This window comes from Humulus lupulus, chromosome 6, assembly GCF_963169125.1.
Source record: "Humulus lupulus chromosome 6, drHumLupu1.1, whole genome shotgun sequence".
Classification (NCBI taxonomy): domain Eukaryota; kingdom Viridiplantae; phylum Streptophyta; class Magnoliopsida; order Rosales; family Cannabaceae; genus Humulus; species Humulus lupulus.
Window position 1 is genome coordinate 53,209,194 of NC_084798.1, and position 72,089 is coordinate 53,281,282.

A 72,089-nucleotide genomic window follows, 5' to 3' on the forward strand; every position below is an offset into this window, starting at 1 on the left:
GGACCGTTACACTGTGTACTTTAAATAGTGTCAGACTTGCTAATCGAGTCATTTTTCATAAACGTGTAACTAAGATTAATGTCAAGGGTTAGGGTTAAAAATTTTGGTGAAAGGAATCGGTGAATTTTCATTAAAGAGTTTAATACATACACAGGATCCCCAAAATATTACAAACATATGTTTGAAAGGGTATATACAAGTCTAAAGTACAATCAGCTGGCCTAAGCGGCAAAATCAGGGATACGACCCTAGTTCCTCTAAGATATCATCGGTCGTGGTGGATGAGAAGTCGCATATGTACACGCCCCCACCGAAGTTCTCCAACTCATGGCTAGTAAAGCTTTCCTTTCCCCTTACCTACACCACATAGCACCCGTGAGCCAAGGCTCAGCAGGAAAACTTAAACATGTGCATGAACGAAAAATATAGATTCCAAATACCTATCTAGCATGCCCAGCAGTAATAATCTACCCATGCATGCATTTAATTACAAAAAATTGATCACTGGATCACTCTAGGGCCCGTTGCCCTGAATAGTTGATCATAGAGTCAATCTGGGGCCTTGTGCCCTACCTATGTGACAATAGAGACACCTGGGGCCCTTACCATTAGCGCTAAGTAACTAGCCATAGAGTTAGCCAAGCGCTTTGTTTTTCAACTACCATAGGGTCTGTCAACGTAATAGTATGTTCCTGATTGGGCATAAGCCTCTAGACCAGCGCACAACGCACTATTGCCACCCTTGACTAATAAGTCAATGCTTTAATCAGACATCCATATACATATATAGATATAGATACATATAAGCATACTCTAGAGAATACTAGTATGAAAACATATCATTCATGGTATCTTAACCAATCAAGCACAAACATAGTAATAACCATGTTCCTTAACGGGGCCGAGCTCTACCTATGCAACAAGGCAAGCATTAAACAATTAATCAGACATAGAGAATTCAAGTATAACCTACTTCACGCTCATTCTCAGGGGTTGAGCCCTATTCACAATTATAATCAGAAGTCGCGCAAAGCCCTAATCACATATACCACGTATTGGGTGCAGTTTTCTTACCTCAGGTCCGAGTATAGCGTAATAATAAGAACGACCCTCGAGCACGATCTCGGTTCTGAGCCCCTAGAGATAACTAGTCAGAACCATAATATAGAATCCCATCAATAACGAGCAAATAAAGGCTTCTGGGTCGATTCCTAGCCTTCGGAACCATAAATTCTACTAAATCAGGTAGTAGAAGCAATCCCGAGCCCTTAGGTTTGATTATTAGTCATTAAAACCCTACAGTAGCTAAAACTGCCCAGGCGGGCCGCGATTGGCCCCTAATTGTTGCAGTGTGCCTCCCAGGTCAAAGGGCGGTCCTTCCTAGAACCAGGACATGGGTCGCGACTTGCCCTAGAGGTTCGCAGTGCGCCCCCAAAGCAGAAGCCCTTACCTGGCCCTGGAATTGCACAGGTTGCGGCGCCCCAAGAACAGGTCCGCGACCTAACCCTACGAACCCAGAATTCTCTATTTTTCTTAAGCCAAACTCAACCACAAACCATCCCAAATCAATTTTAGAACTACAATTCAATTCCCATTACATATTCAACATAATACCAGAAACAAAACCCAACCTAAAACTTGATTAAAAACCCATCAAAACTCACAATCCAACACTTGAGCTACAAAGCTCAAGAACACTAAGAAACCATAACATAATTCAACTAAAACAAGGGTTAGAGCTTTACCTCAGCTGTGATTTAAGTCCTCCTACCTATAGCTAATCCAATCCCAAGATCATGCCTTCAATTCCCAAGCTTTTAGCCAAAAATCTCCATTGTTTCTCAAGTAATTCACTCAAAAGTTGAGAGAGAATGAGGGAGAGAGAGAGAGAGAGAGTCAGTTGGGAGAATTGAGTGTTTGAGTGTTTTGTTTTCTTATGGTTCAAGTAACTTAAGCTAATCCAGAAGCTCAGGGTACGAAAAACGTCCCCGAGGGCAAAATGGTCAAAATCCTCGATATTCCGTCCTAATCTCGCTAACTCCAAATACATCCTCAAATATTTATTCCTATTACCCGATAAACCTGTAATTTGCTAGTTACCCGAAATACCCATTGACTCGCCTCGAGTAGGGTATTCGGTCCCGTTGTGACTTTCCCGCTAACTTACTCCCTAGGATCATCTCGTGTCGAGTAACCCAAATAAATCTACATAATTATGTGGTCTCTCACATATATCACATATATACACATATATCCAATTATGCCCTGAACGAGCCAAATTACAGAAATTTCCCTTCTAATAAGAAACGAACCCACATGCATATTTAATACACCTAAAAATGCATACCTAGTCATATTATCATATTACTAACATAATCATATATTTGCACACATATATGCCACATAAACACATAATTCCATAAATTTGCTAATAAGGCTTAGGTACTTAATTAGCGTGCCTGGAGGGCAATAATTGATTTATTATGTTAATATGTAAATTTGATGAATATGTGATTAGAAATGCATGTTTAGGTGAATTAAATATGCATGTGGGCCCCATTTGGTTGTTAGAGGCATATTTGTAGTCTCAGCCCGTTGAGGGCATAAATGATATATTTATGAATATTGTGATTGACACCACGAGTGAGTGGTGATATATCTGTGATGCACGATTCGAGACAGTCCTAGGGAGCAGTTTAGCTAGAAAGTCACAACGAGGTCGAATACCCGGTTCGGGAGGAACCTAGGGGTATTTTGGGTATATAATATGAGTTTGGGATGTATGGGGTAACGGGTAGTAATTTAGTAATGATTTGAGTATGTCGGGATTAATGGGGATTTGTAGGTGTACTCGAGGACTTAGCGGGATATGTCAAATGACTAAATTACCCTTGGTGGTATTTGAGGACTTAGAGTAATTTACGGGGGGTAATCTTGACTTTTGGCAAGTGGATATACTCAGTTAGAAGCTGGGGACTTTAGAACACTTAGACAAAATAGGGGAAAGGAAGGAAAATCACCAATTTCTCTCAGCTCACTCTCCCATTCGGTTCTCTCTCTCTCTCTCCATGGTGTTGGATTTTTGAAGGATCTTAAGCTAGAAGTTCTTGAGTTCAGAGGCTTAGTTATGATCAAGGATAAGTTTTAATTCAAATCTTCGTTGAATTCTGCTGGGAAGTGTTGTGATTGAGAGTTGATTTGTACTCTGCTTTGTGGATTTTTGGGATGAAGTTTTGGCAAGTTTAAGCTTAGGAATCTGGGAATTTAAGCTTGGATCTGGATTTGAAAGCAGCTCAAGGTCGAATTCCTACTCAAGGTAAGAATTTCATTGATTTCATAAGTGAACTTGCTGGTGTGGTTTAAGTTTCTATGGAGTTTTAAACTATTAGGTGATTTTAAGCTAGGTTTGATGTTAGAGTTTGTTTCTGGGGTTTATGTGTTGTTATATTGTTTATTTGGAGTTTTGGGTCGAATTAGAACTTGGGCGTACTTGGGTGATGATTTGGGTAAGTTTTACCTTGAGAAAAATGGTAGGAACCACCCAGTTTTCTAGGTTCCAGTATGAGCACCACAACCCTGTTCTTTAGTGTCGTGGCGCTGGGTTGAATCAGGATGGGGGAGCCCTGCTTGGAGCCGCGGGCTCTATAGGGCTGTGCTACGGCGGTAGGCCACTTTCAAGATGTGGGATCTTGTGTTTTTAGGGCTTTGGCCCAGGGGGCTCGGGGGACTCTTTCGCCACCTTGTGTGGGGAAACGGGAGGTCCCGAGAGCACGAGATTGGTTCTGGGGTAGAATTATAAATTGGTTAGTAATGAAAGCGTTACTTGTGTGTTGTGACTAGGTTTTCAGCGAGGCTCTGGTTAGAGGACTATGCTCGGGATTTCGGTGCTCAAGAAGCTCGGGACACAGGTAAGAGAACTATTTGTCCTTGTAGAGCTATGTGGTGTGTTGTATTGTATGTGTTGTTTGTGTTTGTTATATCGTACCTGTGATTATGACTGGTCGGCAAAAGCCAGGAGAGGCAAGGGTTGGAATTGGCAAAAGCTGGGAAAGGCAAGGGTCGGGAGCGGCAAGAGCCGGGATTAGCAAAAGCCGGGAAAGGCAAGGGTCGAGAGCGGCAAGATCCGGGTGTGGCAAAAGCCGAGAGAGGCAAGAGCCGGGAGCGGCAAGGGGCCGGGAACGGCGTTGAGCACGTGGAGTGCAAGCTGTTACGACGAGACCCTCCTAGGATGCTAGAGTCATCGTCTCAGAGTAGACCGCGAACCCAGAGCCTGGGACGACATGGCCGCTATGTGTTTAGCCTATTGGCTGCTTTGTTATTTGGTGTTGTAATATTGAGTTGTTGTGTGAATATATTGTTGTATTATTAAGTTGTCGTGTTATAGTGCTAATGTGTTATTGCACTGCTGTACTATTAGGTTGTTTTGCCATTGTGCTTTTGAGCTGGTCTCGATGTTGTGTTGTTGAGCATGCTAGTAGGATCTGGTATCTGTTTGTTAGTCTGATTGAATATCAGTTGTAAGATATATTTTTATTGCATATTGTGCTTGAAGTTCTCTTGCTGGGACTTGGCTCACAGGTGCTCTATAGTGTAGGTAAGAGCAAGGAAGCTGGATCTTACAACCATGAGTTGGAGGGCATGGAGCGGTGTGTACATGTTTGGCCTACCTGGCCACCACGGCTGGGGTTATTTTAAGGAACATGTGGTAAACGTTTGGTTTTGTCGCTTAGGTTGACTTTACTGTACTTCAGATGGTAAATATATTTTGAATTTTTTACTCCCAATGTAATATTTTTTACGAATTTCAATAAAGGATCAAATTTTTATACTTAATGTTTATGAAATGAATCTTTATTTTCAGCCAAACACACTTTTTGAATCTTAAACCTTGTTTATTGAACTAGTGGCACATTTATAAATAACTTGGTATCGGCTCTAAGGAAGTAGGGTGTTACAAATTGGTATCAGAGCGTGCCAAGGTTTATGGTTCCTGGAGATTGACGGAACATGTACGCTCGCTGCTAGAGACAAGCTCGACTCATGGTTAGTATTAAATGAAATATTTGTTTAACTGTTTATGTGAGTTGCCTTATCTTCTAGAATAGGGAGCATGATAAATATGTATGTGATTTGTGGGAATGAGATTTGATGATTGATGCATGAGCATTTTGGTTTTGTATCGTAGTATGTGTATCTTTGGCTATTATGTTGATTTGCCTTGCTTTGGTTTATCGTTGTATGAGAGTATCAGGGCTGGTAGGCCAATCTTTTGGCTGCAGTTAGATTTGGAGGTTGTGTATCTGAGGCAAGCAATTGGATCAGGCAGGGTGAATGGTAGCAGTTGAGGCCAGAATCATCCGTCTGCCCTGGGATTGGCAGCAGGTATTTGTTGATATACATACAGGATTGTAAAGGTAAGAGGAAGAGATTAGGTGAATCAGACAGTGGGTTTTGTCAGGGAATGTTGTCTTGTGAAGGTTGGCAACAATGGCACCAGTTACGACCTAACCTAATGGTGGAAATAGATGGGAATTACCATATGAAAGACTTTAGAAGTGTTAACCTTCAGTCTCTGAGGGAGGTTTGGACCCGTTTAGAATTGAACAATGGACGAGCATGGTTAGCCTCCTCTTAGCTATATATAAGAGTGAAAGGTAATGATGGAGTGGCTGGTGCCACGTACGTTTTGCAGGAGGATGCCCGAATGTAGTGGGAAGTTATATCCCAGACTTGGAATATTGTCATGATGGGTTGAAAGGAAACTCAGACAAAGGTTCAGCGAGAGGCACTACGGTGATACAGTTTGAGTTGCAAGGACTGATGAATTTATTAACTCGGTTCAGAGTATGACAGTGACAGGGTATGTTAGTGAGCTTTGTAGATCAGTCGAATTTGTGTTTTGTTTGGTACCAATGGATGAGGCTCGAAAAGAGCGATCCACTCGAGGATTTAACCCTAGGATGGCCAGTGTGTTAAGATCGCTCTAGTGTAGGAGATTATTACCTACGCTTGGGCAGTAGGGAGTACCCTTAGTATAGAGGACGCAAGAATCGAGACATGAAGTAAGAGTGCCGATGGGAAAAAAGCTCAACCAAAGGAATCATCATTTGTGGAAGAAGGTAAGGACAGAGGCCCAGTAACCAGGAAAGAAAGATCTCTGATAGTTCTATTACTCCTGGTCCTAATAGGAGAGTTCATAGTGTTCAGGGCGGTTGTTGGGACGACAGTGAGGTCTGGAGGGGTTACATGGTATGCACTGGGCGTAGGAGACATCATGTGAGCGAGTGTTGAGTGGAGGCATGTTATTAGTGAAGAATCGTAGGGCTCATCAAGGAGAGTTGTGCGAAGAAAAGACAGAAGAACTAAAGAGTACAAATAACTCTACCCCAGGTCGAGTGAACGTTTTGATATGGTTAAAGTCCGAGGTTGGTTCTCGGAAATGACTGGTTGGCTTTCTAGTTCATGTGTTCTGCTTATAAATTTAATTGATTAAGTTGGTTTTATGAGGCATATGAGGTGATCTTGAATGTGGATTTGCTGGTTAAATAAGGGACAGCCATGGATTGAAGAAGAAGATGGTGACTTCTGAGATTAAAAGGAAAGGACCTGGTTGCAGTTACTGGGTGCCTAGCTGTTGAGGAAGATACCATTGAGGTTATCTTGAATGTGGATTTCCAGATAGACCAGACGAATGTTGGATCGATAGATAAGGTTTCAGATGGATTCATGAGGATTCGGTGGAATAATTGTTGCATTTAGGAAAAGAGTGTGTAATGGAATTAAGGTAGAGATAGAAGTGGTATCTGAGACATAATGAAGTATATATTTAGCTAGGCGGGAAGAATTAAGGTTTAGTTGAAGAAGTTTTTTACTTGAGGGTTTATTAGACGGAGCATGTTATCATGGGACACGTCAATACAATTTGATAAGAAAAAGGCCAAGTTTACGAGGATAGGTCAATATTTTCAAGAATTACCCTGATAAGGATCAAGGCAAGAGGCATTTCAAGAATTTCCACTTGCACTAAGTAGGATGTGATGGAGTATTGGTAAAGGCTTTTAAATTGACTGATATTTCAGTGGCCCAGGTAAGTTCGTTAAGCAGAGAGTACATGGATAATGTTGATGAGTCATATTCAGATTAATCAAGGGTGTTTCACCAGCTAGATGCAAAACACGAATAACACCTTTATTGATGGTATCAAGGTTAAGGAAACATGGTTATAGGAAGGGTTCCAAGAAGGAGAAGTTTTGATTTCTCCAGGAGAAGTTCTGATTTCTCCAGGAGAAGTCCAGGGTCGTGTTATGGGAGGTAATGGGATCATGTATAATGTAGTTAAGATAGAAACCTTAAGGGAATAACCAAAGCAACGCCTTAGGGGCGAAGAATATAGTGAAACAAGAGGAACACATCTACTATTGTATGGGCATGTTCGAGGACATCCATACTTTGACTGAGGTAACATGAGAACATAAAGTTGATCTGAATGGATGGTTGCATATCAGATTTTCAGAAGTTGGTATAAAGATTGATTCACATGTCATAGTATTAAGGTTTGCATGTATGGACTGGTACAGGAGAACGATGCGAGAGAAATCATCCTTGCTTTGAATATGGAGTTCTGGTGCATTATGTTATGAGTTAAGGTGCGTTGTGTGTACCTGAAAGAGTGATCATTTTCACCTCACAATGAATGGCAAGATGATAGTCGTGCTGGTTAACCACAGTTAGAATGAAGTAATGATTGAGTTTGATTTGGAACTTGTGGTTGATAGTTGGCAAATATATTCCTATGAATGAACATGAAACGCAAGAAGAGGATCTTGTAGTAAAGGTTAAGAATCCTACTACTTTAGAATAGATGAGTTAACTTATGCAGTTCAGATGAGTGATCCAAAGGATATTGGCAATGAGGGAAGATGTGGGATGAACCTTAAATCACCCCTTACGGGTATTACATCCAAGAAGGTGAATGGATGCTGAAATAGCACTATGTATATCGGGAGGCAAATGGCCTAATCATTTAGTAAATAAGAGGTAATAATCAGAGGCCAGAAGGGCTATTATGATTCTAGTGTGTTCCAGAGTTAGTATAAAGGGATATGATTATGAACCCTAGGGGTGGACCACCTTGGGTTACAGATGAGGTAAGTAAATACAAAAGTGTGATTTGACCTATTTGGTTGGCACACCATGGTTGGTGTGAGTGAGGTATCAAAAGAGAGAATGGGTACAAGAGGAGACTGTACGTCTCCATTGGACACCAAGGGTAATAGTGTCAGATTGGAACCCATGGACTTTTAGGTTTTGGAAAAAAAAAAGGGTCGTAGAGTGACTCCGAGTAGAATATTGTGAAACAAGGAATGAGAAGTGCATACTTCAGAAAGTGAACTTAGGGACCGGAAGTACCCTAAATCAGTAATGGCTCTAGGACCAGTAATTTTTTTTAAGAAACGTTAAGGTCAGGAGTGTCTGCGTTATTACAAGGATATGAGAATTCGCAAGTCTAAATATGGGAACGTGGAGTTTCTGGAGCGTGAATTTTGTGTCCTCCGTGTGTTATGAACTAACAAGAGTATGATAGTTCAAGATGGAAAGAGGAGTTGACTTATGTTTGTGAAATCCAAATAGGGATTAGGCCAAGGGCCTATAGTTTGGGAAATATGTATCAGATTCTACGCATGTACTGAGTTACAAGAACTTGGAGCTGGATCAGGAATAATCTTAAGAGGAGAAGGCGGTTCAAATTCTTGACCAGAAGGATAAAGTCTTGTAGAGCAAGACCATCGCCTTTGTAAAGGTGTTGTGGAGAAACAACAAGGAAGAGGAGGCGACGTGGGAACTTGAGTCATATATGCGGGAGCAGTATCCCGAGTTATTCAAGTAATTTTGAGGATGAAATTTCTGTAAGGAAAGGATAGTTGTAGCATCCCAAATTTCCTAATAAGGCTTAGGGCCTTGATTAGCGTGCCTGGAGGACAATAATTGATTTATTATGTTAATAAGTAAATTTGATGAGTATTTCATTAAAAATGCATGTTTAGGTGAATTAAATATGCATGTGGGCCCCATTTGGTTGTTAGGGGCATATTTGTAGTCTCAGCCCGTTGAGGGCATAAATGCAATATTTATGAATATTGTGATTGACACCACGAGTGAGTGGTGATATATCTGTGATGCATGATCCGAGACAGTCCTAGGGAGCAGTTTAGCTAGAAAGTCACAACGGGGTCGAATACCCGGTTCAGGAGGAACCTAGGGGTATTTTGGGTATATAATATGAGTTTGGGATGTATGGGGTAACGGGTAGTAATTTAGTAATGATTTGAGTATGTGCGGGATTAATGGGGATTTGTAGGTGTACTCGAGGACTTAGCGGGATATGTCAAATGACTAAATTACCCTTGGTGGTATTTGAGGACTTAGAGTAATTTAAGGGGGCAATCTTGACTTTTGGCAAGTGGATATACTCAATTAGAAGCTGGGGACTCTAGAACACTTAGAGAAAACTGGGGAAAGGAAGGAAAGGAACCAATTTCTCTCAGATCACTCTCCCATTCGGTTCTCTCTCTCTCTCTCTCTTCATGGTGTTGGATTTTTGAAGGATCTTAAGCTAGAAATTCTTGAGTTCAGAGGCTTAGTTAGGATCAAGGATAAGTTTTAATTCAAATCTTCGTTGAATTCTGTTGGGAAGTGTTGTGATTGAGAGCTGATTTGTACTCTGCTTTGTGGATTTTTGGGATGAAGTTTGGCAAGTTTAAGCTTAGGAATATGGGAATTTAAGCTTGGAACTCGATTTGAAAGCAGCTCAGGGTCGAATTCCTATTCAAGATAAGAATTTCATTAATTTCAGTAGTGAACTTGCTAGTGTGGTTTAAGTTTCTGTGGAGTTTTTAAACCACTAGGTTATTTTAAGCTAGGTTTGATGCTAGAGTTTGTTTCTAGGGTTTATGTGTTGTTATATTGTTTATTTTGAGTTTTGGGTCGAATTAGAACTTGAGCGTACTTGGGTGATGATTTGGGTAAGTTTTGGCTCGAGAAAAATGGTAGGAAAAACCCAGTTTTCTGGGTTTGTGTATAAGCGTCGCGGCCCTGTTCTTCCATGCCGCGGTGCTAGGTTGAATCAGGACGGGGGAGCCGTGCTAGGTGCCACAGCCCCTATAGGTCTGTGCTGTGGCACTAGGCCACTTTCAGGGATGTGCGATTTTATGTTTTTAAGGCTTTGGCCCAGGGGGCTCGAGGGACGATTTCATTACCTTGTTTGGGGAAACGGGAGGTCTCGAGAACACGGGATTGGTTTCATGGTAAAATTATAAATTGGTTAGTAACGAAAGCGTTACTTGTGTGTTGTGGCTAGGTTTTCAGCGAGGCTCGGGTTAGAGGACTGTGCTCGGGATTTCGATGATCAAGAACTTTGGGACACAAGTAAGAGAACTGTTTGTACCCATAAAGATATGTGGTGTGTTGTATTGTATGTGTTGTTTATGTTTGTTATGTCATACCTATGATTATGACTGATCGGCAAAGACGGGAGAGGCAAGGGCCAAAAGTGGCAAATGCTGGGAAAGGCAAGAGCTGGAAGCGGCAAGCTCTAGGAAAGGCCAGGGCCAGGAGTGGTAAGAGTCGGGATCGGTAAAAGCTGGGAAAGGCAAGAGTCGGGAGCGGTAAGAGCCAAGATCAGCAAGAGCTGGGAGAGGCAAGAGCAGGGAGCGGCAAGGGGCCAGGAACGGCGTTGAGCACATGGAGAACAAGTCGTTAGGGTGAGACCTTCCTAGGATGCTAGAGTCATCCTGTCGGTGCAAACCACGAACCCAGGGCCTGGTAAAGCGCCTGGGACGACATGGTCGCTTTGTGTTTAGCCTATTGGCTGCTTTGTTATTTGGTGTTGTAATATTGAGTTGTTGTGTGAATATATTGTTGTATTATTAGGTTGTCATGTTATAGTGCTAATGTGTTATTGCACTGCTGTACTATTAGGTTGTTTTGCCATTGTGCTTTTGAGCTGGTCTCGATGTTGTGTTGTTGAGCATGCTAGTAGGATCTGGTATCTGTTTGTTAGTCTGATTGAATATCAGTTGTGAGATATATTTTTATTGCATATTGTGCTTAAAGTTCTCTTGCTGGGACTTGGCTCACAGGTGCTCTGTAGTGTAGGTAAGAGCAAGGAAGCTGGATCTTACAACCATGAGTTGGAGGGCATGGAGTGGTGTGTACATGTTTGACCTACCTGGCCACCACGGTTGGGGTTATTTTAAGGAACACGTGGTAAACGTTCGGTTTTGTCGCTTAGGTCGACTGTACTATACTTCGAATGGTAAATTTATTTAAAAACAATATTTTGGGATCCCAATGTAATAATTTGGGATCAACTTTTTATACTTAATGTTTATTATATGAATCTTTATTTTCATCCAAACACACTTTTTAAATCTTAAACCTCGTTTAGCGAGCTAGTGGCACATTTATAAATCACTTGGTAAGGACTCTAAGGAAGTAGGGCGTTACATTAAGTCATTTGGGACATTGCAACCCTTGCTATAGAGAACGTAGGAGATGAGATATAGAGTGAGAGTGTCATAGGGCAGAAAGCCCAGACAATGGTGCCCCAATTTATGGGATCAGGTAGGGGCGGAGGCCCTAGTAACCGGAAAAGAAAGACCCCAAATAGTTATATTACCCCTGATCCTTACAGGAGGGGTCATAACACTCAGGGTTGCCGTCAGGGTAGCAATATGTAGAGTCCAAAGAACTTTACTTAGCTAGTTAGATAGTAGTATAATAGTAATAGTAGTATTATTGTTATGACTGTGGATTTATTGGTTCAGACCGGGATTTATTTGGACACTCATAGTAACAATTGTAGATTTTCTAAGTTTAACCTATAGTCTAGGTATATTAATTTTAACCTAAGGTTTGAATAATATGACTGATATTGAGGATAATATTTATTATACTATAAGGTTTAGATAAGAACCAATAAGATAATAGCACATGTCATGTATAGGTTTATTAATGATTAAGTATTTTGAGGATTAAATTTATTAAGGTCAAAATTTGAATACCCTAAGGTCAGTCAGCAGCTTTGAAAACGCTAGAGGGCTTAGTCAAGGCTGTTTACTCAATTCAAATTAAGCTTAAAATGTGTAATTTCGTGTTTAAATATTCAGCGTATGCCGATATATCGCAGCTATAGGGGGCGATATATCGCAGTATGAAGATACGGAAAACACAAAACGTTGCACGATTGCCTCGGGCATAATGGCCCAGGCGATATATCGCCTCCTTCAGTGTGTTTTTGAAAGTTTTAAAAAACATTCTCATTCAAATCCCTAACCTCTTCTCTACCAGAAAAAACAGTATTCATAACACTTAAAAACTGCTAACTGGGAGTATTGATAACGCTTCTGAAAATGCTAACATAGCCCTTGTTATTAAAAGTCCTGTCTTTTCTATAACAGTATTCAAATGTTATGTTCAATGTTATCTTAAACTATTCAATAACACATTTTTAGTTGCTATAATATTCAAATAATAACATTTAGTTAGAGTACTTAGTTATAAATTTGAAGTTTAATCTTATACTTTATGCATAACACTTTCCAACTGTTATGAAAATTGTTATATTTGATCATTTTATAACATTTTTAGTTCATTCTATTATATAAATCATAACTTTTTGTCCCAATTATAATATATTATACAAAACAACCATAATTATTGTAAATTCTCCCAGTAATAACATTTTGTTATTTTGTAGTGTGCATTTTTAATTGTTGTAAAAAAAGTTTTTATTATTGTATTTTTATTAAAAAAATCACAATTTCTCACAAGTGTAATATTAAATAGATCAAAAAATCTAAAATATTCAATATATATGATAAACCATGAGTATTTTTACATTTGAAGACGAACTACTTCAAACCATGACACTGTCCACTTCAAAAGTTCTTAGTTCTAACTTGAGTTTGAAAGCATACATAATAAAATTCTATAGTCTTGCACATCTTTTGCTTCAAAAGTAAAAAAAAAAAACATAACAAGATACACAAAAATTAAACCCTGAAGCTTGCTCCACCCTCCAATTCATCATCCATTCAATTGTGCACTTGTCTTTGTTGTAAGGTTGATTTGCTTAGCTACACAAGAGTTTAAATAATTAATGCTTAAACTTAGTTAATAGTAAACTAAAAGAGTACAAAAAGAAAGAAAGTTAATAACCTCATTACGACTTTATAAGATGGTCATGCAATTACACTAACTACAGCACATACAGCACATAGGCATGAAATGTTGAAGATTTATGCTTAGTAAAATACTCATTAGAAAAGTTAGCTCAAACACTTTATGATTATGAAATGAAAATGCAAATGATACACCAACCAAACATATAAATATATATATACAATACAACAACGAATTTATAAAGAAAACCCAATGGCATAGACACATGAACTAGAATTAGATCAAATATAAAGTTCCAAATAACAAGAGTAACGAATTTGCCATTTTTATTATAGATTTCCAAATACTATCTTCAGGGACCCTTGAAAACTCTGTTGTAATATAGAATATCAATTTAGTGGCTTTAGGGACCCTTGAAAAGGGTATATGAATAAACCAATTCCAATCATGAAACAATTCCAACACAAAAGTTTCTCTCTTAACACATAAAAGCTCTTTGGTCTTTCTTGTATTCTAATGCTTTCAACCTCTCTAATTTTTCTCACTATATCCTCTCCATTAGAAACAATTCCAACACAAACAAATATATGTATTGATATATTCAAAATGTTTCTTGATATTAAACTAAAATCTAAAAACATAAAAAGAAAAGAAAACTCACAGACAAACAGCTTCTTGAGCAGCTGGGTTGCTTGGGTTCTTGCTTCAGCAGGGCCATCATCATGTGTGCTTCAGCGGCTCATCCAAAGAGAGTGATGAGAGACTAATAGACTGTATTTCATTTCATTGATAGCTCATCTTTTTTGTACTGGCTTTAGCTGCATTGCAAATTTAAATTGTATGTATGTTAGTTTAGTGAATCTAATAGACTGTATTTTATCTTTGATATAACTGCTTCTTTATTAGATAGCTCATACTCAACCTACAAATTTGCACACTTGTACATGTATCAATAGTGGAAAAAACTTGTTAGACATATGACAAATAAAAAAACATGATCAAAGCTTCTGAGTTGTGCTTATTGCATAATATCACTTAATATCTGAGTGGTGCTTCCACAACAAGCAGCAATAATTATATACAGCAACAGAACAATCAAGCAATGGCTACTAGGTTCAATGTTATTCATAAAATAAAACTACATTCTAAAGTAATGAAATTAGGAAAAAAAGTTTTACCTGAGCGAATATAGAGTTGACTTCAGAAATTTTCGCTCAACTCTATAGACAGATGTAACTCATAAAAGTATATCTCAGAAACAGTATTACATGTATATACATGAGCGAATATAGAGTTAACTTCATAAATTTATTCAAAAAAAATCTTAATAAATGAAGACCTGATGCCGTGAGATACTGAGGTGTTGTGCCTACTGCTTGCTGCCATCTGGCTTTTGTGAAGCTTTGAGGTGTCCTTCCGAATTGATGCCATGACTAGTGAGGTGAGCTTCCATGAAGACCTGGTGTCGTGAGGTTATGTGCCTTGCGTGAAAGATAAGATTTGCAGTGCATGAAAGATGAGAATGCCTCTTGCTTTTTGTCTTTCATAAACCGAAAATCTTGGACTCTTGGAATATTTTTGTACACAAAAAAAATAGCACAGAAAATTTTTAAAACAAAATTGTACTTAGAATAGTATTCAAAATATGAAAACTAACAACGGCTTCGAGTACTTGAACTAATTAAGGAAACGTTTACATTGGTAGTCTTGAAAACAAAATCAAAACCAGACAAGAACATAATAGAACAGAACATTGAGAAGAAAAAATAATACATAAAAAGATCTAATAACCACCCTTGAGATCATTGACAACATCGTATAGAATGGGGGTGACAGTTTCCAACTGAGCTCCTTCGACCATGAAACCTGGCTTGGGACCCTCTGGCTGCCTCTTGGTGCTGATGGCCTCACCCTTCAACTTGGCCTCGGCCTTGACCTTATCATTCCTTAACTTTCTATTTCTGAACTCCTCAGTGCATCTAGAGGGCTGGACATGCTCCACACGAACAAGAATCATCTTCTTAATGATGCGGTTCCCAACCTGCTTGTTAACCTCCACGCCAATAGCACGCTTGGTGATGTTCCAGACACGCCCAGTTTGGCCATGGTAGAACTTATGGGGCATACCCTTATGAATGGCGCCGTTAAACTTTCAAATCCATAAATCAACAACAAAAAAAATCAAAATTGACAGGCTCAGTTACCTTAGTTTACATATAAATCATACTTCATATATCATAAATTAAAAAAATGGGTTAAAGTTACCTTAGTTCACATAATGGACAGACTCGGTTTCCCATCGCCCATGGAGGAAAGGCCTCTGGTTCACACTAGGGAGAAGAAAGGGTCAAAGCACTTTGGGGAGCATATGCTTCGCCCCTTATTGCGTCTTTTCATCATCGTCCCAAAGCCCTTTCCTGGGACCCTTCATCATTGATCCTTTGCTCCCACATATGAAAGAGAATGAGAGAGAGAGGTTGGTGAACGATGGTTCCAAACCAAAGAGAGCAAAAGAGAGAGTCACTGTGAGTGGGATGAACGAGAGATTGAGAGAAGGCAAGAGATTGGAGTGTGTGTGGCTATTTTTAGAGGGAGAGAAAAAGAGACAGAGAGGGGAACGCGGTTAGGGTTGATTTGTGAAGAAGAAGATACAAGAGAGAGAGATACTTTAGGGCTAATAGAATATTAGAGGGGGAGATGGAAAAGCTAGTGGCGGGCTTTAAAATTTACTGTGCCAAGAGCGCGCCTAATTTTTCTATTTAACCATAGCGTTTTTTGAAAATTGTGATTTTTAGGTGTTATAAGGCTAAAATTCTTGTAGTGCTTGATAAGTCCAGCACCTTTCTGAACGAGTCTTCAGCCTCTGCTGAACGATAATTCAAATGATTTTCACTTAAAAAGGCATTATTTTTATTCAAGTTAAATGAAGATCTTTTCATTCCTAAACTCTATAAATATGACCTAGTACCCAGCCATTTATTCATCTATTACTCTAAATTCAGAGGTTGGAAGTTGCTAGGTTAGTGTGAGAGTGTAAACACTTGGGTTGGGAATTATAAGCTTGATCACTACAAGCTTACTAAACACTTGGGAAGTAAGGTTCTATACACATTTCGGTGCAAGGTTTAGATTGATCATAGAAGTACTCAAGGTATCCCAAACTCTAGTCCATTTATGTATTATATTCTTTAAAGTTCTCATAGTCTTCTACTCATTCTAACCTTATTCCTATTCTTGGTTAGGAAATCCAAGTTCTTAAGCACAAGGTTTTTGGTAAGTATATTTTGATAGTATAGTTCCTTCTTCACTTTCATCCCTTTTCTTCAATATACTCATCATATTATAAATGGTTTTTAGGAGTGTTCCAAGATCCCAAATCAGTTCTCATATCCTGGTTGTTTTGGTAAGGAAAATAGGATAGGACTTATGTGTTATATGATTTTATATGTTATCTTATGAATATGTGTTATGTAAAATGCTATGTTAAGTATGCTTGTAGACTTGGGCATATGACCTATACAACTAACAAGCCCCAAATAGATTATGGGTATATGACTTGCTTAGATAGTAAGACCCCACTAATCTAATGGGCATATGACTTGTTTAGTTTATGGGACCCCAAGTAATAATGGCCATTATAGTATGTATGTGAGATAAGTGTTATAGTATGTTTTATGTTACCTTATGAATTTTATGTATATGGTTATATGTTAGATTTTCCTTGCTGGGCATTAGGCTCACCCCTTTTTGTTTATATGTGCAGGAAAATAGCTTTAGTGGCGGGAAAGATTCTTGGAAGCTTGGGGAATGTGTATTGAGGCGAAATGGATTCAAGGAGTCGAGAGTTTCGGTTTCGAGGATGAAGTCTTTATTTATGGTTTATGTGTATTTTTCCGCACTTATTTATGTAATCTCTTTTTAATTAAGTTATGTTTTTTTTCCTTTTTAAAACAATGGGATCCCATATCCTACTTGAGATTTTATGTAAGTTTAACAATTTGTTTTTACAAGTTTTAATAAAGTTATGATCTTTTCACTTGTAAGTTCTATTAAGGATTAGGGTCTATGTGTAGTTTTCATTAATGGTCCAAAGTCTAGAATAGTTGGGTCATTACACAATAAGGTCTGGAGAAGTTATCCAGTATGCGCCAGGTGCAAGAGATGCCATCTGGGAGAATGTTGAGGGAAGGCATATTTTCTATGTGGAATAGTTGAGCTCTTTAAGCAGGATTGCCCGAGATCAAATAAGGAAGAACCAAGGAGTGCGAATTACTCTACTCCGGCTCGAGTGTCTGCCTTGATACAATCAGAGCTGTAGGCTAGTCCCTCGAAAGTGACAGGTTGGATTTCTAGTTCTCGTTCCTTTATATTATGTTAATTGAGATTGGTGATACGTATCTCTTAGTAGAGACATAGATATCCGGTACATACTATATGATTATTACGCTATGGAGTTTGTGATTTTAGTGTCTGTTGAGGGAAATCGGTAATTTACAAGAGATGGGTTAGAGTATTACTTGTAGGAAGTTAGTAGCAAAATTAATTGAGCTTATTATATAAGGATTTTGATATGATCCTGAGTATGGATTAGTTTGCCAATTAGGGGGCAACGATGGACTATAAGAAAATATGGTGACTTATGAGTTGAAAAGGGAAGGACCCAGTTGCATTCACGAGATGCCTAGCTATTATGGTAGGTACCACCAGGGTTTCATGCATCTTCAGGCTGGCGAGGAGTGCAGTTTCGCAGTGACCCTTGAGCGCAAGGCAAGGTGCCTCACATAGCAAGGCTTATGCCCCTATGGTGAGGCCAGCCTTACTATGCGAGGCCCTAGTGCCTTTGGCTGGGGACGCTTGGCTAATGGTGCATGGCCTTGTGCATGGGCGACATCAAGGCACCTGAGCGAGAGGGGAGAGATGAGCTAACTGAGTGAGGTGAGCCTCGCTATGCGAAGCCCTAGTGCCTTTGGCTGTGGACGCTTGGTAAACGACGTTTGGCCTTGCGCATAGGCTCCATCACGGCACCTGGGCGATACGGGCTAGACAAGCTGACCGAGTGAGGCGAGCCTCGCTATGCGAGGCCCTAGTGCCTCAACAGATGGGCTGGGCTATTGAGACAAGCCTCGATATGCGAGGCCCTTGTGCCTCGGCAAATGGACAAGGCATTCCTTCGCGTCGAGGAATCTTGATGACCTGGGAGGTCATTCTTAGAGTGTTGCATAAGAGACCTTCTTATATTGAGGTCTATCTTTTCAACTTGGTGTAAGGTGCTTGAAGGGTCAATTTCCCATATTCACACTTGCCCCCGAGTCTATGAGCATTCTTTTAAGTGTGTTCGTAGACTCTTTCATATGTTCTTTGTGTGATTTGAATGGATTTTATGCTTCATTTTCCTTGAAGGGGCGTGAAAGGCTCACCTTTTCAATGATATCTTGGAGTGAATGTGGAAACACAAAATGGACCTTGGTGGTGTGTTTCTTTGTAATTCATAAAGAAACCCAAAAAACCAACTAATTTTGGTGGTGATCCAGGTATGTCCTTAAGAGGATAAGGGCCAATCATTTCCAATTGCAGATCCCAAGGTTGTCAAGGATCTTGATATCTACCATCCATCTAAATTTGATCCAATGGCTAGAAAGCCTTGACTTTCCTTATAAATACCCCAAACTTGAACCCACCTCTTCACACCAAAACTTGTTTAGCCTAGTGGTATTTCCTTCAAGCTATATCTAGGAGCTCCAAGGTTCTATCCTCCACAGAGGCATTTTTGAGGTGATTTTCACCCCTTTTCATTTATTCATTCATTTTTTTACTTATTCTCTCTCATACCAGGTTTGCATTGTAGTGGTGCAAGGAATTCTCTTGCTGCTAAGGGTCTGCTCTTACTTGTCGCTCAGCCCTTCTTTACACGCCTAAAAGCCTATCCTCGCACATCTGCGGATCAACATATACGCACCCAGGTATACATTCTTTCCCCAATGATACACATGTCTCCTTTATCTTTTATATGAGGATAGGGTCACTGGTTGGCATGTACCCATTCCTTAGAGGTTTTTTCTCACGGCTCATACGGCACATATGCATGGGTCCTTTACTTACACCCCTTATACTTATGTTGTAAATATAGGGTTGTCTTCACGAACACTCGCCATCGAGTCTTAGCTGGCCCATGGCATCTGGGCGGTGTTCTAAAGGTCCACCTAGTGTTGAATTTATCAAGTTGTCATCCTCCGACTCTGAGGCCAACATTTGCAAACCCCCTAACAATGAGGGTGTGCAAATGCTCTACCTACAGAGGTTATCCTACCTTAGGCAGAAGGCATGAGGCCTTGAGAATGAACTCAAATCTGTTACTAGTGGCGAGGGTTTAGGTTTATCCCGGTGGCATGAAACGTATGTCTCCCAACTAAAATCAACCCTTCAGGATTGTATAGCCAAAATTGCTAGCCTGGAGGAAAACGTGCCACCTGAACCTGCTTCTTTCTATGGTGACGAATCCTCAGGCTATGGGGGTGCTGATTGTGATCCACTTGAACCTGAGTTTCTTTCTATGGTTTTTCCCACATTTCCTCATCTGCCCCTGGTCGTACGTCATAGGGTCAAGCAGTGTGCAGGTAAACGTAAGACACGTAGAGGGCCTTTTGGGGGATTGATTAAGTCAATCGCTCACAAACCACCCGTTGTCTCTGTCTAGGTCCCAACTCTTGGGCTGTGCTTAGTTGTTTATACGTATTATACAAGCAAGTGCACTCTAGGGGCCCATCCATGAGTGAGGTCCACCATCTTTATACCCTTAGGGTGAACCCAACAGCCCCCGGCTTCTATCAACTCCAGAAAGTCGGTGCTCTTATAGGGTATCCCCTCGTGGAGGGTTCCATTTCCAATAGGGGCTCGTGGAAGAGCGACTTTTTCTTCACCAACAGCGTGTCCACTCAACATACGCATTTAAACACATCAAGTAAGCTTATTCCCACCTTGAGTACATATATAAGAAATTTTTCTTTGCCCTCCTCTTCTGGATTATCTAACTATAGTTATTTCATTTTCTTGACCATAGGCCTCGAAGGGGTTGTCAGCCCTACCTTAAGTTCAACAACCCGCGATTGAGTGGCGAAGATCCTAGGTGTGCTGGCCTTGCACAAATAGGCCTGTGGCCTTTTTACGGAAGGCAATCTTTATTTGTACAATCTGTTGTCTCCATATCAACTTGTTTCCTTATGCTCTGTCTCGTCCAAATCTACCATCCCGTGGGTAGTAGGTAATGATGAAGACAGTTATGATGAGGAAGAAGATAAAGATTACAACACCTCATCAGGTCACCAGATGGAAATGGAAGATGAGATCGAGGTGGAGTCCGAGAATTATTCATGTTTACGTTCCTTGGCTGGAGGGGCTAGGGATGTTGCTGACAACGAACACAATGTCGATGCTTGGTGGCGAGTTTGTTTTCAACACCCATGCTCCCGCCCCTTTTATCCTGAAGAGGAACTTTGTCCTACCTTCTTTTGGTGATGCCTTTCCACCCTTGGTGGGTGTTTGGGGTAGGCGTCTTCGAGTGCCTCTTTGCTTAAAAAGGTGACTTCATGCCCCTCTGCCCCTCGTGCCTCTACGGATGGAACAGGACCTTCTTGGTCTCCTTCCTTGTCTAAGCATGCCTCGACGGGTACACATGCCTCCCCCCTTCGAGCTTATACTTCCGCTTCCAAAGGCCATCCTTTGGTGAGCAAGTACAGAGACAATGAACTGTTACATGGGCAACATTCCTGAAGGCGAGTGGGGGTCCATGTATGACATTCGAGATGCCGAGTTGGATGAGGCTTATATCCAAGCCTCTATGCAGGTACTTGTCAAAACCCTCAATGTATGTTTTTTAGTTTTGATATCACCTGACCATTGATGTTTTATTTTGTTTCTTTTTCCTTATTTAGGCTTCCATCTTGGGTCACCGATTTGTCGCCTCAAGCTCCTCATCCACACAATGGCTACAGCTTGAGATTGAAAGAGCAATAAAGAATCTCTCAATGGTCGTGGAAGAGAAGGATAGTTTGTCCACATGGGTCTGTGATTTGGAGGGCCAGCTTGTTAAAGCGGTTTGCCAGAGGGATGTTGTACTGGCCAAGGCTGATTCAACCTCTCACTCCAGTACTAGACTTGAAGCTACTATCAACACTCTAAACGAGAAGATTAACGCGCTTGAGGTTGAACTTGTAAATGCCGAGAACAGATTAATTGAGCGCACGTTGCACGCCGTGTGGAGGACCAATCCTGAGGTCGAGTTGTCTCCCTTTGGAGAGTATGCGACTGGGAAAATTGCTGAGTGGAAAGTTCGGAGTGGAAACTCGTAGACCCCTCTTCAAGGATTATTTGTATACATATATATTGATGTCGTGTAACCCTCCAGGTTGTTTTCTTTTTTTTGTTTTTTGTTTTATGGAACTCTTCATATGTCTTTAATGGTATGTGGGACTCTTGATTTCTAAGGCCTTGCTAATTTTTTATATCGACTATGAGGATGCATTGGCCTTTCTAGTCCTTATCATTCTCTTTTGATTATCAAGCATAAGGGACTTTGATAAGTCTGTCTTATTATATATTTTTTTTATGAATTCCTTATGTCTTCTTTGGGCTGATGATAATAATATTTTTTGTGCACCCTGACTATACTTGTAAGGAAATATTAACCGTTTAGGTTATTGGTATCATTTATATATTCTTTGCGCGCACTTCTAATTTTGTGCAAGAAGCGTCCTTCTCGTCATTATGTATAGTACTATTTTTACAAGGGTCTCTTTTAGGACCCTTTTTGGCTAGCCAGCTTAGTGGCCGTTCTAGACTTATTGGGAGATGCCTTCCTTACAGCCTCACCCCCTGTGGGGGTATCAGCCTTTGGTTGGAGGTCATCTTTATAAAAAAGATGACATTCATAAAGGTAGCTAATCCTTTTGAATATAAGAGACAACTCGTCGAGTTTTTTTTTTTTGTATATATATGTGTGTAAATGTGTTACCTTTAGCCCCTTAGCCAACCGCAATTTGGCTAGAAGCACTTCATACTCTGCCTCGTTATTCGAGGCTTCAAATCCAAACCTTATCGTACAATACATCTTGTGTCCTCCGGGGCCAGTCATCATGATAACTACTCCAGCTCCCCCTTCGATGGATGCTCCATCCACGTGGAGGCTCCATTCCTCATACTTTCTTTCCTCTTCCTTACCAACTGATTCACTCTCTCCTATATCTCCTTCCTCATTTGGCCGATAAGTGAACTCAACTATGAAGTCCGTGAGCACTTGCCCATTGATGGAGGTCCTTGGGGAATATGTGATGTCGAATTGACTTAACTCAATTGACCATTTCATCAGTCTTCCCGAGGTTTCAGGTTTGTGCAAGACCTATCTCAAGGGATTATCAGTCAGTACCTCAATCGCGTGGGCATGGAAGTAGGGCCTTAACATTCTTGAGGCCACAACTAAGGCATATGCTAACTTTTCTATCTCTGGGTATCAGGCTTTTGCGTCTGCCAACCATTTACTGACATAGTACACAGGTTGTTGGTGCTTCTTTTCTCCTTTAACTAGGGCAGCGCTTATGGCATGCTCAAATACTGCCAAGTATAAGTATAGCCTTTCGCCCTTTTCACGTTTAGCCAACAAGGGTGGCTTCCATAGGTGCTCCTTCAACTTGGAAAAGGCTTCCTCACAATCTCCATCCTAAGCAAATTGTTTGCTCCCTTTTAGGACGTTGAAGAAGAGGTGGCACTTGTCCGTGGACCTCGAAATGAATTTGTTGAGTGTTGCCACCCTTCCTGTTAGACATTGTACCTCTTTCTTGCTCTAGGGTGGATTCATTTCTACTAGGGACTTTATTTTGTCAGGGTTAGCTTCAATGCCTCTTTAGTGGGCCATGAAACCCAAGAACTTTCCTGAAGTGACTCCAAAGGTGCACTTGAGTGGATTTAGCTTCATCTGATACCTTTGGAGTGTGTCAAACATCTCACTTAGGTCCCCGTTGAGTTCTTTGGAATTTTTGGTCTTCACCAACATATCGTCAACATATACCTCCATGTTCCTTCCTACCTGGTTAGCAAACATCTTATTCACCAATCTTTGGTAGGTTGCACCTGCATTCTTCAATCCAAAAGGCATCGCTTTGTAGCAGTAGAGTCCTTTATCTGTTATAAATGAAGTATGCTCTTCATCACCTGGGTTCATGGGTATCTGGTTGTATCTACAGTAAGCATCCATGAAGCTAAGTAACTCAAGTCCTGCTGTTGTGTTCACCAATTGTTCTATTCTAGGAAGCGGGAAGCTATCCTTAGGACAAGCCTTATTGATGTTAGAGAAGTCCACACAGGTCCTCCATTTTCCATTTGGTTTTGGGACTAGTATGGGGTTCGATACCCATACAGGGTTGAACACTTTGCGGAAGAACCCATTTGCCTTCAATTTGTCGACCTCCTCCTTCAAGGCTGGATATCTTTCTGGGTCGAGCGCTCGTCTCTTCTGCCTCACTGGCCCCGCCTAGAGGTTGATATTTAAATGGTGGCATATGTTGGAAGGATCTATCCCTACCATGTCTTGGTGACTCCAAGCGAACACATCGAGATTATCCTTCAGAAACTTCACCAATTTCTCCTTTGTGTTGTCTTGAAGGTTTTTTCCCACCTTCATCCTTCGCAATGGTTCTTCCATTACAACGATTTCCTCTAACTCTTCCACAGGTTCGACCCCTGACTCCTCTGTGACTCGGGGGTCTAGTTCCTGCAGGTTTGTGCCTCCATGTATTACCATCACTATTGGTTCCCATGGCTTTACAGACGTGCGGAGGGAGGTGTTATAACACTTCCTCACTTATTTTTGTTCCCCTTTCATACTCGTTATTCCCCCAGGAGTTGGGAACTTGACAACTAGGTGATATATTGAATTTATCACTTTTAATTCTCTTAGAGATGGTCTCCCAAATACTATGTTGAATGCTGAAGCACAATCCACCACGACGATGTGTACCATTATAGTAGTTTGTCAAGGTTGCTCTCCCATGGTAAGGGCCAACTCGATCACCCGTAAAGGTTGTATCGAGTCCCCTGTGAATCCGTATAAGGAGGACTTGCAGGGTTTCAAGTGTCTGACGTCCAAACCCATCTTCTCCTAGGCGGGGCGATACAAGATGTCCACAAAACTTCTGTTGTCTATGAAGACTTGACGTACCCTCATATTGGCTAGTTTGACGGTCAGCACCAAATGATCATTGTGGGGGAAGTGCACCCCTCGTGCATCCTCCTCCATGAAAGTGATTGAGTCATTTTCTCCCTTAACATTCTTCGGGGGTCGTTGCTCTAGGCTCATGACACATGGTGGTGGACTTCGTCTGGCTTCTCTAGCGTACCTGTCTCTCCCCTTCCTGGACTCTCCTCCAAATCCTGGGCCTCCAAAGATCGTTCTCACTTTTCCTTGTACTTCTGGGGCTCTTTCTCAAGCCCAAGGTGACACCAACCTGTCCTCTGATTTTTTATTTTCCCTTCTGACATAACTGCCCAGAAGCCCCCTTCGTATGAGCTCATCGATTTCTACCTTCAAATGGGTACATTCTGCTATGGTATGGCCAATGTCCTTGTGGTTTTAATAGTATTTGCTAGAGTCCCTTTTGAATCAGTATTTTCTTATCGGCAGGGGTCTCTTGAAAGGAACTTGGCCTTCATTCATGATGTAGATATGTTCTCTGGTGTTCGTCACGTTTGTATAGAAGGTGTAAGATGTTTGCCTAGGGTCACCTCCACGTTTGGGCCTTTTCTGGTGGTCATCTCTCGGCCCCTCGTACACCCTCTTCTTTTTTGCTCCATTTGAACCTTCATGGACTGAGGGTTTGACATGGGATTCACTTTTCCTTGCCTTTAGGTTCTCATGGTCATCCTTGACACAAAAGTACTTCTGTAGACTTTTGTAGAAGTCGTCTAAGTCAGTGACCTCCCTTTTGAGCATATTATCCTAAAGCTTACTGCTTGGGCGCACTCCAGTCGTGATTTCCATCTTAATTTCTCCCCTGGTCAGACTTTCCACTTTAGCCGCCTCCATGTTGAACTTATGGATATAGCTTTTCAGGGTTTCTCCTTCACCTTGCTCTATGTTAGTGAGGCTAGTGCCTAGCCTGGTGTAATCGTGTATGACATGATGTTGTTGGAGAAACTCATCGAAAAATTGTTGCCATGACTTAATGGTCCCTGGCCTCATCCTCTTGAATGACTTGTATGCAAGCCCTTTCAGCGTGACAGCGAAACAGTGACTCCTTGCACTTCTATTGATCCCTCTCGGCTTCATTAAATCGTTAAAGGCATCTATGTGGTACTTGGGGTCTGAAGTGCACTCATATGGGGTCATATGAGGTTCTTTAAACTTAGTTGGGAGTCGTTTGAGCTAGATTTCTCGCGTGAAGGGTGACTCGTAGTCGAACTCTTCATCGGTAATATGCCCCCCAGACGCCGTGACGATTTTGCTCCGAAGGCTCCCAATCTCGGTGTCTAGCTCCTGTCGTATTCTATTCAAGGAGTCCCTCAGCTTGGTAGGGTTAGCCTTTCTCTTCTCTCTGCCCTTCGGAGGGGCCATAGGAGGTGTCTTCCTTACTTCTGACCTCCTTCCATTGAGCTTTTCTCTTAGGTCAGGGGGCGCCTCCTTAGAGGTGACCTCGACTTTGTTCTTACGACCAGTGTCGTCCCTCCGCCTTTGCTCATGGGCGTATTTCGCCTGCCTAGGTCCCTCATGGTACTTTGTATGGGTTGTGTTGCTGGTGGAAAGTCGAGTTCTCCCATCGTCAACAGGGACAGTGGTTTCCCCTCTTTCCCGCTCTTTCTCCTTATGCTTGGGAAGGGGCATGCTGGACTTTCCTTGCAGAAGGTCATTTAAAACCTCACGCTCTTTCTCCTTATGCTTGGGAAAGGGCATTCTTTTTGTTTAACTCGTGAATCTCGTCCTCATAGAAATGAGTCCTTGAGCTAGAACCAACCAAGTGAACTTGGGGACTCTTGCCTGGCCTATGCGTAGAGGGACCTGGGTCCCGTGGCCAGAGCGTGGTGTCACTAGAGGCCGAGGATGTGGGTGTGCTGGCGGCTCTGTATGGCTTCTGTAAGGCTGGACAGCCAAGGATGATGTTTCCTTCTCCTTTCTTATGGCAGGATGTTCCTCCGGCATATCTCCATGCTTAGGCGAAGGAAGGTCTTTTCTGGAGGCCCTCGGCTGTTCTCCGTCCAGGTGAACCTCAACAACTTGTAGTTGACGTAGGCGTTTCGAACGCCTTGGCATTTTTCCTTGCTGGAAGTGATGAAAGAACATTGGCTTGATACTTGTTCTTCCCACAGACGACGCAAATTTTTTTACGGAAGGAACTCATCAACGATATATGGATGGAAAACTCAAATCTTATTTTCGAGAAATGAATAGAAAGAACTTAGGAAAAACTTAAGAAAGAAACCTGCAAAGCAACAATGGAGGAAAATCTCGTGTATTTCTCTACTATCTTTGTCTACAATGAATTTTCCCACCCATAATCTAAGGGGTGAAGATCTATTTATAGCTGAGCTCTAATGGCCCATGATACATAGTGGTCCCTGGGGACAAAGTTGTACACAGGTACACCATCAGGATAGTGGCATAGGTCATGGTGGAGCAGAGGGTTATGGTGTCGATGTTGGTATATGGTCAAAGGCATACATGTCATGCCCCCGCGTCTCGTACGAATTCATACCTTCACAACTTGTCGAATACAAATTTCATCATCATTCCTTTGTCGTCCTCAGCGTCCTACACCCTGTACCTATACGTGTGCCCCATACCTGATGGTTCTTCTTACACCTCTAAGACACATATTTTCTCCAAGCTTCCTTATATTTTACTATGTGGGGGAAATCTTGCAAGTCATCATGTGTAACATTTAGTCGCCTTTCCCAATTCTAGCTTGACACCTAATGATGGTGGGGCTCTTACTAGTGCTCCTTGTACGTATACTCGGGAAGCTTTACACTTTACATTTTATTAGAAGACTCAGTGAAGATGTGCCTCGCTGGTGGCCCTTGCTCTAGGGAAATAAGTAGGACCACATTTGCCGAGGCACAAATCATATATGAGGAGGCAATATGCCTTTCGCACATCTTCGGGCTAGCGAGGTGTGTGGTTTCGCGATAACTCTTTAGTACAAGGCAAGGTGCCTCACATAGCAAGGCTTATGCCCCTATGGTGAGGCGAGCCTTGCTATGCGCGGCCCTAGTGCCTTTGGCTGGGGATGCTTGGCAAATGATGCATGGCCTTGCGCATGGGCGACATCAAGGCACCTGGGTGAGAGGGGTGAGACGAGCTAACCGAGAGAGGCCCTAGTGCCTTTGGCTGTGGACACTTGGCAAATGGTGTCTGGCCTTGCGCATAGGCAACATCACGGCACCTGGGCGATACGGGCGAGACAAGCCTCTCTAAGCGAGGCCCTTGTGCCTCAGCAAATGGACAAAGAATTCCTTCGCGCCGAGGAATCCTGAAGACTTGGGAGGTCATTCTTAGGGTGTTGCATAAGAGATTTTCTTATATTGAGGTCTATCTTTGCGACTTGGTGTGGGGTGCTTGAAGGGACAATCTCCCGTAATCACATGGTAGGATCTTGAATTATTGGTTTCCTTCAGACAGACTGACAACTTGAAGGAACAACTCAAACTCTAAGTATTTTCCTTCAAATATGTAAATTTTCAGGACATTAAGGCAAGTACGGTCCCTTGAGTGGACTGTCACGGTGATGAATACCAGTTGACAGCCAGAGTGACTCTGAATAAGATATTGTGAGATAGGGAACGAGAAGAATCCGTTCAGGGGAATGAAATGAGAGACAGAAAGTATTCTGGTTCTGAATCGGTCCGGATTACCAATGAAGTTATTAAGGATTGTTAGGGCAGGAGTGTCTGCTTTATTGAAAGGACATAAGCGTTCACAAATTTACATATGGGAACGTGGAGTTCTAGGATTGGGGACCTTGTACCTCTCTGAGTATTGTGGACTAAAAAGATAAGATAGGTTGGGAGATAAAGAGGAGATTTTACTCTAGATTTGTTAGACTTATGAGATTATAAAAAAGGATTAGGACAAGGATCTATAGATTAGCCTTACCCCAACATGGGTGGGGACTCATAAGGTGTTACTGGTGCCAATGTTAAGGAAATAGGTGTGGAGTACTACGGCTGCTTGGGTGAAGAGACCCTGGAATTTCAATAGAACTTATTGTGTAAAGAAAAGTCTGTGGAAATTCTGGATTGAAGAGATAAAGTCTAACGAAATAAGACTGTAACTCTTGTGAGGGTGTTACAAAGAGATAGCAAGGTAAAGGACTAGACTCTGAAGTTATAGTCAGATTTGTGGGATTAGTATCCCGAGACATTTGATTAAATTTTGAGGATGAAATTTCGATAAGGAGGAGATAGTTGTAACGTCCCAAATTTACTAATAAGTCTTAGTGCCTTGATTACTGTGTCAGGAAGGCTTGATCAGATTTGTATGTGGAATTAACTGAATATATGTGTGATTATGTGGTATATATGATTTATATGGTAATGTGAATATTTATGCATGTTTATGTGTAATAAATATGCATGTCGGTCTGTTTTTGTAAATTGGGACATATTTATAATTTTTGACCCGTTGAGGGTATATTTGTACTATATATGATTCATGAGTGAGACCACAGTGTTAGGGAGATATATTCGAGATGTGTGGCATGAGGCGATCCTAGTGGGCAAGTTAGCGGAAAAGTCACAACGGGGTCGAATACCCGGCTCAGGGTGAGCCTATGGGTATTTCGGTAACTTAGCTTGTATTCGGGGTTTATCAAGTAACGGGTAGTTATTTGGTGATTATTTGGGTATGCCATAATTAAATGGGAATTTATAGTGTTATTTGAGAAAAGGATGGTAAATGACAAGGTTGGACTTGGGGGCATTAAAGAAGTAAGGTTTGGCTAAAGGGTATTTTGGTCTTTCTATGCCAAGGTAGTGACTTAGTCACTAGAGCTTTGAAGAAACCTTCACAATTAGAAACACAACTCGTAGCTCACCTCCTTCTCTCTCTCTCCCACGTTTTCTCTCTCACTCTCTCCTATTTGGGGCTTTGGGAAAATTGAAGAAAAATGGGCAGTGTTTTCAAAGGTTTGAGGCTGTGATTGAAGGCTAGACTCTGGGGGTAATTGAGGTTCAGGTCAAGGAGTCAAATTCATTGTTAAGGTAAGCTTAAATTTTGTTTTGATTCAAGTATTTGGTTGGTTTTTAAGTATTAGCATAGGTCTGAGTTTTTAGAACATTAAGTTATGATTGTTGTGTTTTAGAGGCTATAGGTTGCTATTTGTTGTTTATTTGAGTTGTTGATATTATTGTGGTGGTTGAAATAAGTTGAAATGTTGTTTTTAGAGGTTTTGGTTCGGGGAAAATGCAGGAAAAATGCTGGGGATTCTGAGTTCGCGGGGTCGCGTCGTGGCCCACATGAACTTAGAGGCCAAGGGGTTCGCTGAACCGCATTAGCGTCGTAGCACGTGTCTAGGGAATTGCCTTAGGATGCTCTCTGACTTGTAGAGGGTCGCGGCGCCTCAGAGGAGCGTTGTGGCTCAAACAGAGAATGTTTGTGAAATAGGGTTTTTAAGCTCGGGAACTCAAACCTAAGGGCTCGGGAAGGACTCTACTACCCAGTATACTAGAATTTGAGGTCCCAGAGACTAGTATGCTATTTCGAAGCTTTTAATTTGTTTAGGTCTTAATGATTATCATTATTGCGTTGTGACTAGGGTATACCGCTAAGGCTCGAGATTAGGGATTGTGCTCGGGACCTTATACTTTCAGCTCAGGACTTGAGGGAAGAAAACTGCACCCTGGTTGTAATCAGGGCTTGAACCCCTGTAAATGGATATGACTGTGGTTATAAATGTGATTATTTAGTTAGTCATTCTTGTATATACTGCATCTGATTGTGTGTTGTGCAATATATATATAACTATATCTATTCTCAAAGCCTGGCCTAAGGGCGTCAGGACTGACAATAAGAATGCGGAACGCAGCTCGGCCTAAGCGTGTCGAGCTCGGCCATATGACCAGAGGACTCGGCCTAAGGGCGCCGAGCCTTGTTGTGTAAAATTGATACGCAAGTATACGTAATCAGCACAAGTAATATAGTGATAAATAAATATCGTTCCCACAGAGATTGATTTACTAATTACCAACAAATTAATTTTCTATTTCTATTTGCTCAACAATAAATTGGTTCCAAAAATACTAAAATAACAAAATAAATAAACATAAAATAACACTATGAAAGAAAGAAAATAATTCGTAAAAACTTCAAAAATAAAGAACTAGGGATTTTAATTTCATCAACTTTTCACTTTATTATTTCGCTAATCAGAATTCACAATTCTTCTTTCTAAACTAATAGCGGATTAACAAAAACGATTCTTACTCTTTTTCAAGAAACAAATAACTCAATTTACATGTGAATTTTCTACATTCCTGTGATAAATTCCAACACATAAAAGGCATTGAACACAATAATCCTAAAACTACACAATTCATATAGGTATTTTCATCCAATATGAAAATTGTGATTATTCAATCATAGCATAATAATTTCTCACTTTTCAGATTTCGAATCAAAATCATAAATCATGCAAATGGTGATCAAGCATTCCAAGCATTAAGAACAAATCAAATAATTTAGAATAGAAGTGAAGAAAGAATCATGAAATCCTCATAGAAAATAACAAAGATCCAAGTGATTACATTAAAAACCCTAGAAAATAAAATTAGTTCATGTTCATCATTAAGAAATCTATAAACAAGAAATTAACATAAAGTAAAGATAAAAAGAAAAGAAAAGATCTCTATGTTTATCCCAATTCTTCTACAAAAGTGATCCCAATCCTCTTTTCCCAGCCTAGGTCTACAAAAAGTGCCTCTTTTCCTCTCCAAAATCATGATTTAAACCTGATTAGCGTTTCTCCTCAACATGAAATGACCAAAATACCCTTCATTAAAAATATGCATTTTTCACATTTCTAGACATATCCTGTGGTCACAGGATAGCATTCCTGCGGTCGCAGGAATACCCTAGAAATGCCCAACTTTTCTGGAATTGCGGCCGTAGATTCCTCTTCCTGCAATCGCAAAAAGTGCTCTGAAACACTGTTTTCCACCATGTTTCCACACCTAAGTCACCTATGCCCTTCTACGCCTCAAAAAAAAACAAAAACAAGCGTAAAATAGAACAAAACAAAACTAAACACCTAATACTCTACCTAAAAACACATAGATAAATGAGTCTAAAACTTGTTTATCAAACTTCCCCAAACTTAACATTTGCTCGCCCTCGAGCAAAGAAAATAAGACTCAAGACAAACTAAACAAATAAATACAGAAACTAAAAAAATGAATCAAGATAACCACAATTTTTAAGCCTCAAAATTAATGAATGACAAGCATATATAATTTTTCAAAAATAATTGACGAGTAATCTAGATTTTCAATCCAACCACTTCTTCAATTCACCTTAACCCATTGATCATTTTTGCCTACTCAACCATGAACAATAAATAACACACATTTAACATAATTTACACATTCCAAATTCTCACCATCAATCCATCAAATCCCAAATTTCTATATGCTTGCTAACTTATTATTCTCCACTAATATAAACCAATGTTTGTTCAAGAATCGTAAGGTCTTTTAAAGCTTGTATTGAGAGGCTTAGGTAGCGGTAGATAAGATAGTCATTTTGGCTCAAATATACCATAAGCATATAATCCAAATAAACAAAACCTAATATCCACATTATAATCCAAATAACCCCAAATTTCCCTTTATTTTCACGATTGAGAAAAATTCACACTAGATATTTGTTTTTTTTATTTTTTTTTATTTAACTACACTTCCCCAAACATATGTTTTTCAATGTGAACAAACATAAGAAGTGTAGTTTATTTTCAATCTCAATTTTTTTTCCACGTTTTTCTCTCAATCTTTTCTTTTATTTTTCTATTGTCACAACCAAATCACAAAGTAACACCCATTACAAATCAATCCCCATTTATATTTATATGCTCATGGTATAGATTAAGGGAATGGAAAATAATAAAGTATTCAATTAGGGTCAAAATAAGTGTTTAACAATAAAAAGTTATCCTTTTAGGCTCAAAAAAGGTAACTAGGGATAAATTAATCAAGGTTGGCTTGAAAGGCTCAAACGTTCCAAAAAAAATCGCCTAAATCATTTTCCTAACACATGCATTGTCTACGATTTCGCCTCAAATAGTAAGCAAGCAAGTTCTAGAATTGTTCATACATTCTTTCCACATTCAAAATTTAGCAAGTGTAAATACATTTAAATGAAAGAATTTACCAATCTTGATCAAATATTCAGTTTTACAATGAATTAAAGTAACCCAAAGAAGTGGTCAAACCAAGCACACAGATTTTTTTTTACAATCAAATATATTTTTCTCGAATTATATTACAAGTCATTCTCGTATTCTCATCGGCTAATCATTGTTATCTTGATTCGACAGAATCTCTAGATACCTTAACACGCAACATAATTAACAAACAAAACAAAACACAATTGAACAAAACACCAAACTAAATAGAAACTTGACTCAACTAACCTGACACAAATAACTAAAATAAATCCCCCCTCCCCAAACTTAACAAAAACATTGTCCCGAATGTTTAAATAAATGCTAAGGAAAGGAAACTTACCTGACTCGACTCACGATGAAGGACCTGCCTCGTTATCCCCTTCAGGTGGAGGATACCCAATGTTAGGTTGTTGTGGATATGGTGGAAATCCACTAGTGTCAATGCCAAAATGAGTGGCGAAGGCTTGGTTGTACGCATATTGTATTTATGCTTTTTAATTTTTTTTTTAAACGTGATCCTACGGTCGCAGGACACCCTTTTTGTTGTCGCGGGATTGAACCCCTAGGCAATTTTTTAATGACATTGCGTGCGGTCGCAGGGTACCTGATGCAGTCGTACAAAGCTGACTAATAGGCCTAGACCACTGGAGTTCCGGCCGCATGAAGTGGTTCCTGCGGTTGCAAGTCTGCTCCACAAACCATAATTTCTTTCTTTCTTATTATTATTTATTTCATCATTTTTCAATTTTTTTTCACGTATTTCACGATTCCAGAATCAACAATATTTACAAGAAAAATTAAAATTAAACAAAAACTAACTAAAAAAAAAATAAAAATTGTCTCAACTAAAATAGCTTAAAAACTTAACGAACTTAAAGAAATTTAAATGAACTTGGGATGCCTCCCAATGGCACTTTATTTAACGTCTCCAGCTGGACACTCACTTCCTTCATTAAACTTCAACTTGGGTCAAGTCCACCATGCTCATCCTTTAGAGCCATAGTGTCATAAGCAAAAGCTCGTCTTTTGATGTTGCTAATCGTCGGAGCCTTCCACCGCTCGTGTAGCCTTAGAGCCTTCCCACTATAAAATCGTTTTAAACAATGATGAACTGCTCGACTACCAATTTCAACATTAGTTTTTCTCTTGGAGGTTTCCAAATTACTACCACCACTACATACCACATCCACTCTACAATAAGTTGGATTATCAGTTGCTGCAAAAAACATTAAATGTTACCTCTTCGTTTTGCACTCGCAACTTAAACTCTCCTTTTTGTACATCTCCCCATGGCTAAGAATGGTCTTCCCAAAATAATGGGAATGTTTGCATCTTCCTCCATATCTAGAATAATAAAATTAGCAGGGAAGATGAATTTACCAACCTTAACTAAGACATCTTCAATTACTCCACGAGGTTGCTTAACAGAGCGGTCTGCCATTTGTAAGGACACAGTAGTGGGGCGAACTTCTCCCAATTTCAGCTTCTGAAAAATAGATAAGGGCATTAAATTTACACTAGCCCCTAAATCACATAAGGCCTTGGTCATAATAGTATCTCCCATTGAGCAAGGAATCGTGAAACTACTTAAATCTTTAACCTTGGGAGGTAGTTTCTTCTGTAAAATAGCATTGCACTCCTCAGTAAGTGCCACTGTCTCATAATCCTCCAACTTCTTTTTCTTTGACAAGATTTCCTTCATAAACTTCACATAGCTTGGCATTTGTTCAAGTACCTTGGCAAAAGGTATGTTAATGTGAAGTTTTCAAAAAATGTCTAGAAACTTCAAAAACGGCTTGTCAAGTGTCTTCTTTTGAAGTCGCTGAGGATATGGAATCTTGATGTGGTGCTCATAGCTCACACGTGAATGCTTCTTCTTAAGGTTTTTAATAACCTCTTCTTCTACCTTACCCTCATTCTCAACTTCAACTATTCGTGCAGGTATAGACTTCTTAAATTGCTCTTCCAACTTCGTCCCACTCCTGAAAGAGATTGCATTGCAAAGCTCTTTAGGATTCACCTCTGTATTACTTGGAAAATTTCCTTGAGACCTACTTTGTAACATATTTTCCAACTGACCAACTTGCATCTCAAGATTCTTGATGGATGAGCGAATTTCTGTCATAAATTGAGATTGAGAGTTGGTCAGAGTTAACAGCTCAGCTTGTAACTCATATGTCTTCTCTTGAGAAATAGGTTGTATCGGTGGTTGTAACTGTGCCTGAGGTGGAGCTTGAATCATAGGCTATTGAATTTGTTGAGGACCCTGATTATTTCTCCTTGCAAAATTAGACTGATTTCTCCACCCTTGGTTGAACGGGTTGGAGAATGGATAATTAGCTTGCCTATTGAAATTTTCCATCATATTCACCTGTTCCATGGGAATGGAATTGTTCATCTCAACTACCATGCACTGCTCATATGGGTGAGAACCACCACAATTATGACATGTCGCTTGGATTTGCATGACTTGAGTGGCCATAGAATTTTTTTGCAGTTGACAATGAGCAGCAGTAATAGCATCCAGCTCATGCATACCAGCTACCTTCTTATTTCTATCCCGTTCACTAGGCCACTGATAGTTATTCATGGCCATTTATTTAAGCAATTCATAGGCCTCATTAGCACTCTTTCTCATAAAAGCACCACCTGCTGTAGCATCAATAATGGTGCGAGTTGTCCCACCCAAAACGTTGTAAAAATTATGGACTAGCATCCATTTTTCAATCCCATGATGAGGACACTTCCTCAAAAGCTCCTTAAACCTCTCCCATGCATCATAAAGAGACTCTCCATCAAATTGAGAGAAGTTATTAATTTCCTCTCTTAACTTTGCAGCCTTGGATGGAGGGAAAAATTTAGCAAGAAATTTCAGAGCTAATGCCTCCCATGTAGTAATTGAATTAGCTTGAAAAGAGTTCAACCAACTTTTAGCTCTATCCCGCAGTGAGAACAGGAACAATCTCAGTATAATAGCATCGTCGGTGACCCTATTATATTTAAAAGTTCCACACAGCTCCAAGAAATCGACTATGTGTGTATTGGGATCCTCAGTAGGAAGTCCACCAAACCGAATAGTAGACTAGACCATTTGCAGAATCGCCGGCTTAATTTCAAAATTATTTGTAGCAACTGTCGGCGGTTGGATGCATGATTGTACTCCAGTAACAACGGGGAGTACATAGTCTCTGAGTGTGCAAACTGCTGGCTCAACAGCGTCCCCATTCAACACATTGCCATGATGTTAGCCTATCTCTGTTACCCGTTTCTGCTTTCTGTTCTGTCTGCAAGTCCTATCAATTTCAGTATTAATGGGAAAAAGATTTTCAGTCCCTCTACGTCCCATATACCAATTGGCACCTGAAATTAAGATTCTCAAACACAACAGTTAGAGATAATTAACACAGAAAAACCAAATTAGAATAAAAATTAATTGCATTGATATTAATAAAAATCAAGCCCTGGCAACGGCGTCAAAAACTTGTTGTGTAAAATTGATACGCAAGTATACGTAATTGACACAAGTAATACAATGTTAAATAAAGATTGTTCCCACGGAGATTGATTTACTAATTACCAACAAATTAATTTTCTATTTCTATTTACTCAACAATAAATTGGTTCCAAAAATATTAAAATAACAAAAGCAATAAACATAAAATAACACTATGAAAGAAAGAAAATAATTGTAAAAACTTCAAAAATAAAGAACTAGGGATTTTAGTTTCATCAACTTTTTACTTTAATATTTTGCTAATCAGACTTCACAATTCTTCTTTCTAAACTAATAGCAGATTAACAAAAATGATTCTTACTCTTTTTCAAGAAACAAAGAACTCAATTTACATGTGAATTTTCGACATCCCTGTGATAAATTCCAACACATAAAAGGCATTGAACACAATAATCCTAAAACTATACAATTCATATAGGTAATTTCATCCAATATGAAAATTGTGATTATTCAATCATAGCATAATCAATTCTCACTTTTCAGATTTCGAATCAAAATCATAAATCATGCAAATGGTGATCAAGCATTCACAAGCATTAAGAACAAATCAAATAATTTAGAATAGAAGTGAAGGAAGAATCATGAAATTCTCATAGAAAATAACAAAGATCCAAGTGATTACAATAAAAACCCTAGAAAATAAAATCAGTTCATGTTCATCATTAAGAAATATATAAACAAGAAATTAACATAAAGTAAAGATAAAAAGAAAAGAAAATAACTCTATGTTGATCCCAATTCTTCTCCAAAAGTGATCCTAATCCTATTTTCCTAGTCTAGGTCTACAAAAAGTGCCTCTTTTCCTCTCCAAAATTGTGATCTAAACCTGATTAGCGTTTCTCCTCAACATGAAATGACCAAAACACCCATCATTCAAAATCTGGATTTTTCACATTTCTAGACATATCTTGCGGTCGCAGGATAGCATTCCGACGGTCGCAGGAATACCCTAGAAATGCCCAACTTTTCTTGAATTGCGGCCACAAAGTCCTTTCATGCGGTCGCAAAAAGTGCTCTGAAACACTGGTTTCCACCAATTTTTGTCCTTTTCTCAGTTTTTCCACCATGTTTCCACACCTCACTCACATATGCCCTTCTACACCTGAAAACATACGAAAACAAGCATAAAATAGAACAAAACAAAACTAAACACCTAATACTTTACCTAAAAACACATAGATAAACGAGTCTAAAACTCGTTTATCAAGCCTGAACCTCACTTAACTAAACAAAAGTGTTGATTGTACTTAACTAACTATATTGATGGTTGAGTTTGGATTATGTGTTTGATTGAGTAGATTATTACTGCTAAGGTTATTTCTTATGTCCTGTATCCTTTTGAACTTAACGATTTAAATTTACTAATTGTATATTGTTGCTCATTTTTATCTATTGATTTAGGTTTTCCTGTTGAGCCTTGCCTCACAGGTGCTAAGTGGTACAGGTAAAGGCAAGGGTAAGTTGCACCAGCCATGAGTTGGAGAGCTTCAGAGGCAGTGTGTACATATGCAGCCTACTCGACCGCCATGGCTGGGATAGCTTGGAAGGAACTAGGGTTGAACCCTATTTTGCCGCTTAGGACGGCTAATTTCTATTCTATTTGTCTTTTTTCAGTCTCTATCTACCTTTTTGGGATCCCATGTATAAACTTAATATTTTAATGAAATATAATTACTTCGTTGACCAAAATCTTTAATACCTAACCTTGATTTAGTCTTTAATTAAACATTTAAGTTCAAATGACTCGCTTAGCGGGTTAAGCACTGTTTTAAACACACATTGTAATAGTCTTGGCTGACCAGGGCATTACTCTTATACTACCCCTTATTCTTTACATATAGGAACCACAAAGATGTATCAAGATCTAAAGACTTTATATTGGTGGCTTGGAATGAAGAAAGATGTGATTGAAAATGTGGCTAGGTGCCTGACATGTCAGCAGGTCAAGGCTGAACACTAGAGACCAATGGGGCTATTACAACCTTTGGATATCCTTAAGTTGAAATGGGAGAACATTACCATGGATTGTGTGGTTGGTTTGCCTAGGATAGGGGGTCAGCATGATTCGGTATTTGTTATGGTAGATCGATATACCAAATCAGCTTACTTTCAACCAGTGAGGATGACTTATACAGTTGACCAATATGTAGATCTCTATGTAAAAGAGATAGCACGTATACATAGGGCTCCGAAGTCGATTGTATCAAATCGGGACCCCACATTTACTTCCAAGTTATGGGGAAGTTTGCAGAAAGTTATGGGTAAATAGTTGAAATTCAGTACAGATTACCATCCTTAGACAGATGGTCAGTCTGAGAGGATGATTCAGATACTGGAAGACATGCTTCGAGCATGCGTTTTGGACTTTGAAGGGTCCTGAAGTAAGTATTTACCTTTGATATAATTTTTCTACAATAACAGCTACTAGTCGACCATTAGAGTGGCTCCTTATGAGATGCAGTATGGTAGAAAGTGTAGATCAGCCATTAACTGGGATGACATGTGTGAAAGGAAATACCTAGGTTCAGAGGCAGTACAGAGGACCAATGAGGCCATAGAAAAGATTAGAGCTTGGGTGCTCGCATCGTAAAGTAGGCAGAAAAGATATTCAGATCTGAAGCGTAGGAACGTGGAGTTCCAAGTGGGAGACTATGTCTTCTGTAGGGTTTCACCATTGAAAGGGGTGAAGAGGTTTGGGCAGAAGGGCAAGTTGAGACCTAGATTTGTTGGACCTTTAGAGATCCTAGAGAGGATTGGTCAGGTTGGCCTTACCTCCGACATTGTTGGGAGTGCATACTGTGTTCCATGTGTCAATGCTTTGGAAGATTGTATCAAATGAGACTTGTGTATAGAGTTAAAAAGGTCTGGAACTGCAGATAGATTTATCATGCGAGGAACAACCAGTCCAAATATTAGACAGGAATGAAAAGGTCCTAAGCAATCAAACTATAACTTTAGTTAATGTATTATAGAGGAACATCAAGGTCGAGGAAGTGACCTAGGAATTGGATTCAAATATGCGGGATCAGTATCCCGAGTTGTTCAGCTAAAATTTTGAGGACGAAATTCCTGTAAGGAGGGAATAATTGTAACATTCCAAATTTGTTAATTAGGCTTAGTGCCTTGATTAGTGGGTTGGGAGGGCATAAATGTATATTATGTGCATTTCTATGATTATATGAATTATGTGAGTTATATTATGATATGACTAGCATAGCATGTTTAGGTGTATTAAGTATGCATGTGGGCTCGTTTCTTATTAGAAATGTATTTTCATAATTTCGACCTGTTGAGGTATATTTTTTAATATATGTCTTTTGTGATGTAGACCACATTATTATGTGGATATATTTGAGTTATTCAGTAGGAGACGATCCTAGTGAGCAAATTAGCGGTTTAGTCACAACGGGGATCAATACCCGGCTCGTGGTGAGCCTAAGGATATTTTGGTAACTTAGTACATTACCAGGATTTATCGGGTAATGGGAATTATTTGGTAATCACTCGAGGATATTGGAATTAATTGGGAAATATGGTGTTAATTGAGGATTAGTGGGAAATGGTGGCAAATGACCATTTTTCCTTTGAAGGCATTAAATAGCTACTGTATAGGCAAGAGGCATTTTGGTCATTTCATGGCCTTGAATTGACTTACTCAAATAGGAGCTTTCAGAAAAAATTAGATAAACAACAAACACTCTCTCTCTCTCTCTCTCTCGCTCTCTCGTTACTCTCTCTCCCTTTCACTTGTACTTTGGCTTCAAGAGGAACTTCGGAGTGTCTTGATCATTTGGCGTCTAGGAGGTAGCTTGTGGAAATTAAAACTTGCTTTGGAATAATTTAGAGGCTACGGAGCTAGGAGAAACAACTGGGAATGATTTCAACAGAGGTAAAATTCAAGCTTTTGTTGAGTTTAGTTTTTTTTAAAAGTTTTATTGGAATTCTAAGTTTAAGAGATTTTGATTGAGTTTTAAGATTTGTTTTAATGTTTTTGGGTTGTTCAGACCGTTTCCACGGTCAACTGTAAGTAAAAACAAGTGTTGGGATGATTTTGGGAGGTTGGGAAATTCTTCAAATCGCTGGGAATCTGGGTTTGCAAGGACGCGCCACAGCCCTGTTCTTGGGGCATCGCGGCGCAGCGGGTTGCATCGCGGTGTGTGCCCTGTGGTTTTGGGCTCAGGGTTCTCTGACTTGTTGTGTTGCAGCCCTTAGTTGGTGGTGTCGCGACTCAAATTGGGGAAAGTTTCCAAATAAGGTTTTCAGTTGCGGGGACTCAAACCTAAGGGCTTTGGAAGGATTCTACAACCCGGTTTAGTAGAATTCAAGGTCCTAGAGGCTAGGACTCAGTCCAGAAGCCTTTATTTTCTCATTATTTATGGTTATTCATTATTATGGTTGTGACTAGGATTCACCGATTGGCTCAAGAAGAAAAGAGTCGTGCTTAGGGACACGATACATGTCTTGTTAAGGACCTAAGGTAAGAAAACTGCACCCAGTATGTGATTAGGGCTTGATCTGTTTATTGAACATGGTTATGGTCATGCTTGGACTGTTTTATTAGACATGTTAACTATGATGTATGCTTATCTGTTTTATCTGAGTGAAAGGCTTGACTTATGAGTCAAGTACAAAAATAGTGCTCTAAGCGCATGCCGAATTTGTTTGGCTTATTCAGGAGTGTGATATAATGCTTGGAAAATAATGCTCTAGGTACGCTTGGCCAGCCCTAAGGCTGGTTATACAGAGAATAGGTGTGACTCTATAGTCACTTATCTAGGGCAACGGGCCCCGGTCTGATTCTATATTCACTTGAATTAAATACATGCATGAGTAGAGTTATTACTAATGGGCATGCTAGAAAAGATTATGTAATATGTTATTAACTTATTATGAGTATGTATATGTTTTCTTGTTGAACCTTGGCTCACAGGTGCTATGTGCTACAGGTAAGGGAAAAGTGAAGCTGGAGCAGCCATGAGTTGGAGAGCTTCGGTGGCAGATTGTACATATGCGACCTGCTCGACCGCCATGACTGGGAATTCTCAGATGAACTAGGGTCAAACCCTAATTTTATAGGTTATGCCATCTTGTTTGTATTCCTTTGAGTTGTAATTAAATTTTAAGCGCTTATTTTGGGATCCTATGTATGAACTCAAACGTTTTAATGAAAGTAAATATTCTTTTGCCCAAAATTTTAACCCAAACCCATTATTTACTGTTAGTTACACATTTATGTTCAAATGACTCAATTAGCGAATCCAAAACTATTTGAAATAAATAGTGTAACGGTCTTGGCTATCCAGAGCATTTCAATAGTGATCTGCAGACTTGATAGAATTAGGAGTGAAAGAGTTTGACATGTTACTGAGTATGGATTGGTTGGCCAAGTATGAATGGCTCTAGACGGTGAAAGGAAAATGGTGACTTTTGAGTTTGAAGGAGATGACCCGTTTGTGCTCATGGGGCCTGTGAACGAGCCTCGTAATCCAATGACTTTGATATTGAAGGTTAGGGACCTATCCCAAGGAGGATGTATGGAATTCCTAGCTAGTGCTGGATGCCACAAGGGTTGTACCAGTTGGATTGAAGGATCTATCAGAGCTGCCATCGCATCAGGAGATTGAGTTTTTTACGGAACTGGCACAAGGAGTATAATCGATATCCAAGGCACCGTATGAATTGGCACCAGCAGAGCAGATATAATTGAAGGTTCACTTGGTGGAACTACTCGAATTGGAGTTGATTAGACCGAGTTTCTCACCACGGGGTGCGCTAATATTTTTTTTAAGAAGAATGACAAGTTATTGAGGATGTGTATCAAAGACGGATAACTGAACAAGGTGATTGTCAAGAATAAGTATCCACTACCAAGGATTGACAATTTTTTTGACTAGTTGCAACGTAAGACATTGTTCATAAGGATTGATCTTTTGTATGGTTATTACCAGCTTAGGATCAAAGGAGAAGACATTTCAAGAATTATCTCCCGCACAAATTATGGATATTGTTGATTTTCAATGAAGGCTTTTGAACTGGCCAATTTTCCAGAGACCTACATGGACTTGATGAATAAAGAGTTCGAGGATTATTTTTACAATTTATGTTTAAGTTTATTGATAACAGATTGGCCTACTCCTAATTAGAGACGGAACACGAGCAACATCTCTGTTTGATATTACAGAGGCTAAGGAAACATGAATTGTAGGAAAGGTTCAAGAAGGATGATTTTTTTACATTTTTGAGTGACTCTTTGAGTAAAATTTTGGGAAAGAAAGGGATCATGGTTGATCTTGTTGGAATAAAAGCAGTAAAAGATTGACCAAGAAACGCTTCAGAGATTAGAGGTTTCTTGGGACTAGGGGATGCTATCAGCGATTGGTTGAAGATCTGGATTGCTAAATGTGAACCAAGCTTCTAAGAGTTGAAACAAAGGCTAATTATTTCACCATGGTATCAGTACAAACATGTGGTGGACTGATATACAAGACTGTGTAGTGGATACAAGGTTGTGTAGTGATTTAAAGTGCGGCATAATAGGGACTAGGACATGTCCACTTGTTGGCTGGGAAGGTGATTACTTATGCTTCTTGGTAGTTCAGGGAATAAGAACAGAGATATTCTACATGGGACTTTGAATTAACATCAATGATATTTGCATGTAAGGTATGGGGACGATACTTTTTTAGGAGAAGTGTGAGACATACACTGATATAACAGTTTAGAGTATTTTTTTGCCCATAGGGGTTTGAATATGTGATAAGGAGGTTGGTGATAATTGGTGAAGGATTGATAGTGAAATCCTTCATTACCCAGGGAAAACTAACGTGGTGGTTGATGCCTTATGTTAGGAAAGGTCTAGGCCAAGTGTATGTTCTGAAACAGATTAGAGCAAAGTCAGTTGAGGAAATTGACTAGAATTGGTATATAGTTCATGATTGATAAATTGGCATATATGAACCCTATAAATGGTGAAATATAGAAAGAGAATCTTAGTAATAATGGCTAAGGAATCTACTATTTTGACATGGGTTTGTTGAGATATGATGATCGGACATGTGTTTTGATGGATGCTAGCTTCAAGAGAGAGATTCTGAATATATCTTGTACCTTTCCATGCTTGCTACACTCAGAAACAATGAATGTGTATCAAGAATTGAAAATCTGTATGTTGGTGGCTAAACGCCTAACCTGTCAGCAAGTGAGGGCTGAATACTAGAGGCTAGAGTGATTATCATGACCTTTGGGAACTTTAGTACAAACATTGGTATATATAATTATGGTCCTGATGAATGGATTGCCTAGGATTGTGGGTAAGAGAATTTTGGTATGAGCAGTTGTGACTTGATATACCAGGACAACACACTTTTTGCCTATGCGAACGAGTTATAATGCAGAACACTATGTTAAGTTATATGTGAAAGGATATTGTGTATCTCCATGGGGCACCAAATTATATAGTGTTGGATCAATATCCCACATTTGTTTTCAAGTTGTGGAAAGGCTCGTAGAGGGAGATGGGTACAGGACTGAGATTTGGTATTACTTATCATCCTCGGACAGATAGACAATCTAAGAGGATGACTCAGACGTTAGATAATATGCTTTGGGCATATGAGTTAGGTTTTTAGGGACCCTGGAATAAGTACAATCTCTTGATTTGGTTTTTACAACGAAGGTTAATACTTGACAACCGGAGTGACTCCGCATATTATATTATGAGATAAGAAGTGACAACCACCAATTTTTGGGGATGAAATGGGGAAAATGAAGTATTTTGATCCTAAATCGGTTCTGGGAACCAATGAAATTATTGAGAAATGTTATCGTGGGAGTACTCACTTTATTGAAAAGGCTGAAAAGCTATGCAAATTCAGGTATAGGAACGTGGAGAGTTCTAGAATTGGAGATTTTGTGTTTCTCCGAGTATCATAGATTAAAGAGATAAAATAATTGGAAAGAAAAGGAAATTGGATCCTAGGTTTTTTAGGCATTTGAGATTCTGGAAAGGAATTTAGGAGGTGGCCTACAGAATAGCTTTGCTCTGGCATTTGCGGGAGTTCATAGGGTGTCTCAAGTATCGATGTTATGGATATATGTGTCAAGCACTACACTTGTTTGGGGTTAAGAGACCCTAGAATTACAGTAAGACGTATCATGGGAAGAGAAGCCAGTGGAGATTCTGTATAGAAAAGATAAAGTCTTTGGGAAAAATATTGTCATCTTAGTGAGAGTGTTATAAAGAAATAACAAGATAAAGTACATGACTCCAAACTTAGAGTCAGATATGTGGGACCGGTATCTGGATATGTTTAAGTAAATTTAGAGGATGTCCAAAAAAACCTAATAAGATTAAGGGCTTGGATTAGCGTGTCGGGAGGACACGTGGAGTAATGTGTGGATTATATTAATATACAATCGAGTATGCATGATTATGTGTATTAAATATGTTTAAAGACCCACTTTTGTTAAAAATGGGCATTTTCGTAATTTTGACCCGTTGATGGTATATTTTTATTTTGTGTGCTATATGCTTGAGACCACATGATTATGTGGATATATTTGTGATATTCGGCAGGAGTGGATCCTTGTGAGAATTTTTAGTGGAAAAGTCACAACAAGGACTTATACCCGGCTCGAGGTGAGCCAAGGGGTATTTTGGTAACTTTGTGTATTTTGGGAATTATTGAAATATTAGTGAGGAAAATATTATTATTTGGAGAATTGGTGTATTAAATTGGGAATTTTAAGTATACTTGGAAGTTTGGAGGGAATGGAGGGTAATGACGATTTTTCCCTTTGGGACCTTAAGGGGGAGAGTTCAAAGGGGAGGGTAAAATGGTCATTTGATCAAAGGGATAGGCAATTTCAGCTAAGTGTTTTGGGAAGCCTTATCTTCACGTTTCTCTCTAAGATACTCTTGAGTTGGTTCTCTTCAAGCTCACAAAGGACACAAGTTCATCAAAGGATAGATCAAGCTTTAACTTTGAGGAATTTTGAGGAAAATTTGGCCATGTTAGGAGGATTGAAAGTTGTTGGAGATTCCAAAACCAGTGAAGAATCTCAAAAATTTAGTGGGTAAATCCCTTCTCTTTCTAAGTTTCCTTTTCTTTGGTGTTCTTGAGTTTGTGTAGTTTTGTTTGTGAATTTCAAATTTGGGTGTTGTTTGGATATTTGGTTAGGTGTTTTGAGGATTGAAAACCATATATAATCTGTTTAAAAGTTGAGTTGCAATTGGTTTTGTGCATTTTAGTTGGGATTTTTTTAGTTTGAAGTTCAAAGCTTGATTTTAAGAGTCAAAGGTTGAAATTGATGTTTTGGTATGTTTTAGTGTGTTTTTATGGTGTCCTCATGTTGGTTGTAGTGTGTCCAAGTTACTTAAATTGATTTGCGGTTAAAATCGGCTAGAAATATCAATTTTGGTGTTGGGTAAAGCAAGGGAAAATCGCAGTTCTAGGTTTTTTCGCAGTAGCGCCGCGAAGCTTGAGATGAGCGCTGCGAGTCGCTTAAGTTTCCTTGAGAGCAGGGTTTGCCCTCTAACCATCGTGGTGCTGCGATCCTTCCATAGGGTGTCACGCCGCTAATGTGGGATTTAATTAAAGGTGATCTCTCGGACTATTGTGGCGCCACAGGCTTTTAGCAGGGGTGTCGCGATACTAATGCTTTATTTTATTAGGTGGGCTTCTCGGACTTCTTTTTAGTCACAACCCTTAGTGGGGGGGGGGGGGGGTGATGTGATGCTAATGCCTATTAAGGCACATATTTTAGGATTTGGAAATAAGGCTAGGGGTTTAGGGGATCTGATTTGGAAGCCCACTTGGGGGCTCGGGGGATGATTCCATTACCCAATTGAATGAAATAAGAGGTCCCGAGATCTAGGGTTTAGTTTTGAAGCCTGTGATTGAGAATTATTCCTTAATAAGCATACCATTTATGATGTGACTAGAACTTCCGAGAGGCTTGGGAAAAAGGATCACACTCGAGGTCGTTTTTTCGTCAGCACATGACTTGAGGTAACAAAACTGGCATATGCACATAGAGTTGATTTGTTGTTATGCATATTAACATTGATTTATTTGTGGACGATTGATACGCTCTATATTTGACCATCGTGTTTGAACATGGGGCCGGTCGGCAAGTGTGTGTAACGCAAGTCGCCGACAAGCATGTGTAATACAGGCCCCGAACGCAAGTTTATTTTGAGGGTGCAGTCCCCACTCCCTCGACAAGGTTGTTTTTCTTTGGTCGTGTAAATGATTCATATGATTGAAATCAATATACTTGTAATTGTGAAACATGTTCATGATTTATATGATTGGAGTAATGCATTTTGTGTTTGGGAAGCATGTGTTTATTGCTTATGAATAATATGATTATTTTTATTATACCTTGTGGGTGTTTTCTTGCTGGGCCTTGGCTCACAGGTCCTCTATGGTGCAGGTAAGGGCAAGTTAAAGGTAACCAGCCATGAGTTGGAGATATTTGGAGCGGCGCATACATACTCGGCCATCTTTGCCCTCACAATTGAGTTATTTTGAGGGGCTTATGATATGAGTTTAATTTTACCACTTAGACTGGCTATTTTTGTAACCCTAGTTGTAACCACCTTTTAGTTAAAAACTCGTTTTTGGGATCCTAAGTAAATATCCAAAGTTTTAATAAAAGTTTATATGTTTAACCAAATTTTTTAATACCTAAATCTTTGATTAGCTCTAGTTACATTTTTGAGGCCAAATGACTTGCTTAACGAGTTAAGCACTATTTTAAACGCATGGTGTAACGATCCTGGATTAGTAGGGCGTTACAGTTATCATTATTTTCTTACTTTTTTTTATGATTATACTCGCTACACTTGGATATATTTTCTCAAAAATAAATCTGAATCTAGTATCGTTGTTCTTAACTTTTTTACTCTCATTATTAACACTAAATTCTCTTGTGATATTCATTCAATTAGGTCCGAAAATGAAAAATAGCTCGAATTAACCTCCTTTTATGCAATAAAAGAGTTATTTATTCCCATTCTTATGTTGATACACCTCAACAAAAATCTGTTGTTGAACGCAAACATCAACATATTCTTAATGTGGCTTGATCCTTATCATTTGAATCAACCATTCCTTTGTGTTATTGGATTTATATTGTGCTTACTGTAGATTACATAATGAATCGTACTCCATCTAATTTGTTGAAACAAAAAACATCATTTGAGTTACTATATAATAAAATTCCTTGTTATGATCATTTAAAAGCTTTTGGTTGTTTAGCCTATGCATCAACCTTAGTTAGTCAAATGCATAAATTCACACCTCGATCAAGAGCATGTGTATTTATTAGTTATCTGTTATGCATGAATGTATATAGCTTACTTGACCTTCAAACAAACCAGATTATTCAATCTCGTGATGTTCAAATCCATGAAAACATTTATCCATTTCATAGAAATAATCAGTAAAGTTTGACTAATTCTTTGTTTAACATTGATATTCTACCATGTTATACTTCCATTGTTATGCATGTCCATCTATAGCTCCTCAAACGGCACCCAATGTTACTTCCAGGTTTGGTCATTCCATAACTAATCTTTCTGACTATATTTGTCATAATATTACTGTTCTTGCATCTACTGCTTACCCCATTTCCAATTATTTATTGTATGATAAATGTACACCATTATTCTGTGCTACAATCTTTGTTCACCACATTATTCCTGAACAAACAAACTACTCAGAAACTTTTCAAATTTATGAATGGTAGCAAACAATGCAATCTGAACTTGATGCACTAGAAAATAATAAAACATGGGACATTGTATCTCTTCCCCATGGTTCTAATGCAGTAGGCAACAAGTAAATTTACAAAGTAATATATCAACCAATTGGTGCCATTGATCGTTATAAAGTCTGTTTAGTAGCTAAAGGCTACACTCGAAAACCTGGCATTGATTACTTTGAAACCTATGCCCCAATCTAAATTCAATACTTTGAAACTAATGTTTGCTCTTGCAGCTTATTACAATTGGACATAAATAATTCCTTCTTACATGGAGACCTTGGTAAAATTGTTTTCATGAAGCTTCCAAAAGGCTATGTTTCAAATGAGCCTCTCCCATCAAATCCAGTATGCATACTCAACAAATTTCTCTATGGTCTCAAGCAAGCTTCAAGGCAATGGTATGCCAAATTTAGCTCCACTATTCTCAAAGATGGTTTTCAACACTCTCAATCAGATCACTCCTTGTTCATCAAGCAACAATAAGGTGTTTTCATAGCCTTACTTATCTGGGTTGATGACATTGTTATTACTAGAAATAATGAACAAGCTTTCCATGTTTTCAAAAATCATCTAAACAACACTTTTCAACTAAAATATCTTTGACATATTTGGTTCTTTCTAGGTCTAGAAATAGGCAGAAGTAAAAATGAAATTTATGTTTCTCAAAGACCATTCACTATTCAGCTTCTTTCTGATACAGGTACCAAGGCAACTTCTACACCTATGGAACCCAACATCAAACTAAGCAAAGATGATGGTGAACCAATCCAAGATGCATCATCCTATCGTCGTCTCAATGGCAAGCTCATCTACCTCACTGTTACAAGACCGGATATCAGCTACGCTATAAACCTCTTAAGTCAGTTTCTCACTAATCATTGTACACCTCACTTACAGGCTGCCAACCGAATTCTACAGTATGTAAAAGCTACACCAGGTCGAGGTTTATTTTTCTCTTCAAATTGTTCTCAAATAGATCCAACAAAGCCTCTTCTTCTCAAGGTTTTTGTAGATGTTGATTGCGGCAGTTTTATTGACACACAAAGATCCATTACCGGATATTGTGTCTTCCTTGGAAACTCCTTCATCTCATGGAAGTCCAAGAAGCAAACAACTATCTCGCATTCATCTACAGAAGCCAAATATCGAGCTATGGCCCATGCTACTTGTGATGTTCTTTGGATACTTGCACTTCTCAAAGACTTTGATATTCAAGTCAAGACTCCTACCTTACTATTTTGTAACAACATGACGACCATTCATATCTCCAAAAACCCAATTTCATGAGAGAATAAAACATGTTGACATTGATTGCCACATTGTAAGAGAAAGAGTCCAAAATTGTGTGCTCAAAATGATACATGTTCCTTCAAAGAGTAACTTGGTAGATTTACTAACTAAAGCCTTATTTCCTATTGTACTTCATGATCTTCTCTCCAAGATGGGTGTTAAAAATTTATACACTCCATCTTGAGGGAGGGTATTAGACTAACTAGAATTAGTTAGTTGTTAGGACTTTTAGATAGTTTGTTACTCTTCTTTCCTCAGCTTGAGGTGTGTGTCTTTTACAGGTTATATATAGTTGTGTCGAACCACATTAAAATTGTTTAATGTTTTTCTTGAGTTTGTGTTAATAAGTTTTGTCATTTATTATAAAGATTGTCATTGACAAAATTTTGGGTCAATATACCAAAATCATAAAAATTGAAATAAAAAATATATAAAATATTACAAGAATAGTAAAGAGGAATATAATTTATGGGGACGATTACAGTGGGGGCTTGCCTTTTGCCCTTCGCACCCCCCGCCCCACCAATAGCGGCGTCTATGTTTTTGGCATGTGAAAAATTATAATCCAATTTTTTTTGTATAATAATGTACATTATAGTTATTTATGACCTTCCAGTAGCTTTTAAAAAATTCTAAATAATTTACAATACCAAAAATAATTATAAAATAACTTGTTTCATGCGCGTATAAAACAAACTTCAAAACAACATATTTCTTATTTTCAGCACTATAAATTATTTAGAATTTCCCAAAAATTTGTGGGAGAATCTAAATAACTACATTGCACACCGTCATATAAAAAAAATTTGTGGCGCACCAATTTTTTTTAATTTATTGTTTAATTTTTTTATTTAAATGTTAAGTTGAATAATTGTTTTATTATATTATTTAATTTTTAGTGCAAGTGTGTTTGATTGTGTGTGTGTGAGTGCATGGTAAGTAGAGAAGATCATGCATAGTTGTATGTGTGCAAGTGCATGACAAGTAAGTTAAGCATGCAAGAGACTAGAATTAAGCCTAGACTAAATTGCGGGAATGACGATGTTTCCTTGTGGGAATGATGATGTTTCCTTATTCATATTGTAAAAAGGAAACAAAGAGAGAAGTGGTTAGCAAGGAAAATGGTTGTCATTTTTGGAGTACCTGTAACTCTTAACTCAGCCACATTAAAATAATCATAACTTGAGTTGTAGATGTATGATTTACACAAACTTCATACCATTGGAAAGATAATTTGATATCCTACAGCTTTGTATGAGGAACTACTCTATAATTAGCAAGCTATCTTGGTCAAAATCGATTCCTAAAGTGGCAGGACCTTAAAGATATGAAAATTACAATTTCCTTAGTAGTGTGGAAATCCTAGAAAGGAAATGGGGAGTGGATATTTGCAGCTGCCATTTTGGATAGATCAAAATGTATTTATTTAATTAATAAGATTTTGGAATTCAAAAAGAATGTCTTGGGCAGACAAGGTGGAGGCAAATGACTATCAGGCCTCAGCTCAGAAGCAATGGCAGAAATTTCAGGCTGGTAATCTCTCTTTTTCAGATCAGAAGCTTGAATTCACTGAACCTCTATTCAGAGAAGGACGGAAGTTTGCTCAAATTGATGCCGAGGAGGTTAAAATGCAATCCACAAATTGGAGTTCGGCAGTCATATGCATGGTGTTGGGTGCCAATCCACCTATGGCTGTCTTTGAAGGTTTCATCAAGAGGGTTTGGGGACACCTAGGGATAGCTCAGATAGCTAGAATGACGATGGGTTTAACAATGGTAAAGTTCAATGATGATGCTACAAGAGATCATGTCCTTGAACATGGCCTTATCCATTTTGATAGGAAGCCGGTCATAGTTCGGCCATGGACAACGGATTTGAGTGCAGTTCGTCTGGTTCGCACTGTCCCCCTTTGGATTCGCCTTCAAGATTTAGGGCTTCAATATTGGGGTAGAAAATGCCTCAGTGCTTTAGTTAGCACCATAGGTAGGCCGATCATGGTAGACAAATTTACTAGGGAACGATCTCGTGTGCAATTTGCTCGAGTTTTGGTTGATATGGAAATTACGGATAATCCTCCGAAGAGTATTCAGTTCATTAACGAACATGGTCAGATCATGGAGCAAGGAGTTGAGTATGAATGGCTACCGATAAAGTGTAAAACCTGTGTTGGCTTTGGGCACTCAATGGTAGAATGCAGGAAAGAGAAGAATGTTCATTGGGTCAGGAAAGTAACAGAGGCCCAAACAGAGGAGGAGCAGGTACCTGGGGTACAGCAGGTTGGACAGCTGAAAGAAGATGGGGATCAGGCATATTCAAGAAAAAGCAAAGAGATGGTGGAACCAGAGGGGTCTTCTCTCTCAGGTGAGGAAACTAAGGATGACAATAATATTACAGGTTTGGTCTCTAATCCGTGGAGAACCCCAAAAAGAGTTGTTGCACATGCTAAGGAGGGACAGAGATTAGATACTCATGCTCATAATGCAAGTCGTAAAACTAAAGCTCTGAACAAGTTTGAAATTCTGCAAGAAACAGTGGTGACCAACAAGGTAGGCAGTTTGAATCCTAGCTCCTCCTATGGATAGCTACAACATCTTAAGTTGGAATATTAGGACCAAATGTATATTCATAATCTTCTCTGTAATTAGTGACTGGTTCGGCCAGCTTTAGTCAGTTGCAGTCTTTGTAGCTGTAGTTAGTTTGTAACTGGTTAGTTCATTTGTTCAATGAAGCATTTCTATTCTTCTTGATCAAAAAAAAAAGAAATTAATTTTTTTATTATTTTAGGAAACCTAGTACAGACTATATATAGAACCTTAGGATCCTAAAGAGCATTTTGTTCATCATTTCTTAGTTGTGGCTGTCAAACCCAAGAGGGAAAGAGAAGAGAAAAAGGAAGAGAGAAAGAGAAGGTTTCCAAAAAATTCTAGGAAGAAGAGAAGGTAAGTGCTCTTGTGTTTGTGAATTCCCTATCCTACTCTTCTCTTCTTAATTCTAAGATATAGTTTTTGGGTGTTTGATTGAGCCTAGGTTATTGTGGTATCAAAAAGCTTAACCATAGTGCTAAGTGTTGTTCTACACCATCAAGAGGTAATTAAAATTTTGTTGTTTATTTCTTTTCTTAATTGATGAATTTTCATAGAAAAGCATGCTAGAGTGTGGTTTGATTTTCATTTTGCATAAAGGTTGTGTTTTGTTCTTGGTACTTTTGACTTTTAAGATTATTGAATCCATTATTATTTTGGAAAAGAAAATTTAAGTTAGATAAAATATATGTTCATATTGATATTGTTAAATGTTGGTGATTTTAAAATGGCAATAAGGATATGTGATCTATGAGGAGCATGTAATAGTCTTATGTGGATTCATCTCTTGTTTTATGCTGTGATTTTATGTATGGTTTGATAATTTGAATGACAAGCATATTAGGGTTCAATATCTTTTGAGAAATGTGTTTTGATTTTGATATATCGATTTTGTGTTGTTGGTTTAAAGTAATTTTGATGCCTTGGTTCTATGTTTGATGATGCAAGTTTTGGTATTAGGAACATACTAGTTTTGAATCTTGAAATTTTGTTAAAAATGGTGAGTGTTGCTATGCTAGGGATTTCGCCAAGGAGAGAAAGAAATGGGTTCTAATTGTTTTTTTTTTCATTAATTCTCTTTTGATGTGATGAATGAAAGGCATGATAAATTTTGGGATTTATTTTATTAATATAGTGTATGCATAATTTGGCCAAGGGCATTAAAAATGGTTTTAGATTTTGTTTTGTTTCATTATCATTATCTTGATTTATTAAGTTAAAAGCATGTTGAATTTGTGGTATGTTTTGTTACTCCAATATGCTAGTTTCGGCCTAGACTATTGTATGTAATGTGATGTTGCTTTTAAATGTGTAAATGAGATTTAAGGATATTAGGGTGTTTCATAAGATGCTAGTGTTGGGGTTTTATGCTCACATGTTTTATTTTCATGATTATTTGTTTAATAAAACTTCTATTAAATCCAGAGCATATAGCTAATCGTATTTACAATGGAATATAAATATGATTATATGCTCAAACATAAGTTAGACCTAACATTAGTCAGTGCACATGCTTTACACTGACTTGCCAATCTATGATATGATCTACTTACACATTGTAGTGTTATGTTCTTTCCAAAACATTAGCAAAGTAGATAAGATCGGATCTATTTGTTATATCGGATTGGACCGATATAGTAGATAGGATAAGTAAACATACCATTATTATCTATTCTAGCCATATGATATAGATGACCATAGATCAATTCAATCTTAATTTAGAGTGGTTAGTATTCTAACTGATTGTGTTGACCTATGAAATTGGCGAACAGTCATATGTACAGTATACGACACATTTTGAGAAGCTTGGATCTTAGTACTGAAGGGACTCCCACTTCTATGAGCCAACTCGATGTCGAAAGGTTTCTTTGTCAGGCCCTGAACAGCCATGGTGAGTGCATCTATTTGAGCCTGCACTGCTAGTGGGATCACTGCTACAAGTCGGATAGACGTCCCTGGTACCCCCTCTTGAGCACTAGTCCTCCTGTTGATGACCACCCTCAGATCATGAGGTTGTGCATCTTTTCTGAGCCTATCGAACACGATATTGGTGTTGTTCATCAGTTCTTTTCCCTTGTGAGACTAAAGGTGTAGGGGTGGTAGGTCTGCCTTGCCCTTGTCAGTGCAATCCAGCCCCCGAGCCTTTCATCCTACATGACTTTGAGACTTTGAGAAGCCATTTCCATTCTTGTGTAACCTTCCTCTCCTGTGTCTTTTCGTCTGTCCCCTTGGGAGGGGGCCTTCGGGTTACTAACACTCTTACTCCGAGATGAAGTGTTATTCTTCTTAGTCATGGAGGAGGCAGTCTTAGACTGCGCCTCTTCATCCTGTCTCTGAGAATGTAGCTCTGAGAGCGTCCTCGGGGTTCGACTCCTCCCCAGGGACTCCCTGTTACCGTTGTCTCGCATCCCTGCTTCTTTGGCCTGAGCCTCCCTCGTCGCCTGAACAGTAGCTTCAGCGTTAGCTCAGGCAAACTGGGTAGCCGCCTCCAGGGCTACAGTAGCCTCCAAGTGCCTTCTGTCTGCTTCCTGCTCCCCCTATATCATCCTCTGGACCTGCTCATCTATCTCCCTCTGTCTTCGTTCCATAGTCGCCCTCTGTAGGGAAATGTCTGCAGCAAAGGCCTTCTGCCTCGCCAGAAATTGCGCCATCTCCTCCTAATGAAAGTCTTGTGGATCTTTCGCATCAGGTTGATCCCCAACCTCCACCTGAGTTTTGTTAACAGGATCGATGGGATCCTAAGTGGTGGAATCCCTAGGAGCCTCTTCTTTGTCTGACTGGGTTTTGGAGGCATCGTAAAACTAATGAAAGTGTGTTTCTTGATTTCGTACTCTCCATGAAAGCACCAAAATGTTGACCTGTGAAATTGGTCAATGATCGTATGTACAGTATACGACACCTTTTGAATGAAATGAATATAATATAAGAAAGAGTACAAATATCTTAAATAAACACAGAGAAATTTTATAGTGGTTCAGCCTTGTTCTGATGAACAGAAATCACCTAATCCACTTAGTCTTTGTTATTGAATCACTCGATCAAAAATTACACAGATGAATTGAAGTATTCACTTGATATCAATTTGCCCAGAGTTTCTCCCCATAAAATATCTCTCTCAAAATCATTCCCCCAAAGAGATCCCATTTATGAGGTCGTTACTTATAGTACCGAGGGGCTGTTACATGATCAGTAATACTAGAGATCATGGTTTGGTACACGATTATTGGGTAGTGGAGATACGTGTCCACCTCCCCGTGATTATGAGATCGTGGGTCTTCACGTTGTTTCTCTGGAACGTGGTTGACAATGCACGATTGAAACCTTTGGGAAAAGGCTATGTCTCAGTTGGTCCATGAGACTTAGGTGCTAGGCCCGATGACCCTTTAGAGCTTGGGTGCTAGGCCTGATGACAATCTGGGTGCTAGGCATGTTGATCCACTGGGTGCTAAGCATGTTGATCTTCTGGGTGCTAGGCATGTTGATCTCAGCTTGAACGAGTGTGAACTTTATCCAGTGAAGTGTATTTGGGAGTTTAGGCTGACCACCCTTTGAAGAATAGGGTGGGTCGTGTTGGAAAAACTTTTATAGGATCTTGTTTATTTTCATGTAAATCTTATATTAAAAAACTTAATATGAGACAACCTAGAACATGTTTCTAAAATTTAATTCAAACAGAAATAATGATAAGAACACTTACATTATACGCAATGGAATGATTGAGTCATTCCTTCAGTTTCTCTAACCCTTGTATCCTTTCTGTCGTAGGGTATCACCAAGAAAACTGAACCATTCATCAATTTTCTTCACAGCCTTCCAAAGTATCCTTAGAATAACCTAGACTAGAGTGGGAAATTCTCAACACATGAGATGGATACAGAGAGAAAAAGAGAAAATAATATTGAGGCTTAGAAAAGGACTTATGTTGTAGATAGAATCTAAAACCTAGAGCAAGGTTGTTGGTGACACGGGTGAAGATGATCCGTTGTCTTTCAAACATGCAATAGCTAGCCCTGAAAAGGAACTATGGCTCGAAGCCATGAAATAGCAAATGAATTCCATGCACTCAAATTCCATCTAGGATCTTGTGGAAGCACCTAGAAACTTTAGGGCCATTGGATGCAAGTGGATCTACAAGAAGAAACGAGGTGTTGATGGAAATATCGAAACATATAAAACTTGATTAGTGGCAAATGGTTATACCCAGAGAGAAGGTGTGGAAAATGAGGAAACTTTTAGTCCGGTAGCCATGCTCAAGTCCATTCGCATTATCCTATCCATAGCAGTCGCTCTCAACTATGAGATCTAGCAAATGGACGTCAAGGCAATTTTTCTTAATGGGAAGCTTGATGAAGTCATTTATATGGATCAGCTAGAAGGATTTAAAGTAGCTGGACAAGAAGGAAAAGTTTGCAAGTTGAATTGGTCCATTTATGGACTTAAGCAAGCTTCTCGTTCCAGGAATCTTAGGCTTGATGAAATAATCAAAACTTATGGCTCTGAACAAAATATTAATAAGCCTTGTGTTTACCAGCTGAAGGCGAATCAAATAGTGGTATTCCTGGTTCTTTACATAAATGATATCTTACTCATTGGAAAATATATTAAGAAATTGTCAGATGTGAAGAATTGGTTGAACACTCAATTTTAGATGAAGGATTTGGGTGAAGCTAGTTATGTTCTAGGTATCCAGATCATTAGGGATAGAAAGAACAAACTCTTAGCTCTATCTCAAGCAACTTACATAGATAAAGGGCTTGAACGTTTCTCAATGATAAATTCCAAGAGAGGACGTTTGCCGTCTCGCCATTGAATTCATCTTTCAAAGAAGCAGTCTCCCTAAACTCTTGAAGAGGAAGATGCATGAGAAAAGTTCCTTACGCATCTGCAATTGGAAGTCTGATGTATGCTATGTTGTGTACTAGACTAGATATCTACTATGCAGTGGGAGTAGTGAGCAGGTATTGGTCAAACCCAGGACCAGAACATTGGATAGCAGTTAAGCATATCCTGAAGTATTTAAGGCGGACTAGGGATTATATGTTATTCTACAAGGATGGTGTTATGAACCCTGTAGGCTACACTAATTTAGATTTTTAGAGTGATGTCGATGACAGGAAGTCTACTTCTGGAATGGTGTTTACTCTTGGGGGGGGGGGGGGGGGGGAGCTGTGATAAGGAGAAGCCTAAAGCATTATGTGATCTCAGATTCCACCATGGAGGCTGAATACATAGTTGTGTCAGAAGCAACTAATGAAACAATCTGGCTAAAGAAGTTTTATTCAGATCTTGGTGTTATTCTAGAAATGGATAAACTGCTTGTGTTGTTTTGTGACAACACAGGAGTGATAGCCAACTAAAAAGAACCTCAAAGTGACAAGGGGAGTAAGCATATAGAAAGGAAGTATGACATTATTCGAGAATATGTGGCGAGGGGAGATATGAAGGTTATGAAGATTGCATCTGAAGACAATCTTGCAGATCTGTTTACAAATACACTACCAGAAGCTACATTTGATAATTCTATCAAAGAAATGGGCTTAGTAGAATTAAGGCATTAGTTTCAATTAGTGAAAGTGGGAGTATTTTGGGGTTTTATGCCCTAATTAAAATCTAATTTCTTTGTAATCTAAATTATTATCAATAAAAGAATATAGATCAAATTTTTACTTGGTCAATCACTTTGCTCACATGTTTTATTTTCATGATTATTTGTTTAATATAAACTTCTACTAAATCCCAAGCATATAGTTAATCATATATATAGTGACGTAGTCACAGTGGAATATAAATATGATTATATATTAAAAAATAAGCTAATCCTAAGATTAGTCGGTGCACAAGATTTACACTGACTTGCCAATCTACGATATGATCTACTTACACATCGCAGTGTTATGTTCTTTCCAGAACATTAGCAAAGTAGATAAGATCAGATGTATTTGTTACATCGGACTGTACTGTTATTGACAGTAGATAGGATAAGTAAACATATCATTATTATCTTTTCTATTTATATCATATAGTTGATCATAAGTCAATTCAATCTCAATTCTGAGTGGTTAGTATTCTAACTAATTGTATTATTTGAGTTCTTTGACTTGTTCGTTACCAGCTTACCCTACGGACTAGCCCATACTTACATCTTGGGAACTCGATAGTATAATTGAGTGGGAGTGTTAATCATAGATATGAACATCTATAGCTTCTGATGAAGAAGTGAAATGATGGTTTCCTTTTAGTTTGGTTCAAGGTTCTAAATGATAGAGATCTCATTTCAGTAATTAATATTAGTTTACTGAATATCATTTACAAGGAACTAAATGTTTTAAGGATAAAATACAATGAGGGGTAAAATGGTATTTTAGTCTCATCTCATTGAAGACTGTCTATAGAGGATTGATTGACAATTATGGTTGTAACAATGGATAATTAATAATGTATCTATATTTTTTATAGAGCGTTCTATGAATTCAAGAGTGCAATTCTGAGTCTTTAGCGGAGTCATGAGGAATGAATAAGTTACTAAATTTATTTGTTAAATTTATGATAACTTATTGGAGCTTGAATTCATAGGCCCATGGTCTCCACTGTACTTTGGATAAAACCATCTAGACAGTCTCAATTAATTGATTTAATTATCAATTAAAATTATCAATGTTGACCATGTCAATTTTGGATAGTTTTACAGAGTTATACAATTTAGAGAAGAAAAGAGATTTTAGGGCAGATTAATTAATTAAAACAAATTGGTGTCTATATTAATAAATAAGTTTAAATCAAGGTTCAAATTATTTATAATTAATTTGATAAAGGATTTAAATAATTATTTAATTAATGAAATCAATAGAAAATAATACATGCCTTGATTTTAAGTCCAACGGGCTTATAATTAGTTGAGAAATTTCACGGCCCTAAAGCCCATGATTATTTTGACCTAAAGGCTGATATTATCTATTATTTTGTTGATTTTTGAATTAAAATAAATGGCCTAATTGAGTATATAAAAAGAATTCTAAGTGTGAGTTGAAATCAAATTTTTGAATCATTTGTTTTTTAAGAAGATTAGAAGATCTAGTCTTGATGCTCTAGGTTTTAGATTCTCTCTACAGCATAAGTCATTTTCTAAGCCTCATTATTCTTTTCTCTTCTTCTCTCTGTATCTATCTCATGTATTGAGAATTTCCCACTCTAGTCTAGGTTATTCTAAAGATACTTTGGAAGGCTTTGAAGAAAATTGAAGAACGGTTCAGTTTCTTGGTGATACGCTGCGACAGAAAGGATACAAGGGTTAGAGAAAGTGAAGAAAGGACTCAATCATTCTGTTGTGTATAATGTAAGTTTTCTTATCATTATTTCTATTTGAATTCAATTTTAGAAACATGTTCTAGGTTGTCTCGTATTAATTTGTTTCATATAAGATTTACATGAAAATAAACAAGATCATGTATAAGTTTTCCCAACACGCCGACAACCCATGTGGCTCTTGAGCATGTCAGGCTGACCACTGCTAGGGGTTGGGGTCAGGCCGACCACCCCTAGGGACTAGGGCAAGGGCGACCACCCCTCAGGGGTTTAGGCCTGGTTGACTTCCCTATAGATCCTAGACCTATCTTCTTGTGCTCATTGGTCTTTTTTCAATACTTTGTCGATTTTACTAAATTGTGATGCCACATGTCGCTTTTTCATTCACCACGTGATCTCTTAATTTTTTTTGGGTTAACATTTTCCTCCTAAGTATATCGTAATGTGTTTAAAATTACGGTAAACTTGATCTGTCCCAATAAACTTATCATGGCAGTACTCTAAAAGAAAAGTCCCTCGAGACATTACATAGTACTTTTATCAACTATCGATAATTTTCTTGGCACGTATTTTTCAAGGATAATTGTAATTCCTAAAAATAATTATATTTTCAAGGATTTTTTTAATATATTTTTCAAGGTGTTTTGGAGTCCTAAATAATATATTTTTCAAGGAGTTTTGAAGTCCTAAAAATATATTATATTCTTCAAGGATATTAATTCCTAAAAATACAAATATTTTTCAAGGAATCTGAATTCCTAAAAATATAAGATATTTTTCAAGGAATTTGAATTTTTAACTATACCAGATATTTTTCAAGGAATTTGAATTCCTAAAAATATGGTTACCCTGAGAGGCTATAAGTAGAGACTCACTCATCACATTCTCAGACTCATGAGCCTATATTGTACAGTATTCTAAGCGTGATTATCCAATTCTTCATCAACTCTGTATATCTTCACTTGTGTAAGTATTTTCTTCTCATCTTCACATTATTTAATTTAAATGTTCTTAGACTTAGTAGAAATACTATGAATCTTTAATAAATACGTCTTAATCTCTTGCTTTGCTCTGCTTTGATTCAAAACTGTTGACTTGTCTAAACCAAAAAACTTGTTTTTAATAAAAAATTTGCTTGATCCTTGCCTTTTTCTACGTGATGCTTTAGGGTTTAAAGGGCAGTAGGCCGACCACCTTCAGATTCAATAGCCTGGCCGATTTCCAAGCTTGTAAAACCCTAACCTAGGCCAACCACTCTTGAGATTCACTAGCCTGGGCGATTTTCAGGTTTGTAAAACCCTAGGCCGACCACCCTTAAGTCTCCTTGGCCTGGGCAATTTCCAGGCTTATAAAATTAGGGTTGGGCGATTTTCAAGGCTTCAAATTTAGGCATAGGCAACTTTCAGGGTTTCAGATCCAGGCATAGGAGATTTCCAGGTTTGTAAATTCCATCATGGGTCGACCACCCTTAGGGTTTCCCTTGCCTTGTGTGATTTCCAGGCCTACATATCCATCATAGGCCGAGCACCCCTAGGGCTTCCCTTAGCTTGGGCGATTTCCAGAATTGTGAAGTTCATCATGGGCTGACCACCCCTAGGGCTTCCATCATAGGTCGACCCCCCCCCCCCTAAGGCTTCCTTAGCCTGGGAGATTTCCAGGCTTATAGACCCTATGATTGGGCAATTTCTAGGGTTACAAAATCCAACTCTAGACTGCATTCCCCATGTCCTGGGCGATTTCCAGGGATCCAAGATCTAGGGTGGTCGGCCCAACCATAGGCCGACCACCTGGGACCCTAAACAAATTTTTTTTCCTTTGGTTTCTTCAGTTTTGCTCCTTTGTAATGGATATTCCCTCAGCTATTGGCCTCATTATGTTGATGTACTAACTTTACTCTTTACTTTTCCTTTGTTGTAGATGTCCAACTCCTCTTTGTTAGATAAGTCTGTAAGCAAGCGTACTCCACAAGAGTTCTTGAAAAGGGCGAAAAGGATTCTCCCTCACTCCGCTTTATATTTATTCAGTGAGGACGATTTCTTGAAAAGGTATAGCCCAATGACGAGAGTTAAACATACAACTCGACAACCCTCTGAAGATAATCCTTATATTGTCAGGCATATCACTCAAGGCTCTTCGCCTGGCTCTTCTCAAATCTCTTCTCAGCATAGTACTCCCCGTGGCTCTCAAGGCACATCTCAGCAAAGTCATTCTTCTCAACAGAGTCTGTCCGGTCAGTGAGACTCCTTGCAATGCCTACCAGTTGGGTTCCCCATCACTCTTCTTCTCAGCGAGAACATACCAAGGGCTCTCATCACCAGGCTACTCATCCTTAGAGGCATTCTATTCACAAGTTTCGGCCTAAGGTGGTTTGCCCTTCTCCCAAGAGTAAGACAGTTTCGCCAGTTGTGCAACAAAAGAAGAGACGACAAAAAGAGTTCCATTCATCAAATTCTAGAGCCACCTTTGCCAGTGAGATCATATGGAATCCGGTTGAGAAGCCTCGCCCTGCTGATTACGAGGTGGTTTGGTTCAAAGGGGCTTCCACTGACATGACTGAAGAGAAGGTAAAGAACTTAAGGAAGATCATTGACCTCTCTAGCATTTCTATTACTATCCCTGGTCCAGATGGAAGAGCTGAGGACCCCCCTTTGAGTATGTGCGCCTGGACACGCTCTGCTATCAAGTCTGGCACCCTATTTCCTCTTCATTCATACTTCCGAAGTGTGGCAGATTATTTTGGTATTAGTCCCTCTCATTTGGCTCCCAAGGCGATCTTGGTGTTATTTGCATTGTACATTATCTATCATCATAGAAAATGGGCAGCTCTGGTACTTCATGAGATCCACTAATTATTTGATCTGAAGACGAACCCTTCTCAGTGCAATCGGGGTATTTCCACTTCAACCATTATACGAGCGAGGGCACTGAAACCTTCTTGGAAGAGATCTCTAGAAATAGCAAGGCGTTTAGATATGTCGACAACTATTTCTTCACTAAGGATGCAGAGGCCAACTACTCCAAGTTTAAGCAAGTCGGGCCTTTTTATAGACCGCTCCCGACCCAGGCAATGACTGTTAGGGCTAAGGCGTTGATTGTCATGACCCCTGAGGAGAAGAATGTCAAGACCCTCGTTGCTCCAGAGAATATTAGGAGGGTCAGGCTGTTTCCTTCTACTATCGTCGATGTTCCGGATGGAGATAGTCCTGAGCACGTGAACGCCACAGACTCCCCAGGACCTATTCATATCGAGGAGGTACCCTCTTCACTTGTGCTAGCTGGATAGGAGGGTGATGAGGTGGGTGCATCCATGCACTCACTACTTGCTTCAGATGATTTTGATGAATCCACATTTGAACCTGAATCTCATTCAGAAGGTTTGACACTTTTATCATCTTTACTTTGTGTTTCATCTATATTTGATATCTCGCTAATATTTGATCTTCTTTTGCAGGTTCAGATATGTTCGGCTATGTTCACACCCAACAAAGGTCGACTCCAACAAAGACTTGCCCTTCCGTCCGAGCGGCCAAGAGGGCTAGAGTTGAGGCTGAGTCAATAACGGAGGTTCCTCCTGAGGTGCCTCTTCTGACTCCTTTGGCGTCTAGTCCTATCGTAGAGGTAGAGCCATCCTTGCTTATGCCGGTTCCTCCTATTATCGTTGATGCGGGTGCCTCCTCTTTTGCGCCTACTCCCTTATATGAGCCATACCAGTCTTCCATAAGGAATTTAGGTGCCATAATGGACCAAGCATCCCATCTGGAGCAAACGACAATGAGTTTTAATGGGATTAAGAATGAGTACTTGAGTACCATCCTCACGAAGTCACTCCTTGACATTCAGAGTGTAAGGCCTTTTCCATTTTTCATTTTCTCTAGTTAGCTTGTGTGTCGACGTTATTTAACACTTGTATGTTTTTTACAGGCGCTGATGTTGGTCTCTAATGTCCGTGATAGGTTTGTAGAGTATACCTCTACACTTTCAATCCTTCGTTCTAAGCTTGAAGCTGCCCGCCATGAGGTGCTAGACCTTAGGCGCGTTCTTGGCTCTAGAAATGCGGACATTGCTTTGAAAGATGAAGAAATAAGCACTCTCTGCAGTACCGTGGAGCTTAAACAGCAGCAGTGACCAAGTTGACTCTTACGGTAACCCAGATGGAGGGGAAACTTGCCGATCAGCTCAAACAGTCTGAAGTTGAGAAGGAGAAGCTGATTGCCGACATTGATCAACTACGGAAGGATGTTTTGTTGTGAAGGAGCAAGAGGTCAAGGCTGCCTGGGACAAGGCTCGAGAGGAGTATTCAGAGACAACTATATCTTGCTTCTACTTGATCTGGATGTCCAACAAATATCTAAACTTGGATTTCCTTCCCGAGAAGACGCGAACAAAGGAGCTTAGGAAGTGTCTGTCTCGTGAGGCTACCAAGGCTCATGGGGGTCTTTTAGATGATACTCATCACCCGAGTTAGTCTTCTTTTGGTCTCTTACTCTGTCTTTCCTTTCGTGCCATTAGTGGGGCACTTTGTTCTTGACAATTTTTACATATTACATTTTATGCTTTTATGCTTTTTTGTAATGAGTACTCAGTGTATTGATTGAAATTTTTTTTATTTCCAATGCTAACTAAGTATATCAACTCATAACCCTCATTGGTTCAGGTATCAGTATACTCTGAACATATGTATTTCATGTGTCGTACTAACCTTACTCCTTTATGTATTTCATGCTAACAACCATAGTAATGTGAGTAGCATGATACTTCACCAAGTACCATGAACAAAACAGTCAGTTCAACCACCCATGGGTGATAGGCTGACCACCCTATAGGGTTGATGATTTGACTAGATGATGGCGACTAGTCCTCAGATCAGTCTCTTTTGTTGATCGTATGGGTCTATAGGTTCCTCAAGAAATAGGTTCGAACATGATCAAATAAATTGGTGACAAGGTCCTTGGAGCAGTGTCTTGTTTGGATTGTATGGGTTGATAGGCTCCTCAAGAACCAAGATCGAACATTATCCATAATTTGACGACAAGGTCCTAGGACCTGTCTCTTATTTGGATCTTATGGGTCGATAGGTCCTTCAAGGACCAAGATCGAACATGATCCATTAATTTGACATGAAGGTCCTAGGACATGTCTCTCTTTTGGATCGTATGGGTCGATAGGTCCCTCAAGGACCAGAATCGAATATGACCCGATAATTTGACAATAGTCCTAGGTCCTGTCTCTCTTTTGGATCGTATGGGTCGATAGGTTCCTCATGAACCAGGATCTAACATGATCAAATAGTTTGGCAAAAAGGTCCATGGCCAGTCTTTTCTGTTGATCGTGTGGATCGATAGGTTCCTCAAGAACCAGGACCAAACATGATCAAATAGTTTGGCGACAAGGTCCAGGATCGGTCTCTCATGTTGATCGTGTGGGTCGATAGGTTCCTCAAGAGGCAAGATTGACCATGATCAAATAATTTGGCGATAGGGTAATAGGACAAGTCTCTATTTTTTTATAGTATGGGTCGATAGGTTCCTCAAGAACCAAGATCGAACATGATCCATAATGGCGACAGGTCCTCGGACTAATCTCTCTTTTTGGATCGTATGGGTCGATAGGCTCCTCAAGAACCAAGATCGAACATGATCCATAATGGCGACAAGTCCTTGAACTAGTCTCTTGTTTGGATCTTATGGGTTGACAGGTCCCTCAAGGATCGAAATTGAACATGATCCGATGCGGTTGACAGGTCTAAAGTGACCAGTCCCTCGTTGAAAAAAAATTAAAGAATTAAGTGAAACTTAAGAAATTAAATTCATTCATTCAATGAAGCACAATGGCTGTTACATAGATAATTAAAAAATAACACATTTGCCTCATGCTCAACCATGCATCTTTCTGCCAAATATTCGATGGGAACAACATTCAGGGTGTCCGCGTCTTTGGCACTGGCAAGCTTGGCCAAGACATCAGCATTGTCATTCTGCTCCCTCGGAACTTGTGTAATCGAGTATCTCTTGAACTGTGTCACCAAGTCCTTCACCTTGTTTAGGTACAGCACCATCGTAAGTCCCTTCGCTTGATACTCCCCCAGTACTTGGTACACCACTAGGTGGGAATCATTGAATATCTCAAGGGATTGTGCATACACATCCCTAGATAAGCGTAATCTTGCTAATAATGCCTCGTACTCAGCCTCATTGTTTGAAGCATTGAATCCAAATTTGAGAGCAAAGTGGATTCGATGATACTCTGGAGTGATCAGTATGATTCCTACACCTGAGTTGTGTTTATTGGATTCTCCATCAACATATAGCTTCCATACGGGAGTATTTCCTTCCTTCTTGATATCTCCATTCTCTGGTTGATAGGAAGGGACTTCAAGGTTGGTGCCTTTGACTATGAAGTTCGCCAGTGCTTGTCCTTTTATCACCATCCTCAAATGATAAGTGATATAAATTGTCCTAACTCCACCGTCCATTTGAGTAATCATCCCGAGGCCTCTGGTTTCTGAAGAACTTTTCGTAGCGGTTGATCAGTTAGCACTCAGATCGAGTGAGCTTGGAAGTATGGGTTTAGCTTTCAAGAGGTGATTACTAAACAGTAGACTAGCTTTTCAAGAGGGGTCCGCACCTACTAGCCTTTTACTGATATAGTACACAAGGTGTTGTACCTTGTTCTCTTCTTTCACCAAAGTAGCGCTGATTACATGCTCGGTGATTGCCAAATAGATTAATAGTACTTCAAAATCTATTGGCTTTGCTAGGAAGGGAGGTTGAGCGAGATGCTCCTTCAAGGCTTGGAAAGCTTTCTCACATTCCTCGGTTCATTGGATCGTCTTGCTGCCCCTCAGTAAGTTAAAGAAGGGGACATACTTGTCAGTAGACTTTGATATGAACCTACTAAGGGCAGCTACTCTCCCTGTATTGGGGTTAGCCTCGATTCCACATGAATTGACTACGTATCCAAGAAACTTACTAGAAACAAATCCAAATGAGCACTTGAGAGGATTTAACTTCATGCGATACTTTCTAAGTATTCCAAAGCATTCCTCCAAGTCTTGAACATGCCCTCCAGCTTCTTTGGACTTGACCAACATGTCTTCGACATATACCTCCATATTTTTGACGATCAAGTCTCAGAACATGCCATTCACTAAACGTTGGTAGGTGGCTTCTGCATTCTTCAAGCCGAATGGCATTACCTTATAACAGTAGAATCCCTTGTCTGTCCGGAAGCTAGTATGTTCCTCATCGGGAGGGTGCATACTTATTTGATTATACCCAGAATATGCATCCATGAATGAGAGTATTTCATGTCCTGCAGTTGCATCGACCAGTTGGTCTATTCTGGGTAGTGGAAAGCAGTCTTTGGGGCAGGCCTTATTCAGGTCAGTGAAGTCCACGCATGTCCTCCACTTCCCGTTTGGTTTTGGGACCAGCACGGGGTTTAATACCCAATCTGGGTAGTAGGCATCCCTTATAAAATTGTTTTCCTTGAGTCGCTTGACCTCCTCTTTCAAGGTTTGAGATCGGTCTTTGTCAAGCAGTCTCCTTTTTTGTTGCACCGGTGGGTAATTTTTGTCTACATTGAGGACATAGCTTATTACGGACGGAGAAATTCCAACCATGTCCTTATGTGACCAGGCAAAGATGTCCTAGTTCTTCTTCAAAAATTCTACCAACCGTGCCTTAATTTCTACCTTTAACTCCTTTCCGACTTTGATTACTCTAGTAGGACTTCGTCAAGATCTTCGACTGGTCCTACCCCCATAGCATCATCCCCAAAGCAAGGATCGATGTCATTTCCCTCACTTTGGGAAACTTGCTATAATAACAAATCTTTGTTACAAGGAGCCCCCGGCTCCAATAGAGTGTTTCTTTCAATGTTAACTTCCATGTTGACAACCTCATCGATTCCTTCATTCCCTTTGCAGCAGGCTACTACCATGTTGTTTACACATGGTGCTTTCTTTGCCTTGACCACTGACACATTATAGCATTCACGTGCCTCCCTTTGGTTACATTGTATGCATCCTTGCCCTGTGCTTTTGGGGAACTTCAAAGACAGATGCTAGATAGACACTACTGCTTGTAATGCCATCAAGAGGGGTCTCCCAAGCACTACATTGTATGCCGATGAGAAATCTACCACCAGAAACTCTGTCATCATAGTCTCGTGCCTAGGGGCATCCCCCATGATGATCAGTAGTCTGATAGTTCCTGATGGTGCTAGGCATTCTCCCGTGAACCCATATATCACTTGGGAAACAAGGTGTCAAGTCCTTGACCATGGGCTTCATCTTCTTGATGGTTGATTTGTAGATGATATCTACTGAGCTTCCCATATCCACCAAGCATCTCTTCACTCGGGCATTGGCGATTTGAATGGTAAGGGCCAGAGGGTCATTGTGGGGGTACCTCACGTGCCTGGCATCATCCTCCATAAAAGTGAGAGTTTCATTTTCATACTTCAGATTTTTTGGAGACAGCTCCTTGACTGCCATGCATTGGGAAGACCCCTTACCTCATGTCTTAGGGTCCTTGCATATCGCTCATGAGCATTGTTACTGTTGCCTGATATGTGCCCCCCCCCCCCCCCACATATTGTATCCAAAGTGAAGTCCACAGACACTGGCTCTAGTGATGTACTCCTTTACCTTCAGAACTCAGGATTCCTGATTGGGGTTCCGTTCTTAAATCGGTACCTCGAGAGTTTTCCTGATTATAGGAGAAACTCTATCATCCTTCAACTGTTTTCACTTGTTTTAGTCATGCCCATAGTCATTATGGAAACAAAAAAATGTTTTCTTGTCTCTCTTTCCTTCTGAGTGCAAGGGTTGTGGCTTTCGATATGGTACCTCCTGGTATGTTGCCAAGTAAATCTCGGCCCTTGATGTAGCAAGGACAGTATAATTGTGAACCTGGGCTGGTAGGGCTGATGATTAGGATGTTTATCAGTTGGTGCTGACTTAGCCTTCTTTTCTCCACCCTGCGCAGCCCCTGAGGTACTTCTTTTTTTACCATTGCCTATGTTGCTGCCCTGAGGGTTTGTGTTGTTTTTGCCTTCCTTGATAGTGGTCAGATGTTTTATGCATTTTTCTTCCTTCATGATAGTGTCATCTAGCTTCATGTATTTGTCTGCGCGGTCCAGGAACTCCTACAAGGTGTTGATGGGGTTCTTGTGTATGTTGTCCCATAAGGGACTACGATAAATTATTCCTGCCGAGATGGCAACAAACTTCCCTTCATCTCTTACTGTGGATGCTCGGTTTTCCTCCCTCATGAATCTTTGGATGTAGTCCTTCAGGGATTCATCTTTCCCTTGCTTGATGTCAGCTAGCTGATTGGCATAAACTGGTTGAATCCGTCCAACATTGAAGACCTTGCAAAATTTCTTCTTGAATTGCTCCCATTAATTGATGGACCCAGATTTGAATTTCCAATACCATTCCTGAGCTGAGTCAGAGATTGTGGTAGGGAATACCCTGCACCTATAATCATGCTCCACACCAAGTAACTCCACCTGATCATCAAACCTTCCAATGTGTCGTATTGGGTCCTCCTTCCCAGTGTATGTTGGAAGTTTCGAGGTCTTGTATTTCGGTGGTGGTTGAGCGGCTTGGATCTTAGTACTGAAGGGACTCCCACTTCTGTGAGCCAGCTCGATGTCGGATGGTTTCTTTGTCAGGCCCTGACCAATCATGGTGAGTGCATCTATTTGAGCCTGCACTACTGGTGGGATCGCTGCTACAGGTGGGGTAGACATCCCTGGTACCCCTTCTTGAGCACTAGTCCTCCTGTTGATGACCTCCCTCAAATCCTGAGGTTGTGCATCTTTTCTGAGCCTATCGAACAAGATATTGGTGTTGTTCATCGGTTCGTTTCCCTTGCGAGACTGAGGGTGTAGAGGTGGTAGGTCTGCCTTGCCTTTGTCGGTGCAATCCATCCCCCAAGCCTCTCATCCTACATGACTTTGAGACTTTGAGCGACCATTTCCATTCCTATCACGCTTCTCAGATGTCTGGCCTTCCTTTCCTGTGTCGTTTCGTTTGTCCCCCTGGGAGGGGGCCTTCGAGTTCCTAACACTCTTACTCTGAGATGAAGTGTTATTCTTCTTAGTCATGGAAGAGGCAGTCTTAGACTATGTCTCTTCATCTTGTCTCTGGGAAAGTGGCTCTGAGAGCATCCTTGGGGTTCAACTCCTCCCCTGGGACTTCCTGTTACCGTTGTCTTGCATCCCTGCTTCTTTGGCCGGAGCCTCCCTCGCCACCTAAATAGCAGCTTCAGCGTTAGCTCGAGCTAACTGGGTAGCCGCCTCCAGGGCTACACCAGCCTCCTAGTGCCTTCGGTCTGCTTCCTGCTCCCTCTATATCATCCTCTGGACCTGCTTATCTCTCTCCCTCCGTCGTCGTTCCATAGTCCCCCTTTGCAGGGCAATGTTTACAGCAAAGGCCTCCTGCCTCGCCAGAAATTGCACCATCTCCTTCCAGTGAGAATCTTATGGATCTTTCGCATCAGGTTGATCCCCAACCTCCACCCGAGGTTCATTAACGGGATCGATGGGATCCTGAATGGTGGAATCCATAGGAGCCTCTTCTTTGTCTGAATGGGTTTTGGAGGCATTGTAAAACTAATGAAAGTGTGTTTCTTGATTTTGTACTCTCTATGAAAGCACCAAAATGTTGACCTGTGAAATTGGCCAACATTCGTATGTACAGTATACGACACCTTTTGAATGAAATGAATATAATGTAAGACAGAGTACAAATATCTTAAATAAACACACAAAAATTTTATAGTGGTTCAGCCCTGTTCTGATGAACAGTAATAACCTAATCCACTTAGTCATTTGTATTGAATCACTCCATAGACAATTACATGGATGAACTGAAGTATTCACTCATCACCAATTTGCCCAGAGTTTCTCCCCAAAAAATATCTCTCAAAATTGTTCCCCAAAGAGATCCCATTCATGAAGCCTTGGGTCTTTATTTATAGTACACAGGGGTTGTTACATGATCAATAATATTGGAGATCGTGGTTTGGTACACGATTATTGGGTAGTGGAGTTACGTGTCCACCTCCCCCTGATTATGAGATCGTGGGTCTTCTCGTTGTTTCTCTAGATCGTGGTTGACGATGCACGATTTAATCCTTTGGGAAAATGCTAAGTTTTGGTTGGTCCATGAGACTTAGGTGCTGGGCTTGATGACCCTTTAGAGCTTGGGTCCAAGGCCTGATGACTCTCAGGGTGCTAGGCATGTTGACCCTCTGGGTGCTAGGCCTGTTGATCTTCTGGGTGCTAGGCCTGTTGATCTCAGCTTGAACAAGCGTGAAATTTATCCAATTAAGTGTATTTGGGAGTTTAGGTCGACCACCCTATGAAGAATAGGGTGGGTCGACCACCCATGTGGCTCTTTAGCATGTCAGGCTGACCACCGTTATGGGTTGGGTTCATGTCGACCATCCCTAGGGGCTAGGGCCAGGCCAACCACCCCTCGAGGGTTTAGGTTTGGTCGACTTCCCTATAGGTTGTTGAGATATCTTTTTGTACTCATCGGTCTTTTTTCAATACTTTGTTGTTTTGTCTTGACTTGTGATGCCTCGTGTCGCTTTCCCATTCGCCACGTCATCTCTTGATTTTTTAGGGATAACATATTGTATTATTTGAGTTCTTTAACTTGTTTGTTACCAACTTACCCTACGAACTAGCCCATACTTACATCTTTGGAACTCGATAGTATAATTGAGTGGGAGTGTTAATCATAGATATGAACATCTATAGCTTCTGATGAAGAACTGAAACGATGGTTTCCTTTTAGTTTTGTTCAAGGTGCTAAATGATAGAGATCTCATTTCAGTAATAAATATTAGTTTACTGAAATATCATTTACAAGGAACTAAGTGTTTTAAGGATAAAATACAATGAGGTGTAAAACGGTATTTTAGTCCCATCTCATTATAGACCGTCTATAGAGGATTGAGTGACAATTATTGTTGTAGCAATGGATAATTAATAATGTATCTTTATTTTTTATAAAGCGTTCTATGTATTCAAGGGTGCAATGCAATTCTGAGTCTTCAGTGGAATCACGAGGAATTAATAAGTTAGTAAATTTATTTGTTAAATTTATGATAAGTTATTGGAACTTGATTTCATAGGCCCAAGGACCCCACTGTACATTGGATAAAATCATCTAGATAGTCTCAACTAATTGATTGAATTATGAATTAGAATTATCAAAGTTGACCAGATCAATTTTGGATAGTTTCACAAAGTTATACAATTTAGAGAAGAAATGAGATTTTAGGCCAGAATTATTAGTGAAGACAAATTGGTGTCTGATTTATAAATAAGTTTAAATCAAGGGTTCAAATTATAAATAATTAATTTGATCAAGGATTTAAATAATTATTTAATTAAATAATGAATACAAAATAATACATGCCTTGATTTTCAGTCCAACAGGCTTATAATTAAATGAGAAATTTCACGGGCCTAAAGCCCATGAGAATTTCGACCTAATGGCTGATATTATATATTATTTTATTGATTTTTAATTAAAATAAATGTCCTAATTGAATCTATAAAAGGAATGCTAAGTGAGAGTTGAAATCAGAAAAAAGATGAAAATATTATCTGACTGAAGATCAGAAGATCTATTCTTGATGCTCTAGGTTTTAGATTCTCTCAATAGCATAAATCATTTTCTAAGCCTCAATATTCTCTTCTATTCTTCCTCTCTTTGTATCCATCTCATGTGTTGAGAATTGTCCACTCTAGTCTAGGTGATTCTAAGAATACTTTGGAAGGCTGTGAAGAAAATTGAACATCAATTTAGTTTCTTGGTGATACCCTGCGACAGAAAGGATTCAAGGTTTAGAGAAATTGAAGGAAGCATTCATTCATTCTACTACGTATAATGTAAGTGTTCTTATCATTAACTCTATTTAAATTAAATTGTAGAAACATGTTCTAGGTTGTCTTATATTAATGTGTTTAATATATGATTTACATGAAAATAATTAAGATCTTGTA

The 72,089-nt window shown here is 39.5% G+C and overlaps 2 protein-coding genes and 1 non-coding gene across 3 annotated transcripts; 2 read left to right on the forward strand and 1 right to left on the reverse strand.

The window, feature by feature from the left end:
* Positions 1 to 14,965: 14,965 nt before the first annotated feature.
* Positions 14,966 to 15,307, reverse strand: LOC133785094 (large ribosomal subunit protein eL21x/eL21w-like). Its single transcript, XM_062224353.1, has one exon. It carries the CDS (start codon positions 15,305 to 15,307, stop codon positions 14,966 to 14,968), a length of 342 nt encoding a protein of 113 aa, XP_062080337.1.
* Positions 15,308 to 35,323: 20,016 nt separating this feature from the next.
* LOC133787449 (small nucleolar RNA R71) lies at positions 35,324 to 35,430 on the forward strand. Its single transcript, XR_009872471.1, has one exon. It is a non-coding gene; the product is annotated as a small nucleolar RNA R71 (small nucleolar RNA).
* A 15,200-nt stretch (positions 35,431 to 50,630) lies between these two features.
* Positions 50,631 to 51,755, forward strand: LOC133785095 (uncharacterized). The gene has a single exon (XM_062224354.1). It carries the CDS (start codon positions 50,631 to 50,633, stop codon positions 51,753 to 51,755), a length of 1,125 nt encoding a protein of 374 aa, XP_062080338.1.
* Positions 51,756 to 72,089: the final 20,334 nt, after the last annotated feature.

Bases quoted from the DNA above. Each gene is read 5' to 3' on its own strand.
- LOC133785095 (XM_062224354.1), top strand. From the start codon at position 50,631: ATGTCTTGGGCAGACAAGGTGGAGGCAAATGACTATCAGGCCTCAGCT.
- LOC133785094 (XM_062224353.1), bottom strand. From the start codon at position 15,307: ATGCCCCATAAGTTCTACCATGGCCAAACTGGGCGTGTCTGGAACATC.